Consider the following 72089-nt stretch of genomic DNA (forward strand, 5'->3'; position numbering starts at 1 on the left):
TAATCTTCCACCTCCTGTCACCACACCTAATGAACATGTGCATTCATCTCCTCTATTGCCTGATCAATTTGTAGATGCTGCACACTCGCCTCTTTTGTTGTCTAACCATGGTGCAGGAACTGGTAGAGGTGCTCGGCTTGTTCTCCTGGAGGATTCCTCCACTACTCCCACGGCCTCTCCGACGGATCGCGTCGATCATGCCGCTGCAGCCTCTTGCATGGGGCATGCAGGGTCTCCTGCACCTGCGCCCGCCATGCGCTTGGATCCGGCTCCGGTAGCAGCGGGTTCGCCCTCGACGGATCACGTCGCTCCCACGCCTTCTTCCCCCTGCATGGGCCATGCAGGGTCGGGTGCGCTCACGCCCGCTATGCGCTCGGCCCCGGCTCGGCTGGAGCTGGACCTCCCCGCGTCGCTTGTTTTCGCCTCGCCCGTGACCGGGCCGGTCTCGCCTGCATCGCCCGGTCCGGCTACGCCTGCGCCTACTGGCTCGCCTCCTGGCAGCCCGTCATCGTCACGGTCACCATCACCCGCCATGTCTTCTTCTCCGGAGATGCAGGCCTCTCCACCGACGGGTCCTGTGACTTCGATCGCGCCAACTGCTCCGGTTGCTCAGCGACCACACACTCGCAGCAAGAGTGGTATTTTTCGCCCGCTCCAACGCACCGATGGCACGGTTGCCTGGCTCGCGGCCTGTATGGCTCATTCTACAACTGATCCTTCTGCTGAACCCTATCACTATCAAGCAGCTCTGGGTATTCCTCACTGGCGATCTGCAATGGAACAAGAATATCAGGCATTGCTCAAAAATGGTACGTGGCGTCTTGTTCCTCCGCACAGTGGTGTCAATATTATTGATTCTAAGTGGGTATTCAAAGTTAAGCGACATGCGGATGGTTCTATTGAACGGTATAAGGCTCGGCTTGTTGCTCGTGGGTTCAAACAACGTCAAGGTCTTGATTATGATGATACCTTCAGTCCTGTGATCAAGCCTACGACTATTCGTCTGCTCTTGTCTCTTGCGGTTACTCGTGGGTGGTCTCTTCGATAGCTTGATGTTCAAAATGCTTTTCTGCATGGTGTTCTTGATGAAGAGGTCTATATGCGCCAGCCGCCTGGTTTTGTTGATCCTGCTCGTCCGCACCATTTGTGTCGCTTGGTGAAGGCTCTTTATGGTCTTAAACAGGCACCACGTGCTTGGCATGCGCGCCTAGCTTCTGCTCTCCGTGCACATGGATTTGTTCCGTCGACAGCTGATACGTCCTTGTTCATGCTACAGCGTCCTATGGTCACTATGTACCTGTTGGTGTGTGTTGATGACATCATATTGATCAGCTCGTCGGCTCTTGCTACGGATCGTCTTGTTTCTGCTTTGAGTGGTGATTTTGCCATCATAGATCTTGGTCGGCTTCATTACTTCCTCGGCTTGGAGGTCTCTCATTCTGATGCCGGTCTGACTCTACTCAGCAGAAGTACTCTCTGGATTTGCTTCGTCGTGCTGGTATGCTTCAGTGTAAGCCTGCTACCACTCCCATGTCAGCTTCTGATAGACTCTCTGCACTTGATGGTACCCTTCTTCCTTCGGATGAGGCTACAACGTATCGCAGTATTGTTGGCGGCTTACAGTACTTGACGATCACTCGTCCTGATATATCTTATGCGGTGAACAGCGTGTGCCAATTTCTTCATGCTCCTCGGGATACTCACTGGACTGCTGTGAAGCGCATTCTATGCTATGTTCGCTTGACTGCTGCTCTGGGCCTTCATCTTCAGTCTGCTCCTTCCGGGTGCCCTCTCTGCATTTTCTGATGCAGATTGGGCTGGTAGCCCCGATGACAGGCGATCCACGGGGGGATATGCAGTGTTCTATGGTCCTAATTTGATCGCCTGGAGTGCTTGTAAACAAGCTACAGTGTCTCGTAGTAGTACTGAAGCGGAATACAAAGCAGTTGCCAATGCCACCGCTGAACTTATCTGGGTTCAGTCCTTGCTTCGAGAGTTGAGAGTCTCTAAGCATCATTCACCTGTTCTTTGGTGTGACAACATCGGCTCTACGTACCTTTCTTCAAATCCGGTATTTCATACCCGAACGAAACACATCGAAGTTGACTATCACTTTGTCAGAGAACGAGTTTCACAGAAGTTGCTTCAGATCAAGTTCATCCCATCAAAGGATCAACTTGCTGACATATTCACGAAGCCGTTGCCACTACCTCAGTTTGAGGGATGTCGTCGCAATCTTAATCTTCTGAATTCTTCAGATCACGGTTAAGATTGAGGGAGGGTGTTAGACTTGTACTTATTGTAATCTCTGTACAATGTATTTGTATCCGATGAGGTACCCCTTGTTATATATATGTTATCGTGGCCGACCCTCTCAGGTGTCGAAGCCCATAACCCCAAAACCCTTTGTCTATCAAGGAGTATGTGTTATCGCGATGCCCAGATCAGGATCAGGATTTCACGAGAAGGCAGGCCAAATCAGGTCACTAGTGCGCCGGAGTATGGCAGAACCCGAACAATCTCGTGTGTGCTGGACAAGTCCAGATTCATGCGTCAGATTAGATGGATCACTTGAATGAGTTTAGCAATCCAATAACACTGACGAGGTGGCTACATCACCACTACGCGGCCTCTATCGTGTGTACGTCGAGTTCCGTCCGGACCACGCTCGGGTGCTACAAAGGGTTGAACGTTCTACACCCTCTGGGCCTCTACCAGTGGGTAAGGGACCTCAAGCTGAAGAAGAACTCGCTTGAAGGGCTGGCTGAGCGGAGTGGAGCAACCATGCAGATGCATCCCACAGGGATTTTCTTCCCAGCCCGAAAACATTTCCTCCATCATATTTACATATAGACATGTGCTGACGTGCTGGCTCCCATATTCAACGCGGCCATGTCCATCACAGCAAATAAGGTGGATCGGTATTGTATCAACCCCATCTTCTGTGTGAGCACCTCGAGCAGGATTTTGCGAAATGCCCAGATGCATGTGGTCAACATTGTAGTCAAGGAGGGATTCCAATGGGGTTGCCATCCAAGTGTGGCGTCTCACATTGTTTAGCACACATCCTCTCGTTCCCGACCCCTCTAATTCCGTAATGCTCATCACACTCTTATTTTGTTATCCTCTTGTGTCTTCACCATGCTTAGCTTTTTCCTATCTTTCCCATCCATGCCTATTCAAACGATAGCAGCGGGGATGGGTGTTTCATCGAGCACATATATGGAGAGAGTTTGATGCCAAACACAAGTCTACCTCAGTAGCGTATATGTATGCACAAACACGGCGGGTGGTTGTTGGGTGAGCAATGGCACTACAATTCTGCATCCGATTCATGCCCTGATGCATGTGCATCTGTGTCTGTGATCATTGCACGGAGCTAAAAGTTGGATCTCAAATTGATTGTATGCGATGATAGGTAGTACGCACATCGTGGACACGAAAGTCTGTCAAGAGCTAGCCAACGTGTGCACACAATCTTAATGAAGATTATACGAAGATTTAAACTTGGGCTACTACAATGAATATCGCAAGCCAAACCATTGTTTCCAACCAATGATACACATATATACGACGGTTGGTATATACGACGGATATACCTATATGACTCTTCGAAATGAGAAATCCGCAGATGTATCTAGATTATTTAATTTTTTCCAGGTTGCTTTATTCTACTCATATAAATACTAGTAGGTAAGCTATTCAAGGAAAAAAAGGTGTCTTGCTCATCCCGTACGACCGTACTTACATAATACAAGCTGACGGTAACAATATCTCCCCTACCCTCTTTTATCAAGTGGACAATCTCCCTGACTCAAGGGCGAACCATTGCACGATATTCAAATGCTCTAGTTAGTTGTCTATTCAAAATTTCAAATGCTCTGTTCAACTGATGAAATAACTAAATAATGTTTAGCTCTTGAGTTGGATTTCCGAATAATGTGTTCCTTCTTGCATTCAGCATTTCATATGCGAATGTGATCTGTATGTTGAACTCCTGGTAAATTTGATATTTCTACATTTCCATCTCGCTTGAGTAGGTAGTTTCGGAGGAAAAAACACATACACGGTAGCAATGTCCGCATAGATATGACTATCTAGCTTCCTATGATGTTGACAATTAAGGGCTCACTCGGTTTGGAGAAAATCAAAACGTAGGAATTAGGAGTAATATAGGAATTTGATAGGACGGCACTTGCCATTCTAATGAATTTACTTGCCTCATTCCTACGTGTAAAATGAGTTTTGAGTGGATGTGTAATTTCCTCCAAAAACACATGAAATGAGACATTACTTTTTTGAAAAGAAGGAATATACCTGGCCTTTGCATCAAGCGATGTACAAAACCATTTATTTAACCAAATGTTGTAGAAAAGTGCGAGTACCAACTCAAGTACTCGTAAACAAGGGCAATAAGGTATAAAAATAGTCACAACAGGGAAAAATAGGACACAAGAGCTACATGCCTATCCTATGATCGAACCGCCATCCAAATGGATTATATGTGGCCCATACTACCGTCACTCATCGGCTGCATCCAAAGGCCCTATGCTCCCTCTAGCAATGACCACATACGGATCCATCCAGATGCCTGACAGATAACCTGCAAAAAGTTTGTGATATTTGTCCTTTTAAATACAATAGCATTACTACAGTTCCAAATAGTTCAAAATAATGTACAAACCCCCCACACAAATTTGTGCCGCTATATTAGGCTCAACCTCGCCTAACCAATTGCTAAACAGATTGGAGATACTAGTAGGTGAAGAAACATTAAAGGATACATGTATTGTTCACAACAATAACTTGGCTAGTGGGAATTTGAGAAACAACTGTTGACCTCCTTATCACAAAAGCAACATCGTTTACTCCCCTTCCACCTATGTTTTGTCAAACTGTCCTTAGTCAGAATCATTTCCTTATGCATAAACCACATATTTTTTTATTTTAAAAGGCACCTCTATTTTTTATATATGAATTGATCTGAGGATTTGTACATTATTAATCTTGTCCACATACATAGATTGGACTGAGCATGCCTGAAACTGAGAGTTCCCATTGGAATACATCTAGCTTATTACACAGGTTGACCTCGATCAACTACGCACCAAATGCAGCCATCTATCCCATCGTTCCTCTCAGCTCATATATCAAGCATCAAAGGTTCTTACAACGACAGCCATACGGAAAAATAAAATTACATTCATATCCTTGGGGTGCGCAAGTCTTCTTGCTCCTGCATCCAATGGCGACACACCGTGAGCATAGCTCGATGGCACCTCTCGGCCTCCGCCATGGCAGAGAAAACATTTATTAACCTAGGAGCTTGTAGAAAGTCGTCGACGCAAGCTGGCGGCCGCCATTTGCGAAGCAAATCGCTGCCCGGAGAAGAAAACATTGATAAGTGCGTGTAGAAACCCCGAAAGCCACAAAAGCCGGTTGAATCCAAACGGATCCACCGATAACCTAAACTGCTTGGATCCTGCAAGACCCGTATGAGACATGACTCCACGCGCCCTCCACCGGTGATAAGAGCAAAGGAACGGGTAAAGAGCGAGGAGAACTGTATTCCTACATTTGAACTCCACCACCACCTCACCGCCCCAAACCAAACTCAAAGACTCCATACAGAAAACCTGGAAAGAAATCACCCATGCCGGGTCCGATGTCGAGCTTGCCGCCGTCCACGACCATGCAACGACTTCCTCTTGTCGGGTGACCTATCTAGGTCGGGCCGCCATTGAAGTTCGCCACACTAGATCACCAAAGCTGCCATTGAGCACCCCTTAACAAACACCATCAGTCAAGCACTCTTCTCCTTCTCCATCCCACAACAGGCCTCTAACTTCCTCACAAGATGGCAACCCCTATTAGGACCTCTCCGCTGCCGCCAGCGCCGCATGGGATTTTCCCAGGGACGTGCCTTGGCGGAAACGAGAAGGGGAATCGATGGGGCGACGACTAGGTTTTCGATCACCCCACTGTAGGGAACGTAGTAATTTCAAAATTTTCCTACGCACACGCAAGATCATGGTGATGCATAGCAACGAGAGGGGAGAGTGTTGTCCACGTACCCTCGTAGACCGAAAGCGGAAGCGTTATCACAACGCGGTTGATGTAGTCGTACGTCTTCACGATCCGACCGATCAAGCACCGAACGTACGGCACCTCCGAGTTCAGCACACGTTCAGCCCGATGACGTCCCCCGAACTCCGATCCAGCCGAGTGTTGAGGGAGAGTTTCGTCAGTACGACGGTGTGGTGACGATGTTGATGTTCTACCGACGCAGGGCTTCGCCTAAGCACTGCTACAGTATTATCGAGGTGGACTATGGTGGAGGGGGGCACCGCACACGGCTAAGAGATCAATGATCAATTGTTGTGTCTATGGGGTGCCCCCTGCCCCCGTATATAAAGGAGCAAGGGGGAGGCCGGCCGGCCCTCTATGGCGCGCCCCCCAAGAGGGGAATCCTACCAGGACTCCAAGTCCTAGTAGGTTTCCACCAAAAGGGGGAGAGGGGAAGGAAGGAGAGGGGGAGGGAGAAGGAAAGGGGCCCCCCTTCCTTGTCCAATTCGGACTCAAGGGGGAGGGGGCGCGCGGCCTGCCCTGGCCGCCCCTCTCTCTCTCCACTAAGGCCCATCGAGGCCCATTAGTTCCCCCGGGGGTTTCGATAACCCTTCGGCACTCCGGTTTTATCCGAAACTTCTCTGGAACACTTCCGGTGTCCGAATATAGTCGTCCAATATATCAATCTTTATGTCTCGACCATTTCGAGACTCCTCGTCATGTCCGTGATCACATCCGGGACTCTGAACAACCTTCGGTACATCAAAACACATAAACTCATAATAAAACTGTCATCGTAACGTTAAGCGTGCGGACCCTACGGGTTCGAGAACTATGTAGACATGACCGAGACATGTCTCCGGTCAATAACCAATAGCGGAACCTGGATGCTCATATTGGCTCCCACATATTCTACGAAGATCTTTATCGGTCAGACCGCATAACAACATACGTTGTTCCCTTTGTCATCGGTATGTTACTTGCCCGAGATTCGGTCGTCGGTATCTCAATACCTAGTTCAATCTCGTTACCGGCAAGTCTCTTTACTCGTTCCATAATACATCATCCCGCAACTAACTCATTAGTTGCAATGCTTGCAAGGCTTAAGTGATGTGCATTACTGAGAGGGCCCAGAGATACCTCTCCGACAATCGGAGTGACAAATCCTAATCTCGAAATATGCCAACCCAACAAGTACCTTCGGAGACACCTGTAAAGCACCTTTATAATCACCCAGTTACGTTGTGACGTTTGGTAGCACACAAAGTGTTCCTCCGGTAAACGGGAGTTGCATAATCTCATAGTCATAGGAACATGTATAAGTCATGAAGAAAGCAATAGCAACATACTAAACGATCGTGTGCTAAGCTAACGGAATGGGTCATGTCAATCACATCATTCTCCTAATAATGTGATTCCGTTAATCAAATGACAACTCATGTCTATGGCTAGGAAACTTAACCATCTTTGATCAACGAGCTAGTCTAGTAGAGGCATACCAGTGACGAATCTAGAAAATAATGGAGGGAGGGTTGGGCTACCTGGGTCATGCAAATATGTGTTGGATTGGGCCTACAAGTAGCTGGGCTGGGCCTTAAAACTAGTAGTAAATACAAATTTTACAGCACTGGAGGGGGGGCTTGAGCCTGTTAAAGCCCACCTAGTAGATTCGCCCCTGAGGCATACTAGTGACACTCTGTTTGTCTATGTATTCACACATGTATTATGTTTCCGGTTAATACAATTCTAGCATGAATAATAAACATTTATCATGATATAAGGAAATAAATAATAACTTTATTATTGCCTCTAGGGCATATTTCCTTCAGTCTCCCACTTGCACTAGAGTCAATAATCTAGATTACACAGTAATGATTCTAACACCCATGGAGCCTTGGTGCTGATCATGTTTTGCTCGTGGAAGAGGCTTAGTCAACGGGTCTGCAACATTCAGATCCGTATGTATCTTGCAAATTTCTATGTCTCCCACCTAGACTAGATCTCGGATGGAATTGAAGCGTCTCTTGATGTGCTTGGTTCCCTTGTGAAATCTGGATTCCTTCGCTAAGGCAATTGCTCCAGTATTGTCACAAAAGATTTTCATTGGACCCAATGCACTAGGTATGACACCTAGATCGGATATGAACTCCTTCATCCAGACTCTTTCATTTGCTGCTTCCGAAGCGGTTATGTACTCTGCTTCACATGTAGATCCCGCCACGACGCTTTGTTTAAAACTGCACCAACTGACAGCTCCGCCGTTCAATGTAAACACGTATCCGGTTTGCGATTTAGAATCGTCTGGATCAGTGTCAAAGCTTGCATCTACGTAACCATTTACGATGAGCTCTTTGTCACCTCCATAAACGAGAAACATATCCTTAGTCCTTTTCAGGTACTTCAGGATGTTCTTGACCGCTGTCCAGTGATCCACTCCTGGATTACTTTGGTACCTCCCTGCTAGACTTATAGCAAGGCACACATCTGGTCTGGTACACAGCATTGCATACATGATAGAGCCTATGGCTGAAGCATAGGGAACATCTTTCATTTTCTCTCTATCTTCTGCAGTGGTCGGGCATTGAGTCTTACTCAACTTCACACCTTGTAACACAAGCAAGAACCCTTTCTTTGCTTGATCCATTTTGAACTTCTTCAAAACTTTGTCAAGGTATGTGCTTTGTGAAAGTCCAATTAAGCGTCTTGATCTATCTCTATAGATCTTAATGCCCAATATGTAAGCAGCTTCACCGAGGTCTTTCATTGAAAAACTCTTATTCAAGTATCCCTTTATGCTATCCAGAAACTCTATATCATTTCCAATCAGTAATATGTCATCCACATATAATATCAGAAATGCTACAGAGCTCCCACTCACTTTCTTGTAAATACAGGCTTCTCCAAAAGTCTGTACAAAACCAAATGTTTTGATCACACTATCAAAGCGTTTATTCCAACTCCGAGAGGCTTGCACCAGTCCATAAATGGATAGCTGGAGCTTGCACACTTTGTCAGCTCCCTTTGGATCGACAAAACCTTCCGGTTGCATCATATACAACTCTTCTTCCAGAAATCCATTCAGGAATGCAGTTTTGACATCCATCTACCAAATTTCATAATCATAAAATGCGGCAATCGCTAACATGATTCGGACAAACTTAAGCATCGCTACGGGTGAGAAGGTCTCATCGTAGTCAATCCCTTGAACTTGTCGAAAACCTTTTGCAACAAGTCGAGCTTTGTAGACAGTAATATTACCGTCAGCGTCAGTCTTCTTCTTGAAAATCCATTTATTCTCAATTGCTTGCCGATCATCGGGCAAGTCAACCAAAGTCCACACACTGTTCTCATACATGGATCCCATCTCAGATTTCATGGCCTCAAGCTATTTTGCGGAATCTGGGCTCACCGTCGCTTCCTCATAGTTCGTAGGTTCATCATGATCTAGTAGCATGACTTCCAGAACAGGATTACCGTACCACTCTGATGCGGATCTTACTCTGGTTGATCTACGAGGTTCGGTAACAACTTGATCTGAAGTTCCATGATCATCATCATTAACTTCCTCACTAATTGGTGTAGGTGTCACAGAAACCGGTTTCTGTGATGAATTACTTTCCAATAAGGGAGCTGGTACAGTTACCTCATCAAGTTCTACTTTCCTCCCACTCACTTCTTTCGAGAGAAAATCCTCCTCTAGAAAGGATCCATTCTTAGTAACGAATGTCTTGCCTTCGGATCTGTGATAGAAGGTATACCCAACAGTCTCCTTTGGGTATCCTATGAAGACACATTTCTTCGATTTGGGTTCGAGCTTATCAGATTGAAACTTTTTCACATAAGCATTGCAGCCCCAAACTTTCATAAACGACAACTTTGGTTTCTTGCCAAACCAGAGTTCGTAAGGCGTCGTCTCAATGGATTTCGATGGTGCCCTATTTAACGTGAATGCAGCCGTCTCTAAAGCATAACCCCCAAAACGATAGCGGTAAATCTGTAAGAGACATCATAGATCGCACCATATCTAGTAAAGTACGATTACGATGTTCGGATACACCATTACGCTGTGGTGTTCCGGGTGGCGTGAGTTGTGAAACTATTCCGCATTGTTTCAAATGTAGACCAAACTCGTAACTCAAATATTCTCCTCCACGGTCAGATCGTAGAAACTTTATTTTCTTGTTACGATGATTTTCAACTTCACTCTGAAATTCTTTGAACTTTTCAAATGTTTCAGACTTATGCTTCATTAAGTAGATATACCCATATCTGCTTAAATCATCTGTGAAGGTGAGAAAATAACGATATCCGCCACGAGCCTCAACACTCATCGGACCGCATACATCTGTATGTATAATTTCCAACAAATCTGTTGCTCTCTCCATAGTACCGGAGAACGGCGTTTTAGTCATCTTGCCCATGAGGCACGGTTCACAAGTACCAAGTGATTCATAATCAAGTGGTTCCAAAAGTCCATCAGTATGGAGTTTCTTCATGCGCTTTATACCGATATGACCTAAACGACAGTGCCACAAATAAGTTGCACTATCATTATCAACTCTGCATCTTTTTGGCTTCAACATTATGAATATGTGTATCACTACTATCGAGATTCATCAAAAATAGACCACTCTTCAAGGGTGCATGACCATAAAAGATATTACTCATATAAATAGAACAACCATTATTCTCTGATTTAAATGAATAACCGTCTCGCATCAAACAATATCCAGATATAAAGTTCATGCTCAACGTTGGCACCAAATAATAATTATTTAGGTCTAATACTAATCCCGAAGGTAGATGTAGAGGTAGCGTGCCGACCGCGATCACATCGACTTTGGAACCATTTCCCACGCGCATCGTCACCTCGTCCTTGGCCAGTGTTCGCTTAATCAGTAGCCCCTGTTTCGAGTTGCAAATATTAGCAACAGAACCAGTATCAAATACCCAGGTGCTACTGCGAGCTCTAGTAAGGTATACATCAATAACATGTAATCACATATACCTTTGTTCACCTTGCCATCCTACTTATCCGCCAAATACTTGGGGCAGTTCCGCTTCCAGTGACTAGTCTGCTTGCAGTAGAAGCACTCAGTTTTAGGCTTAGGTCCAGACTTGGGTTTCTTCTCCTTAGCGGCAACTTGCTTGCGGTTCTTCTTGAAGTTCCCCTTCTTCTTCCCTTTGCCCTCTTTCTTGAAACTAGTGGTCTTGTTGACCATCAACACTTGATGCTCCTTCTTGATTTCTACCTCCGCAGCTTTTAGCATTGCGAAGAGCTCGGGAATCGTCTTAGCCATCCGTTGCATGTTATAGTTCATCACGAAGCTCTTGTAGCTTGGTGGAAGTGATTGGAGAATTCTGTCAATGACGCTATCATCCGGAAGATTAACTCCCAGTTGAATCAAGTGATTATTATACCCAGACATCTTGAGTATATGCTCACTGACAGAACTATTCTCCTCCATCTTGCAGTTATAGAACTTATTGGAGACTTCATATCTCTCAATCCGGGCATTCTTTTGAAATATTAACTTCAACTCCTGGAACATCTCATATGCTCCATGACGTTCAAAACGTCGTCGAAGTCTCGGTTCTAAGCCGTAAAGCATGGCACATTGAACTATCGAGTAGTCATCAGCTTTGCTCTGCCAGACGTTCTTAACATCGTCAGTTGCATCAGCAGCAGGCCTGGCACCCAGCGGTGCTTCCAGGACGTAATTCTTCTGTGCAGCAATGAGGATAATCCTCAAGTTACGGACCCAGTCCGTGTAATTGCTACCATCATCTTTCAACTTTGTTTTCTTAAGGAACACATTAAAATTCAACGGAACAACAGCACGGACCATCTATCTACGATCAAACATAGACAAGCAAGATACTATCAAGTACTAAGTTCATGATCAATTTAAGTTCAATTAATCATATTACTTAAGAACTCCCACTTAGATAGACATCTCTCTAATCCTCTAAGTGATCAGGTGATCCAAATCAACTAAACCATAACCGATCATCACATGAAATGGAGTAGCTTTCAATGGTGAACATCAATATGTTGATGATATCTACTATATGATTCACGCTCGACCTTTCAGTCTCAGTGTTCCAAGGCCATATCTGCATATGCTAGGCTCGTCAAGTTTAACTTGAGTATTCTACGTGTGCAAAACTGGCTTGCACCCGTTGTAGATGGACGTAGAGCTTATCACACCCGATCATCACGTGGTGTCTGGGCACGACGAACTTTGGCAACGGTGCATACTCAGGGAGAACACTTTTATCTTGAAATTTAGTGAGAAATCATCTTATAATGCTACTATCAATCAAAGCAAGATAAGATGCATAAAAGATAAACATCACATGCAATCAATATAAGTGATATGATATGGCCATCATCATCTTGTGCTTGTGATCTCCATCTCCGAAGCACCTCCATGATCACCATCGTCACCGGCACGACACCTAGATCTCCATCATAGCATCGTTGTCGTCTCGCCAATCTTATGCTTCTACGACTATCGCTACCGCTTAGTGATAAAGTAAAGCATTGCAGGGCGATTGCATTGCATACAATAAAGCGACAACCATATGGCTCCTGCCAGTTGCCGATAACTCGGTTACAAAACATGATCATCTCATACAATATAGCATCACGTCTTGACCATATCACATCACAACATGCCCTGCAAAAACAAGTTAGACGTCCTCTACTTTGTTGTTGCAAGTTTTACGTGGCTGCTACGGGCTTAGCAAGAACCGTTCTTACCTACGCATCAAAACCACAACGATAGTTTGTCAAGTTGGTGTTGTTTTAACCTTCGCAAGGACCGGGCGTAGCCACACTCGGTTCAACTAAAGTTGGAGAAACTGACACCCGCCAGCCACCTGTGTGCAAAGCACGTCAGTAGAACCAGTCTCGCGTAAGCGTACGCGTAATGTCGGTCCGGGCCGCTTCATCCAACAATAACGCCGAACCAAAGTATGACATGCTGGTAAGCAGTATTACTTATATCGCCCACAACTCACTTCTGTTCTACTCGTGCATATAACATCAACGCATAAAACCAGGCTCGGATGCCACTGTGGGGAACGTAGTAATTTCAAAATTTTCCTACGCACACACAAGATCATGGTGATGCATAGCAACGAGAGGGGGGAGTGTTGTCCACGTACCTCATAGACCGAAAGCGGAAGCGTTATCACAACGCGGTTGATGTAGTCGTACGTCTTCACGATCCGACTGATCAAGTACCGAATGTACGGCACCTCCGAGTTCAGCACACGTTCAGCCCGATGACGTCCCTCGAACTCCGATCCAGCCGAGTGTTGAGGGAGAGTTTCGTCAGTACGACGGCGTGGTGACGATGTTGATGTTCTACCGACGCAGGGCTTCGCCTAAGCACCGCTACAGTATTATCGAGGTGGACTATGGTGGAGGGGGGCACCGCACACGGCTAAGAGATCAATGATCAATTGTTGTGTCTATGGGGTGCCCCCTGCCCCCGTATATAAAGGAGCAAGGGGAGGCCGGCCGGCCCTCTATGGCGCCCCCCAAGAGGGGAATCCTACTATGATTCCAAGTCCTAGTAGGTTTCCACCAAAAGGGAGAGAGGAGGAAGGAAGGAGAGGGAGAGGGAGAAGGAAAGCCCCCCCCCCTTCCTTGTCCAATTTGGACTCAAGGGGAAGGGGGCGCGCGGCCTGCCCTGGCCGCCCCTCTCTCTCTCTCCACTAACGCCCATCGAGGCCCATTAGTTCCCCCGGGGGTTCCGATAACCCTCCGGCACTCCGGTTTTATCCGAAACTTCTCCGGAACACTTTCGGTGTCCGAATATAGTCGTCCAATATATCAATCTTTATGTCTCGACCATTTCGAGACTCCTCGTCATGTCCGTGATCACATCCGGGACTCCGAACAACCTTCGGTACATCAAAACACATAAACTCATAATAAAACTGTCATCGTAACGTTAAGCGTGCGGACCCTACGGGTTCGAGAACTATGTAGACATGACCGAGACATGTCTCAAGTCAATAACCAATAGCGGAACCTGGATGCTCATATTGGCTCCCACATATTCTACGAAGATCTTTATCGGTCAGACCGCATAACAACATACGTTGTTCCCTTTGTCATCGGTATGTTACTTGCCCGAGATTTGATCGTTGGTATCTCAATACCTAGTTCAATCTCGTTACCGGCAAGTATCTTTACTCGTTCCGTAATACATCATCCCGCAACTGACTCATTATTTTCAATGCTTGCAAGGCTTAAGTGATGTGCATTACTGAGAGGGCCCAGAGATACCTCTTCGACAATCGGAGTGACAAATCCTAATCTCGAAATACGCCAACCCAACAAGTACCTTCAGAGACACCTGTAGAGCACCTTTATAATCACCCAGTTACGTTGTGACGTTTGGTAGCACACAAAGTGTTCCTCCGGTAAACGGGAGTTGCATAATCTCATAGTCATTGGAACATGTATAAGTCATGAAGAAAGCAATAGCAACATACTAAACGATCGTGTGCTAAGCTAACGGAATGTGTCATGTCAATCACATCAGTCTCCTAATGATGTTATCCCGTTAATCAAATGACAACTTATGTCTATGGCTAGGAAACCTAACCATCTTTGATCAACTTGTTAGTCTAGTAGAGGCATACTAGTGACACTCTGTTTGTCTATGTATTCACACATGTATTATGTTTCCGGTTAATACAATTCTAGCATGAATAATAAACATTTATCATGATATAAGGAAATAAATAATAACTTTATTATTGCCTCTAGGACATATTTCCTTCACCCACTGCTACTCGCTCACGTAACAGTATGAGGCAGGACACTACTGTAAATGGATTTTCAGTCAGATTAGCACAAAAATCCTTTGGACCATATCAAAATATTTAGTCTTGTCAACAGTAGTACTATCTTAATAATTAGGGTTTTATTCATAGCATGACCATTCATAATGTTGTACAACATTTATATACATAAATAATAGTCAAAGGTAACTACACCCTCAAGACGGGTGTGTATGGTGTGCACGTGCTTCTACATCGGCAATTTGACTACTAAAATATATATTATATGTGACGAGAATTGGAAGTTTAGATGCTTCATCCATATACGAATCCAGTTATATGCCCTTGATGATATATCACATATTTGGTTGGTCAAATCGATGACCTAGAAACATGTGCATGCTCTATGCATCTATCATGAGGGAGTACCAAAGATCATGTAAAAATCTAAAACATTCGATGACAATGTGTAAGAACCTAGCCGCGTAGATGAGTGGGCCACTCGGCTTGTTATTTCTATTTTCTGAAGAGACAATCCGCTGTGAGAATCATGGCGCAATCATTCATGTTTACGTTTATTTTAAATAATGTTTACTTCCTTTTTAAGAGTAATATTTGTACCATTTTTGCTAACCAGCAGAAAGATACGGGCAACTAAAAAACCAACATTGGATGCAAGACTTTGCCCATACACGTGATTGGTCTATTAAACTCCAATGGCTAGCATGCCAACTTGGTCTAGCTTCTAATGCTACTACTTCTGGCGACGTAGCTAGTGTTGCTATTGATATGATAGTGGCGCTCTGGTACCCTTGCCGATGAAAGGCTCAAGGAGTCCATGTAGTCGATCGATACAAACAGTATAGTCGAGGATTACTTTGAGTAGGTCTGCCAGCCAAGTGTGGCGTTCCACAATATTTTTCTCAGGCCATCTCGTTCCCGATGCCTCTTGTTCCGTAATGCTCTTCACACACTCTTATTTTGTTCCACCTCTCTTGTCTCCGTCGTGCTAGCTTTTTTCACCATTTCCCATCTATAGCCTATTCAAATGATATCCACAAACATGGGTGTTTCACTGAATACATATATGGAGAGAGTTTCATGCGTAAGGCAAATCTGCTGAGTGAAGATAGTTGAGGAGTGTATATGTATGCAGAGACACGATGGAAGGTTGTTTTCGAGTAGTTGCACTATAATTCAGCATTTGATGCATGTGCTCGTGCATGTGCATGTTCGCGCGGTCATTGCACATAACTAAGGCAGATCATGAATTCGAGTGGGAGTTGCTACAGACCGCACATGCACGGGCGTATGGGATGTCACAGGTTTTGACCAAAAATTGATTGTTGGTGATGATCGGTAGCGCGTGGACACTGGAGTATATCAAGAGCTAGCCGGCGTCTGCACACAATGTTAATGAACAGCATACAAAGATTCAAACTTGGGACAACAAGCCAAAACGTTGTTTCCACACAATGATACCACATCGCATTTTGGACCATTCCGTCTACACTTGGAATGTAACTCTCCCTAACTCAAGCACGAACCACTCCACCACAACATATATCTTTCTCTCAAGAAAAAAGAAACAAGCATATTATTTTAGGATATTCGAACGTGCTATTCATATAATATCCGAATGCCCTATTTCATTAATGAATTAATTAACTATCTAACTTGTTCCTTCTTGTTTTCAATAGGTGTGTGCAGATAGCGATGAAAAATAAATAGGCGCGGTTGCACATAACTAAGGCAGATCATGAATTCGAGTGGGAGTTGCTACAGACCGCACATGCACGGGCGTATGGGATGTCACAGGTTTTGACCAAAAATTGATTGTTGGTGATGATCGGTAGCGCGTGGACACTGGAGTATATCAAGAGCTAGCCGGCGTCTGCACACAATGTTAATGAACAGCATACAAAGATTCAAACTTGGGACAACAAGCCAAAACGTTGTTTCCACACAATGATACCACATCGCATTTTGGACCATTCCGTCTACACTTGGAATGTAACTCTCCCTAACTCAAGCACGAACCACTCCACCACAACATATATCTTTCTCTCAAGAAAAAAGAAACAAGCATATTATTTTAGGATATTCGAACGTGCTATTCATATAATATCCGAATGCCCTATTTCATTAATGAATTAATTAACTATCTAACTTGTTCCTTCTTGTTTTCAATAGGTGTGTGCAGATAGCGATGAAAAATAAATAGGCGCGGTTGGGAGTTGAACCCCACACATGCACCATCTGGTCAGCTCGAGCGCACCACCATCTGGTCTCGGTTCAAGTGGACAATCTCCCTGACTCAAGGGTGAACCACTGAACGATATTCAAATGCTCTATTTAGATGTCTATTGGAATGCTCTATTCAATTTATGAAATAACTAAATAGTGTGCTCCTTCTTGGGTTCAACCTTTAATGTGCTCCTTCTTGTGTTCAACCTTTCATATGTGAATGCGATCCGTATGTTGGACTCCTAGTAAATTTGATATTTCCACATTTCCGTCTCGCTTGAGTAGGTAGTTTTGGAGGACAAAACACATGCACGGTAGCAATGTCTGCATAGATATGACTAGCTAGCTTTCTATGATATTGATCAGTACTGATACTTTCTGATTTGGCCGTACTCCCATATGTTGATTAACATCTGTTGCTCTCACTTGTTCCCCTCAAGATTTGCAAACATATACTAAAAGATCTCTTAGAATTGAAGTTCATAATATGTGATTTCTGGTGTCAGAGTAGAGCTCCTGTCATGCAAGCTATAGATTGTATAATCACTTTCAGACATGTTCACCTTCAGCAGGAACCTTATCTCATGCAGGAACCTTATCTGATTTTGGGGACACAGAAATGTTCGAGTCTTGTCTTCAAAATGAAGAGAAACCTTCAGCTCCGTCCACGAAGATATATCAGACAGATTAGAGGTTTGGGATAAGGGGATTTACATAATCGGTGATGGAGGATGCCCTATTCTTCCCTAGTTCCTCACACCTTACTAGGAAAACGTCCTCTCAGATTCCCCTTGGCACTTTTGCTAACCTTGGCTTCTTGCGCGTTCACCTTCATTAGCGACTTGAAGTTGTGCATCAGTAGCAGGTTTATTGTCATCAACCATCAACTGTATAACCATTCATGTTACAAGCTTAGTCAGAAGAACTAACTAAAACCATCAAGAAAATCAAATGCTATGTAATAAATTTTGCCAACACTAAATCTAAATACTGAACATCTGGAATTTAATAATACTTTAATTACTTTCAGTGTCTGCTCGTCTTCACCCACATCATCATCGTCAATTCCTCATGTTCACCGACCTCGCCATCACCCTTCTCTTCCTCGTCCTTAGCCTTGCCTTCCTTGGGGAATGCTCCAATGGCATGAGGCAACTTGAATCGTTCCAGATTCTGAATACATATTTCACCAACTAAAGGGAAACAAGGATTAAGGTAGGACCCTGCAGCAGTTCATATGAACACACCGAACCATCCCGCTCAGCCATCACCTCTCCTACGGCTACGGCTGTCGCATACACGCTGATGTTGCAACGACCACTGCCTCCATCTTCCCCGCCAGCCCTTTAAGACTAGAGTTCTGGTGAACACCGAATGGTAACCACTATCCTCGCCACTGATGCATCGACCGAAAGGATCAAATCAGATAAACCAAAGCTTGATATCCGAAAGAAACACAAGCCACACAAGTAAGAGAAGCAATTGGAAGCACCTTGCTAAAGACATCCATCTGTACCTCCAATAAGCAATGAGCAACTTTATCCACCACGGCCATGATGCCCTTGATGTCGTAGTCACTGACCAAGCTAATAGCGCGATCAGACAAGGGCTTGAACTTCCCAGCAACCATAAGGATGGAGCCCATGGCACCGATGTTGCTTTTATCGGGTTGGCTGCCTGCCATGCTTGCCTCAGATCCGCGATGAGCAGATGTGTGGGTGGCGATGAGGAGGGGATGGGGTTTCGTTACTATCTAGGGTTTGCTAGCGGAGAGGGTTGCACATTTGTTTTCATTTTTTTTTCAGGGTAGAGTTCCGCGTTTTTTAGCTGAGGGTTGCGCGTGAATGTGTACAATGCTGAAAGACACGTACTACTTTTCCTAAATGACCTTTCTTAGCGTGGAGCTAGTCTCCTGCCCCTCAAAATAAGAAAGAAGTCCACATTTCAACCTCGAACTAGCCATCCGGTTTAACTTACAATCCTGAAATACGAAACCAGTCGAAATACACCCCGAACTAATCACAAGGTCCGAAACACAACCCTGGTCTCGGTTTTGTGTCGGTCAAGTGGTTTTGACCGAAGTCAACGCTGTACTAGCCTGCTGATTAGGCACCCAGAAATAAAAAACAAAAAATAAACTCTATCCCTGCTCCTCCTCCTCCTCCTCTTCTCTCTCTCTCTCTCTGTGAGAAAAGCAATTCTCCCATGCACGGTGCATGAGAGAGCCCTTGATTTTGCTTAGAGATTAGATGCCAGGCGTATTGATTGAGCTTGTACTTTCTTAAATATTTTTCTGACCACATGCAAGCACATTGTTCCAGCTATGTTCCACCATCCCATACTTTTTCATTCTATTTCCAAGGTTAAAACTATTTCATTTATAAACCAAAAATATAACTTATGACCTGTTTGCATTTTTGTGTTTATGATGATGAGAACTTCAAAACAAGACCCCGTTTGAATGTACTTCAATAAGGTTTTAAATTGTGATTCCTACTGGAACAGAGTGAGCCATAATGAAACAATAAGATATTTTTGCGAAATAGAAAAAACATTATTGAATATTTTGCATGGAATTAATAATTTTGTATGAAACAAGTTTGACGCATGGTGATTTAGTTGTCTAAAAATTTAATTTCTAAAAATATATTCAATATTAGTCTTTTTTAAGATCTTGTCAGTACAAACACAATTGTGCTGACAGTACAAACAGAATGTAAATCAAACTTTTATTTCATTATATACATTAGAACAATTTATTTGAATGTAACTTAGTGAGTATAGAATATCATGTAGATGTATGTAGGTGGTCCCACACAACAAAGAAAAGATCCCGTGCATGCTAGAAAATCCACTCTCCTCTCTCTCTCTCTCTCGGGGAGTAAAACGGATGCAGCTCTCTCTCTCTCTCTCGGGGAGTAAAACGGATGCAGCAGCCGCCGCCCGTTCTTTGTTTCTCTATTCATCGCCCCACCCCGACCTCCTCCAGCGACTGCAGCCGCCGCCCGTTCTTTGTTTCTCTGTTCATCGCCCCACCCCGACCTCCTCCAGCGACTGCAGCCGCCGCCGCCTTGCCCACCGGCCCAGCCACCCCTGCCTCTGTCCGCCGAGGTGGCAGCCAACACCACCTGCAGCTTGCAACCAGAACAGCCGCTCTGTGCTGCTCGCCAACAACCAGTCTGTGGCGGCTTGGCAGCAGTACCTCCGTCCGTCGCCGACGCTAGCGAACACCACCTTCAGCCTCTAGCTGGAACAGCTTCTCCGGGGCGTCGTCGCCTGTATAGGAAGATATATGGGGACCGGGACAATAGTATGCTCTGTGTCGCCGCCTCGCTGCATCAACTCCGGCGAGAAATTGCCACCTGAGGAGATGGAAATCGGTGCCTAACACCACCATGTCACGGTTGCCTCGCCGTTGCTAACCTCGCCGGCCATCCCACGGAAGAAGACGTCCAAAGGAACGCCAATCCCGACGAGAACCGCACTGCCCTGTCATCTTCGTCAACTCCGGCGAGCCCTCATGGACGGGATCCCCTTGGGTGTACCTCGAAGAGCCGGACAAGCCGTCCGCTGCTGGATGAAGGGAGCCGACGCGCTCGTCCGGTGCTGGCTGAAGGGCGCCGACGCCGTTGACCTCGCCACCGAGCTACTTCGAATTGGCGGCGTTGCTACATGGCAGGGGAAGGGGCACTGGGTGGTGGGCGGCGGGGAGTGGTAGGGGGAGGCGTGCCAGGGGAGCTCCGGACGGCAGCGGCAGCAATAGTAAGGATCCAGTCCAGTAAGGTATGTGCATCGAGTACCCGGCGGTGGAGAAAGAGAAAGAGAAAGAGAAAGATAGAGAGGAGGAAGAGAGAGGTTTATTTTATTTTATTTTATTTTATTTACCGGGTGCCTGGTCAGCAGTCCAGTCAGTGCTGACTTTGGTCAAAACCACTTGACCCACGCAAAACCAAGACCAGGTTGAGTTTTGGACCTCGTGGTTAGTTCGGGGTGTATTTCGACCGGTTTTGTAGTTTAGGGTTGTAAACCAAACCGTGTGGTTAATTCGAGGTTGAAATGTGAACTTCTCTCTCAAAATAATGATCTGCTTTTGATGTACATACATGCCACCTACGTTTAGCGTTTCTGAGAGAATGTGGCACCCTATGTATTACCGTTTTTGAGTTGCGCCATCTTTGTTGGCGCTTCAAGTAATGAAGTAGATAAAAAGCACTATGTTTAATATATTAAAATATCTGTTCCAAATTTTGTAGAGGATCATAGGCTGGCTAAGATGGTAGAGCCATTTGCTTTGCAATTTATAGGTCGTGGGTTGACATCTCAGTCTCTCGTTTTTCTTCCCAAATCACGATCTTCAGCAAATTGGATTTGGTTCTCTTGGGAAAGTCGAGCAAGTTCTAAATTATGTCTCCATGGACATAATTTCTGAATAATTATGTTGTTGTGCGAACCAAAAGGAATGGTATTGATCATATTTCTTTTGAGTTATGTGACAAATAAATGTTGTTCATGTATTTGTTCGCACGTGCCTTGTAACGAGTACGTTTCAACTTTTTCTTGGAAACTGTCCATCGCACCCATTCACGAACGCTGAGGTATGTGATAAAATAAAAACTCCATAAAGAATATTCCAACTGTCCAAAAAAAAGAGTCCATGTTATTCACGAACCAAATCTACGTTCGATAAGCTTTTAATTGTAGCAAGGATAAAGTATGGGTTCCAATAACCATTTTCTCTTTTCTTTTTTGTTCCATCTGATATACTTTTATCAGACCATCTTTAAGAAAAAGACAAATAAAGAAGGTAAAGAAGAAATCAGAAAAGAAACAAGGCAAAACAATGATTTAAGAATAAAAGATATGAGTATCCAAAAAGTAAAGAAAAACACTAAAAGGAAAGTCGAACCAACTTCTTTGATACTCCTACCTCACACGAAGTGACTGGAATCTAAATAACAAACCCCAATGGTCTAGCATGCTAACTTGTTCTAGCCAGCACTGCTTCTGGCGTTGTAGGTGAAAATGTTGCTACTGAGATGGAAGTCTCGTGGGGAGGTAGCCGCCTATCTGGTACCAACATGCATTGTAGTCATGGAGCGATGTCTTGTTGGGCTGTCATCCAAATGAGGCACACATCCTCTCGTTCCCGACTCCTCTTATTCCCTATTGTTCATCACACACTCTTATTTTGTTCTGCTCTTGTGTCTCCAACGTCCTAGCTTTTACCTATCTTTCTCATATATGGCCTATTCATCAAACTATAGAAGCAGAGATGGGTGTTTCGTCAAGTACATATATGGAGAGACTTTAATGCCAAACGCAAGTTTGTCTGAGTGAAGATGGTGCAGTAGCGTATATGTATGGAGAGACTACAATTCTGCATTTGATTCATGTCCTGATGCATGTGCATGCGCGTGTGATCATTGCACGCAATTAAAAATTGGATCACAAATTGATTGCATGAGGTAGTACGTGGACACAGAAGTATAACGAGCTAGCCGGCCGTGTGCACGCAATTTTAATGAATATATCATACAAAGATTTAAACTTGCGATTCCAAGCTAAACCGTTGTTTCCACACAATGATATCACACCACATTTCCGACATTATATCCGCAGTTGGTTTATGCGGGAGATATACCTATACTACTTTTTTTACTATATATCACACCCTATATTAACTCTTTGAAATGAGGCTCCACCAGACGAAGTAGTCTGAGCTATATGATATATAATAATAATAATAATAATAATAATAATAATAATAATAATAATGATAATGATAATAATAATAATAATAATAATAATAATAATAGGCAAGTTATTCTCTTTTTTGTTTGAGAAAAATAGGTAAGTTTTCCAAAACCTAGGTTTAGGGTTTGTAAGCGAGTAGAGTTTGAGCGAGTTGGATTATGATCAACCCAACTTATACTAATATATCCAAGCGAGCCCAAACAGAGCGAAGCTCATGGTCGAGCTGTAAAAAGTGGCATGTGCTCAGCTTGCAATGTTCTTGAGTCGATCTTGAGCTAGTATTGAGCTAAATAAGATGATTTATTTTAATAATGTAAGGCAGTCTTGCAAACAAGATAGCCCACAACACAACATAAGAAACCACTATAAATATTATTCCAATCAAATCGAAATGATTATAATATAAATTATTTCAAGGTAATTTGACTTATTCTTTGTCAAGTGAAGACAATTGGGTACTTAATGGCAAGAAATCATGGATGAACTGGCAAGAGAAGAAACAAGATGCATCTGCTTTCAAACTTTGGCCTAAAACAACCTGATATTTGACACACAGCTTACCATGTAGCAGCCCTAAATGTTCTCCGAGAAAATAATAGACAACATAAATGATCATATTTCCTTTTAATATATATCAGGACTATATTTTATATAATTATATTATATCAAGCTATCAAGCGAGCCGATGTTGGCTCAAGATCAGCATGTTTCTTAATCGAGCTACATAAAGTGACTATACTCAACTTATTTTTGTCAAGTTGGTCCCGAGTCGAGCCAAAGACGAGTCGATCTCGAGCGGCTCACGAGGCTCGAGGCCTCGAGCTACATGGGTAAATCAGAAAGTACTTGCTTTGATCAATACCATAAAAAAGAAGATAGCTAGTCATGGCATTACTACCGTCCATTTTTGTCCTCGGAAACATACCTACTCAAGCGAGATGACAAGGTAGAAATATCAAAAACGACCTCTCAAAATTTCCCTTGCAGAAAAACGACCTCTCAAAATTTCCCACCTTAGCAGAAAAACGACCTCTCAAAATTTCCCACCTTAGCAGAAAAACGACCTCTCAAAATTTCCCTTGCCACCCAAAGCCTTCTTCTGCTAATCTTAGCTTCTTGCACTGTCGTTCACCTTCATTATGGACTTGAAGCTGTCCATCAGTAGCAGGTTTACTGCCATCAACCATCAGCTGAACAACCATTGATGTTATAAAGCTTAGTCAAAAGAGGCAACTAAACCAGCGAGCAAATCAAATAATGATCCAATAAATTCTGCAACCAATAAATCGTACTAGTATTTTTAACATAGGGAATGTAGTTAGACTTTTATTACCTCAGGTATCACCTCATCTTCATCCATACCGTCGCCCGAATCTTCATCCACCTCGTAATCCCCCTCCTCCTCGACGTCGCTCTCCTCGCCCACCTTGTCCATGGCATTGCCTTTGTTGGAGAATGTCCCAATGGCATTAGGCTTCCTGAATTGTTCCACATTCTGAATACATATTACAGGGGTGTATGTTAGTAAAAAAAATTATAGCGGATGTAGTTCGGGGAACAAATGAGTGCAGCCACAGGAATTAAAAGGTAGAACCGGACTGCTGTTCATATGATCCCACCGAACCATCCCAGCGCAGTCATCATCTCCCCCTCTTCTCCTGTGGCTACCGCTGCCTCATACACGCCGACGTTGCCACGGCCCCGCTGCCTCCGTCTTCCCCCACCACCCCTTTAAGATTAGGGAACCCCGAACACTAATCACTACCTTCGCCATGATGCGTCGACCGAAGGATCAAATCGGATAAACCAAAGCTCTAAATCCGAAAGAAACAGAAGCTAGATGGGTAAGAAAATCAATTGAACACACCTTTCTGAAGAGTTCGATCCATTCCTCCATGGAGCAAGGGGAAGCTTTAGCCAATATGGCCCCGATGCCCTTGATGTCGTAGTCGCGGACGAAGGTAACAGCGTACTCAGGCACCGGATTGAACTTTCCGGCAACAGTAAAGGCGCCCGTGGCACCGCCTCGTCGGCCGCCTGCCATGCTTGCCTCAGATGGGCGGATGAGGATGAGGATGCGGATGAGTCGGCGGCGGTGAGGAGGCGATGGGCGTATGGCTACTGGCTAGGGTTTACTAGCGCTTATTTGGAGGCACGTGAGTGAGTTCCGTGCTAAAAGCCACGTAGAGTACTTTTTTTTCTCTTTCTAAATATAAATGGCCCTTTTCTTCAGGGGAATAAATGACTTTTTTACTGACCTTTGTTAGCGCTTAATTACACCACATCCTGGCCAGCACTGGGCGCCGGTGCGCCGGCCGAAAGTTTCGGCCGGTTTGCCCCCAGCCGCCCGATCTGGCCGCCATCTCCTCTTCAACCTTTTTTTTACCTTATCCTTGCCTCCAATACATACAGAGAGGAGGGAGCCAGTCGGGGCCGCCATGGATGCGGGACCGCGAAGCACCGCTGGCTCGCACCGTCCACCATGCTGTCGCAACCGCACGCCTCGCCGTCGCCGCTCGCCGTCGTCGCGCGCGAGGTTGCTGGCGTCGTGCCCGAGGTGGTCGTCGTGCCCAAGGTCGCCATTGCAGCTCCCCTGACCGCCCCGTGGTTGCAGCACCGCGGCACATCCTCGCATCTGCGCCATCAGCCGCTGTTGCAGCTCCGCCATCACCGCCGTGCCCCCCGTCCCAGCAAATCGACTCCATGGAGACATGGCTTTCCATCTCGCCATCGCTGCTTGTAGCTCCCGCCATTGATGGTTGTAGCATCCACCGATGAAGGTTGTAGCATCGCCGGCGGCCGCTTCCAGCAAAAGAACGCTAGGGGTTATTGCTTCACGCCTAGACAGTTATAGCATCCCGGTTGCTGCTCGCAGCTTCTCGCACCGTCGGTTCCAGCATCTCCGGCGACCGGTTGTAGCATCCCCATCTACCGCTCGTAGCTCCTCGCACTGCCAGTTCCGCATCGCCGACGGATGGTTGTAGCAAAGAGCGACTCCGGTTGTAGCAAAAGGCGACTTGGTTGTAGCAAAAAATGCGACGCTGGTGGTCATGGTTGCATCTTTTCAATCATGGTTGTAGCCGCCGCCAGCCACAAAACGCCGATTGTAACAAAATTCCTCGCCGGTCGAAGCAAAATCCGGCGATGGATGCAGCAAAACTTTGTTAGCAACGTCGCGGTTGTAGCTTCACCATGAAATCATTGTAGCAAAAAATCTTGCCGGTCGTAGCAAAATACGGCAAAGGATGTAGCAAAACTTCATCACCGCCGTCGCAGTTGCAGCTTCGCCATGAAAAATCCTTGTAGCAAATTTTGAGTCGATAGTAGCAAAACTGGATGACGGTTGTAGCAAAAAAATCATCACGATACACCCACTCTCGGCCGCCCCGTCGGTTGCGCCGCCCTCGCCGTTTGAAACATCCCCGGCCAGCGTCATGGCCACCATCTAGCACAAAGGGGGCAACTGTGTCGACGTCGATGTTGCGTCACGACGCAGCAATGTACAGAAGTCAGAAAAAGTGGGGAGGGGGTGCAGCACCGCAACGGCAGGAGGGGGAAGGTGGGCACCGTCCATGGCCACCACATGGCGGAAAGGGGAGGAGATGGGCGTTGTCGGTGTCAAAACCGGCGGATCTCGGGTAGAGGGTCCCGAACTGTGCGTCTAGGCCGGATTGTAACGGGAGGCAAGGAACACGATGTTTTACCCAGGTTCAGGCCCTCACGATGGAGGTAAAACCCTATGTCCTGCTTGATTAATATTGATGATATGGGTAGTACAAGAGTAGATCTACCACGAGATCAAGGAGGCTAAACCCTAGAAGCTAGCCTACGGTATGATTGTTGTATGATGAAGTTGTCCTACGGACTAAAACCCTCTGGTTTATATAGACACCGGAGAGGGTTAGGGTTACACAAAGTCGGTTACAATGGTAGGAGATCTTGAATATCCGCATCGCTAAGCTTGCCTTCCACGCCAAGGAAAGTCCCATCCGGACACGGGACGAAATCTTCAATCTTGTATCTTCATAGTCCTGGAGTCCGGCTGAAGGTATAGTCCGGCTACCCGGACACCCCCTAATCCAGGACTCCCTCAGTAGCCCCCGAACCAGGCTTCAATGACGACGAGTCCAGCGCGCAGATTATCTTCGGCATTGCAAGGCGGGTTCTTCTCCAAATTCCGTATACCTGCTGAATAATGTCCGATTTTCGTAATGTAGCGCACCTTGGCTTCCACGCCCAATAATGGCCGTCTTCCACGTGTCAAACAAATGCGAAAAGTCGGGGTGTTTTTACATTCACACCCCTATCCGCATAAACGAGCCGCCTATTTAATGGGATGGGGATTCAGATCCAAACCGCACCTTCTTCTCCCCGCGAGTAATCATCAGAGCGCCTCCAGCAAAGATCCATTCCAACATGGCCAGCCGTCGCAGCTCCTCCCCTCGCCCTTCCAGTTCTAAACCTGGAGACTGGGAGAGGTGCTCCATCCCGCACAACGAGCTAGTGTCGCTTCAGGTCAAGGGATTCCTCCCTCAGGCCTATATGGTCCCGGTCCGAGCCGGACTCGCCACCTATAATGGTGGAGAGCAAGCGGAGAGCACCCCCAATCCCTCCAAAGGAGAGCGAGTGTGCCTCGTCCCTTATCTAATAAGAGGACTTGGATTTCTAATTCATCCATTTCTCCGTGGGCTTTTGGAGTTCTACGGCCTCCAGTTGCACGATCTCACGCCCGCCTCTATATTGCATATCGCAGGCTTCGTCGCCCTTTGCGAGCTATTCTTGGGTGTTGAGGCTCATTTCGCGCTGTGGAAAAGGTTATTCTGCTTGGTGCCCCGCTCTCAAGAGGGGTCTATATATCAAGTGGGCGGAGCCGAAGTGTGGCGTATCGCCGGGACCGGATATCTATCCAGAACCCCAAAGAAGGCGTCCGAGGACTGGCCTTCGGAATGGTTTTATACAGATGATGTCCCGCTGCCGGATCCTATCCGGGTCGGTCTCCCTGAATTCAATAGTGCTCCCTTAAGGAAACGCCTAAGCTGGCGTCCGCGGAGTTCTCAGAGAGAAGGCGACAGGGACGTCCTTCACCTGATGGGTCGGATAAGACTATTGGCTCATTCCGGACTAACCATGATCGGAGTCATGGCCGCATGCATTATGCGGGGGTGCAGCCGCTTCAATATAGAGGCCACCCCATGTGGGATTTTAACGGGGAGGATGACGCCACCCATTACGGTCGTAAGGGGCCAGCCTCAGCTGCCGCTCTAGTAAAGATCTTATCCTTTTTGTACAAGGGAGAAGAGGAGGAATTCCTCCGCGTCAACCCGCAGGGCGGATTTACTATGTACAACCCTCCGAGTTGGGTAAGTGGACAATTGTGCTTACCCATCCGTTTTATATTCCCATGATTAAATATGTAGTCTAACGACTTCAACGCAGGAACTGCGTCAGGAAGTAAAGGATATAAACAGCCGTCCCTCACAGCCCGAGGATCCAGAACGGTCCCTCGATCTGGACTCCGAAGAGGATCCGGACATATCGGTGGAGCTGATTGACGGGGTGTTTCATCAGCTAAGCAAGGACAATACCTTGGTGGCCATTACGGCTGATTACCCAGGGTTAATCCCGGCCTCCCAGATAACAGAGAGCGGAGTCTCATCCCCTTGAGAAGGAATCCATTCTCACGCATTTCAGTTTTTCTGACAACGACCATGTTTTGCAGGGGAGGTTTCCGAGGTGGGAGGCCGAACCTGCGGCGGCTAGCCAACAAGGGGCCGCAGGGCCCCATGGGGTAAAAAGGAATGTAGTCCGGACTGAGACGCCGGCGCAAAGGTATAGCACACCCTCTTTTTCCCTGGTGTTATTCCTTCAGGGCGTATTTAACGTTCACGCTATCTTCAGGACGAAGAGACCTTCCCGGACTATATCCGGAGAGGTTGCCAATCGTGCCTCCACCAGCCAGGCTCCAACGCCTGGCCCGAAAGCGGAAGCGAACACAAGGCGCGCACCGGACGCCCCTCCGACAGAGGATGCGGACAAGCTGTCTGCCACCAATTCCGAGGTGGAGAGTGCTATGAACCACAGGCGTCGCCGGACAGTTCCTCGCGACGCTTGTTTCTCCCAAGAGGCATTAAATGCTTTCAATTCGGGAGATGCGTACCTCCGTGCCGCTCAAAATGGTTTAGCCAGAGCCACGGAGCAATATGTAAAAGACATACGGGTAAGAAATTTTTGGTAAATATATATATACCAGTAGCCCCCGAGACTTGAAACAGTTAGAGTAACTGATTTAAGGATCATTTGTTATGCAGGTTCTTACAGAGAAGAATACCGTACTGTCCCAGGAGCTGGAAGAGTGCAAAGCCCAACTGGAGGCCGTACTAGCCGCGGCAGGGGAGCCCAAAGGGACCCCATCTGGTAAAATATACTTTGAAAGATTAGTATTTTGCGAAGTGCGGCGTGGGTGTAAATCTGACAAATCATATTGCAGATGGCGCCGGACTGGATCCGGAGAGACAACAACTCATACGCCAGCTAAAGGCCGGTGAGAGTATGCTTACAAGGGTGAGGCGGGAGAAGAATGATCTTCAGGATGCCAACACCAAGCTGGTCGTTGAGCTGAAAGATGTTCGTGGCCAGCTGTCGGACTCTACTAAGGAGAATCAGCGACTTCGACGCGGCATATTTAGTAAGTGCTTAAGCGAATCTTTGAAAGAAAAGAGTTCGGCGAGGAAGTTGACTAACAGAGTAATGTCTGTAGGTATGCTAACGGGTCGTCCTGCAGAGGAGATGCCCGGTTCTACGAGTGACCTTCTTCCTGAGCTCTCGCAACTGTACGAACGAGTTCGGCAGGCGATGCGGGGCGTTGCCCAAGCATTATGGCCTTCCCACTCCATGCCCGAGGGCCTTGGAGAGCTTTCGGAGAAGCTTAGGGGAGCTCGGCGGCGCTTCCGGGTATGGAAGATATCGGCCTGCCGACAAGGTGCTAGGGAGGCCTGGGCCATGGTGAAGACGCGGTACACGAAGTCTGACCCGAACCACATGGCCGAGGTCGGACCTGTGGGGCCTGACGGGAAGGAGATCCCTGTAAGCTTAGTGTACGGCCAAGTAGCATTGGCCGCAAAGTATTCCCAACAGGACTGTAAGTTAGACAGCCTGTTAGATGGTATCGAAGAGGAATACAATCAGTCATAGTGACTATGTAATTTTTAATTGACATGTGTAATGCCTTCTAGCCGGATTGTAGATCGTTTGTCGTTGCCGACCTTTTCGCTTCGACCTCAGGACCTGACGGTCCGGAGTGTGTCCGAATACCCGACCGGTTATGTAAGAACCGGGGTATGCATGGAGACCAGGCGTAGGGGTCATTAGTGCTTTATCAGACAAGTGCCCAACTAGTTATGTTATATTACATGGTTAGTAAGAAACATCTTCCAGAGAGAATAGTTCCGTTAGGGGTTCCTTTCTCTGGGAGGCATGCCCTAAAGTGCATGTCCGGACTGCAAAAGCAGGAAAATCATCTGGGGGCATATATATAAATAAGTAAAAAAGGTCATCTTTTGGTTCACCGACCGAATATTCCCTTAAGAACGCTAGCTTTCGGCTTCACCCAGTCTGAGGTACACATCCAGCTGATCCAGCAGTAACAATCACAGAAGTGCTCCCTTTACCACCTAGCCGAACAATCGGGAACGTAGGGGTAAGCACAGGAGCCAGGCAACCCAGCTTGGCCAAAACTTAAGTCATATCGATGCATATAATGGTGAAGAAAAGGTACATGCGGAAGTTTGACACATGTGGTGGGCGTGAAGCCCGTATAAATAAGCTTCTGTTAAAGAAGCCCCCAGGTTTAATGAGCGCGAGTAGCACGTCACTTGAGAAGCCTTTAAGGGCTATAAAAGAAAAGAGGGGAAGGAGAGAAATGTAAGACAGAAAATGTAAAAAATGGGCAGAGGAAGGAGACAAACACAGAGTCCGGCGCTAGGCATAGAATCTTCGGAGACGGGCTGCGTTCCATGGGTTCGGCTCGAGTCGATTATCCGACGCATCTCGCAGGCGGTATGCTCCACCAGTCAGGACTTGATCGATTATGAAGGGACCTTCCCACTTGGGCTTCAGCTTGTCCTTTTTCTTGTCCGGCAGGCGTAGAACTAATTCACCAATGTTGTAGTTTTTGGCCCGCACTTCTCTGCTTTGATATCTTCGAGCCTGCTATTGATAGAATGCGGAACGGGCTTTTGCCACGTCGCGCTCCTCCTCTAAGGCGTCCAAACTGTCCTGCCGATCGAGATCGGCTTCCCTTTCTTCGTACATGCGCACTCGAGGTGAGTCATGAATTATGTCGCAGGCCAAGACTGCCTCTGCGCCGTACACCATAAAAAATAGTGTGTATCCGGTGGTGCGATTTGGCGTGGTCCGCAGCCCCCAGAGTACGGAGTCTAACTCCTCTACCCAGTGCGTGTTAGATTCCTTGAGGGACCGCACTAATCTGGTTTTGATGCCGCTCATAATGAGACCATTTGCACGTTCGACCTGACCGTTAGTTTGTGGGTGATAGACGGAAGCATAATCGAGCTCGATGCCCATGTTTTTGCACTAGAGTTTTACCTCATCGGCCGTAAAGCTCGTGCCGTTATCGGTGATGATGTTGTGGGGGATGCCATAACGGTGTACGACCCCGGATATAAAGTCTATCACAGGTCTGGATTCGGCCGTCTTAACAGGCTTGGCTTCTATCCATTTGGTGAACTTATCCACCATGACTAGTAAGTATTTTTTTTCTTGTGGATTCCGTCTTTAAGGGGTCCCACCATGTCAAGTCCCCAAACCGAGAAAGGCCAAGTGATGGGGATAGTTTGGAGGGCGGTGGGTGGCATATGGCTTTGGTTTGCGAAAAGCTGGCAACCGACGCATCGTTGGACCAAGTCCTGAGCGTCCACCCGGGCCGTCGGCCAATAAAAGCATGTATGGAAAGCCTTGCTTACAAGGGACCGGGCTGCGGCGTGATGGCCACCGAGTCCGGCATGAATTTCAGCCAGCAGGTTCCGCCCTTCCTCTTCGGAGATGCACCTTTGAAGGACTCCCGTAGTGCTTTTCTTATAAAGTTCTCCCTCATGGACTTTATAGGCTTTAAACCGCCGCACTATGCAGCGTGCCTCGTTTTGGTCCTCTGGGAGTTCCTGCCTAGTAAGGTAGGCTAGGAATGGTTCTGTTCACGGGGCGATAACGGTCATTAGTACGTGGGCTGAGGTTGTGTTTTCATTGGCAAAGCCTCCGGTTATGTCAGATTGTTCAGCGTCGGACAGTGTGGTTGGGTCCGGGCTAATATTGCCATGTTCCCCTTCCCATACTACGGATGGCTTGAACAGCCTTTCCAGGAAGATGTTGGGGGGACCGCATCGCGTTTTGCGCTGATGCGTGCTAGGACGTCTGCCGCCTGATTGTTTTCTCGGGCTATATGATGAAATTCGAGCCCTCAAACCGAGCTAACATTTTGAGGACGGCGTTGCGGTAAGCTGCCATTTTTGGATCATTGGCATCGAAGTCTCCATTTATTTGGGATATGCGAGGTTCGAATCCCCGCGCACCTCTAGTCGTTGAATGCCCATGGATACTGCTATCCGGAGACCATGTAAAGGGGCCTCATATTCGGCTGCATTGTTGGAGTCCGTGTACATAATCTGGAGTACATATTGAACTGTGTCTCCTGTGGGGGACGTCAAAACGACGCCGGCCCCTAGTCCGGCCAACATTTTGGAACCGTCGAAGTGCATGATCCAGTTTGAATATGTGCCGTACTCTTTAGGGAGTTCGGCCTCCGTCCATTCTGCGACGAAGTCAGCCAAAACTTGCGACTTGATAGCTCGCCGTGGCCTATAGGTTATGTCAAACGGGAGGAGCTCGATGGCCCATTTTGCAATCCGGCCCGTTGCGTCACGGTTGTTTATAATATCGTTGAGTGGTACTTCCGATGCTACTGTGATCGAACACTCTTGGAAGTAGTGTCATAGCTTCCGGGATGCCATGAATACCGCATATGCAATCTTTTGATAATGTGGGTACCGTGATTTGCATGGGGTGAGGACAGTGGACACATAGTAAACTGGCTTTTGAAGGGGGAATTTGTGTCCGTCCGTTTCCCGCTCGACGACGAGTACCGCGCTAACAACTTGATGGGTTGCTGCAATGTACAATAGCATTGGTTCGCCGATGTTTGGCGCGGCCAGGACAGGGTTTGTTGCCAATATGGCTTTTATTTCGTCGAGTCCGGCCGTGGCGGCATCCGTCCACTCGAAGTGTTTGGTGCGCCGAAGGAGGCGGTAGAGGGGTAGCGCCTTTTCTCCCAAACGGGAGATAAAGCGGCTTAGAGCCGCCACGCATCCAGTTAATTTTTGTATTTGTTTGAGGTCCTTTGGGATATCCAATTGTGACAAAGCTCGGATCTTGGCTGGATTTGCTTCGATTCCTCTACCGGATACGATGAAGCCCAAGAGCTTTCCGGCTGGAACGCCGAAAACGCATTTTCCGAATTTAGCTTGATGTCGTATGCTCGGAGGTTGTCAAATGTAAGCCTCAAGTCGTCTACTAGAGATTCGACATGTCTTGTTTTTACGACCACACCATCCACGTATGCCTCTACTGTTTTGCCGATCTGGGTTGCCAGACATGTCTGAATCATGCGCTGATATGTTGCGCCGGTGTTTTTGAACCCGAAAGGCATTGTGTTGAAGCAGAATGGGCCGTATGAGGTGATGAATGCCGTTGCGGCTTGGTCTGACTCGGCCATCTTGATTTGATGGTAACCGGAGTATGCGTCGAGGAAGCACAACGAATCATGTCCTGCAGTGGCGTCGATAATTTGATCGATGCGGGGGAGGGGGAAGGGATCCTTTGGGCAAGCCTTTTTAAGGTCTTTGAAGTCGACGCACAGGCGCCAGGATTTGTCCTTCTTTGGTACCATCACCAAGTTTGCTAGCCAGTCCGGATGTTTTATATCTCTGATGAATCCGGCCTCCAATAGTTTGGCTAGCTCCTCTCCCATTGCCTGTCTCTTGGGCTCAGAGAAATGCCGAAGGGCTTGTTTGACAGGTTTGAATCCTTTTAGGATATTTAAGCTATGTTCGGCCAGCCTGCGTGGGATTCCTGGCATGTCTGAAGGGTGCCAGGCAAAAATGTCTCAGTTCTCCCGTAGGAATTCTCGCAATGCGGCGTCTACATCGGGGTTTAACTGTGCCCCGATGGAAGCTGTTTTATTGGGGTCCGTTGGATGGACTTGGAATTTGACTATTTCATCTGCTGGTTTAAAGGAGGTGGACTTGGATCTTTTGTCGAGTATCACATCGTCCCTGTTTACCGTGGAGCGCAGCGTAGTCAGTTCCTCAGCCACTAGGGCTTCGGACAGTGCCTCAAGGGCCAATGCGGCTGTCTTGTTTTCGGCGCGGAGTGCTATGTCCGGATCACTAGTGAGAGTGATGATTCCGTTCGGCCCGGGCATCTTGAGCTTCATGTACCCGTAATGGGGTATTGCTTGGAAGATTGTAAATGCTTCCCGCCCCAGCAGAGCGTGGTATCCGCTACTGAAACGGGCCACTTGGAATGTGACCTCTTCGGACCTATAATTATCCGCCGTGCCGAACACCATATCTAGTGTGATTTTTCCTGTACAGCGCGCTTCCTGACTGGGAATTATTCCTCTAAAGGTTGTGCTACTTCGCTCAATGCGGTTCCAGTCTATTTCCATTTTTTGAAGGGTTTCCTCATAAATGAGGTTCAATCCGCTGCCTCCGTCCATGAGTACCTTGGTGAGGCGAAAGCCGTCCACTATAGTACTGAGTACCAATGCGGCTGGTGCTCGAGTTGTTCAGAATTTAGGTTCATCACTGGCATTAAAAGTAATAGCCGTGTCACTCCATGGGTTTATTGTTACTACTTGATAGACTTCGGCGAGGCTGCGGAGTGTTTTTTTTCGCATATTATTTGATGCGAAAGTCTCAAAGACTGTTAAGACTGTACTGGAGTCCCTGAGGTGGCTTTCTACGGCCTCCGGAGTCAGGAGATCTTCGCCCCTTTTGGCCACCTGCCGGAGTATCCAACATGCTCTAAGGCTATGAGTTGGTGTGGCGTCCTCTGTACTATGAATTTTACAAGGTCCATTAAGCCATCCCTCCAGTACGATTCCATGCCCTGTAAAGGGTTTTGGTTTTTTGGTTTTTAACCCGGGTGTCTGATGATGATGCACCCTTTTATTTCGGATGGGGTTTCTATTCAGGGCCGGATTGTCCCAAAATTTAGTTTCGGTTTTCCGGGCGCTTTCCATCGCACAGTACTTTTGTACTATGGACGTCAAGTCAGCGAAGCGTGTAAGATCACGACGACCTGTGGCGTTGAGGATTCCTTTGTCCGTGCAATTATTGCAGAAGATTGAGATTGCGTCTTCCTCGCGGCAGTCCTTTATCATGTTCATAACCAGGAGGAACCTCGCCCAGTAATGATGTACTGTTTCTTCGGCCTTTTGCCTGATTTGGGATAGATCGCTTATGTTCGGGTGGGTGGGTGGAATTAAATCCGGAACTTCACCCACTCTAAGACTCAGAGGCCAAGGAGTTTCCGAACTCTGAAGTTTGGATTCTTGGATGTTGTCCAGTGAATCTAGCATGTTGCCTGATTCTAAGTTCAGGTCTTGAGTTACATCCTCCCCTCCACGGGTGTCCGGCTTGGAGGGATCAGGAATCCGGACGTAGCTAGTCCTTAAGATAGATGAAGAGTCGCCGCACTGTGCCTCTACCACGGCAACGTGATGGGTGACTTGGGGAGAATTAATTTCTCTTAGATCGGGTTTAAGCCCAACCTGGTCATAATCCGTAGTGACCCCCAAGGCGGCGATGCGATCCAAGAGCTCATTTATGGAAGAGAGCTCCATTGGATCTAACTGCTCGGCAAGTTCCGAGCTGATGTGAAGATTGCTTTTGATGACCCGAGAGGTCACCGTCGGCGCAACGGCCGAACTGGCGGTCATGAGAAAACCGCCTAGCCGGAGAGTTTGGCCGACAGCCAAGGCTTCCTTAGTAACGGCGTCGTCTTTAAAGACGGGAAGAGGCATCCTTCCTGATTGCGACGGCACAGAGGAACTCTCAATGAAAGCATCAATGTCGGTGTCAAAACCGGCGGATCTTGGGTAGGGGGTCCCGAACTGTGCGTCTAGGCCGGATTGTAACGGGAGGCAAGGAACACGATGTTTTACCCAGGTTCGGGCCCTCTCGATGGAGGTAAAACCCTATGTCTTGCTTGATTAATATTGATGATATGGGTAGTACAAGAGTAGATCTACCACGAGATCAAGGAGGCTAAACCCTAGAAGCTAGCCTACGGTATGATTGTTGTATGATGAAGTTGTCCTACGGACTAAAACCCTCCGGTTTATATAGACACCGGAGAGGGTTAGGGTTACACAAAGTCGGTTACAATGGTAGGAGATCTTGAATATCCGCATCGCTAAGCTTGCCTTCCACGCCAAGGAAAGTCCCATCCGGACACGGGACGAAGTCTTCAATCTTGTATCTTCATAGTCCTGGAGTCCGGCTGAAGGTATAGTCCGGCTACCCGGACAGCCCCTAATCCAGGACTCCCTCAGGCGTCATCGGTGGTGCAGCCATAGCGGAGAAGTAGATGATGGGGAAAAACAGAGAAAGGAGAGAGGGGATCTGTGTGTGGATGGATAAGGGAAAAGGGGTGGGTAGGATAAGCTGTGTGCGGCCCCGTGAGCGTCGCTCGGAAAGCGACCGGCCGAGTGTTCGACCGGTGCGCCGAAGCGAAACGTTTTCCTAATTTTAATGCTTCGGAGAGAATATGGTGTCCCCTTAAATAAAAGGAGAGAATATGGCGCCAGTAGTCCCCTCGAATAAAAGGAGAGAATATGGCGCCATACTTACTGGCGTTTTCTAGTCGCGTCATCTTCGTTTGCGGCTCAAGCAAGCAGAGTAAATATATATCAAGCGAGCAAAGTTCTTGTCTTGAACGTCAAAGCTTTCAGAGTCTTCATGTATCTCGTCATTGCCGCCCAACGTGGCTCAGGGTGAAACCGATTAAGGAGTCCTCATCCCAGGCCACCAGGCTTGGAACTGTCATGGTGAGGGGTCCGTAAACCGGGACACCAACAACGGCGTTAGCTGTTTATCCCACAAATACTTGTCTGGGCAGGGATATGGTCGCCATTTGCTTTCGTTTAAGCTTTCTTAAGCCTTAAGGCATTTGTTAAACTTACCAGTCTAAGGTATAATTCTCTTGTGTTGTATGCTTTGTATTTTGGTCAAAAGATCCTTCTATTGTATTTCTTCGTCAAACTTGACTCTTCGAAGGAGTTATGGAAGAACTGCCAGCGAATGAAAGCTTGTGTAGGGAAGAACTGCTAGCGAACACAATGTTTTTATAATGCCATATGTTTGATTCCACACACTCGGTTGTGCAGGCGTTTGCTGGGACCTCCCCTAGTGAACATTCGTCAGTTGACATTTCTTTCAAAGAGCATATTGCTATGATCTTGGTAGGGGGGAAAAGATCAGTAGGCCTCCTTTGATTCCAAAGGATTCTTATAGAAATTTTAAAGAAATTTTGGAGGATTAGAACCCTTACTAATTTTTTCTGTTATTTTTGTGGGGGGTTAATTTTTTCTATGTTAATTGTTTTGCTTCATAGGATTGAATTATATAGAAATTTTCCTAACGATTCCTTTATACTATATTTCAAAAAATTGCATCTTTTTAAACCTCTTTGAAATAATTCTCTGTTTTATGATGCAACCAGAAGAGTAAAAATCTTATAGTATTGAGCTAAGGAGGATATTTTAATTCTAGGTTTTTCCAATTTCCATATTTTTAGAGTTCTATGAATCAAAGACGCTCTTAATGTCAGATAGACTTTCTGTCATTTTTCTCCCCTAATCCTAGGCTGCTAGGGTAAACTCTCCCATCCAGATTTTATCAGTGGGACTATGGATTCATCTCCCCTCTAAATGTCGCTCCGGCAGCCCGTTGCAGGGAAGGGGAATCCCGATGCCTTCGCTCTGGTAAATAGTTTAGATTAGGTCTTTCTAGTCATCACAGGTGCTTCGTTGGGGCGGATGGCGGCGCTTCAATTTTTCTTCAGGGCCCCAATCCTTCTTAAGTTCATCCGTCTGGACATAGTCGATGGAGGTCCGGCGCAGATTTCTGTCGTCTCCTTGAAGCGGGTTTCTCGTCATGTGGCGAGATTTGGTGTCATGTATTTCAGATCTATGTAGGGGTTCAAGAACGACGACTGCGGCTACAAGACGTTGGTTAGGACACGTGCACCAAGACTTTATAGTTGGCATTAACAAAGGTCAAGCCAGCTCCGGTAGAGAAGCGGCGATAGGTAGCGCGTCGGCGGCTCGTTCTGAGTGCAGTAGTGTTCGTTCCGTGGTCTCGGAATTTCAATGTAATTTTATTATGCTCGATATGTTTTTCTAGTGAATTTTAATAGGTCTGATCCTTCAAAAGAAAAGCTCTTAATGTGAGAGGGAAGATGGGACAGGGATAGCGATTTGAGCGATCGTTTTTTATGTGGCACGCGACACACGCGATAGCGACCAAACTGCATGGAACTTAAAAAAAAGGTCAAATTTCTGCATGCAATGCGCGGGGCCAGAGATTCGTCGTCGTTGTCGAGACAGCGAGACGTGAGACGTGGCCACACGCACGTGACGAGAGTACGCGGCCGCTTGAAGAAACTACTACTCCTACTAGTAGGGATGGGGCTCGGCTCGGCTGCCACTCCAGTTCCCGGTGCATCAAGCTCCAGTTCCAGCGGCTTCCACACCGACGCCACCGCCCACCGGAGCCCCAATGGCCGCCGCCGGAGACCTCAGGTCGGAGTACCTCCAGGTCCTGCTCAGCCGCCGCCGCGAACCCCAAGGTCAGCCAGCCCCCCCCCGTACGTGTCTCCTTCTGTCTCCCGCGCGCGGAGCTTGAGTCGATCAGTGGCTTGTTCTGAATCTGCTCCATCGTCGCGCCAGTGCCTCTGTCCGTGGAGCAAGGGACTCCGGTGACGAAGCCGCTGTTCCAGGGCGACTGGCCTCTGGGGCCCAGAGAGGTCAGGATCCGTTCCGATTTGAAGAGCGATGCGCTTGCTGTGTGTGTGTCAATGTCAGCTCAACCGTGTCTCTCGTGAACTTTTCCCAGGCCATGGAGTCGTGCCCGAGGAAGGAGGTGGAGGACTTCCACGAGAAGCTGGTCGAGGAGAATTTCTTCCTGATTACGGAGGTATACTTACCAACAGATTGATGCTATTACATACATGTGCTTCACTTGGCTCTTCAACGAACAGTCAGGTGAGCAGGGGCGTGTACCTGTACTTCTGCTGAAACTCAACGACAGTACTGCTCCCGAAAGGAAGCCGGTTGTTGTGATACTGCACAGCTCTTACAAATGCAAGGAATGGGTGCGTCCACTGCTAGAGGTAGAATTGCTTCTCATTTCAACCATACGTACATTACATCAGCTTTTAACACTGCTAGTTATTGGCTCCTAAACTTGTTGACATTTGCAGGCATATGCCTCCAGGGGTTATATTGCTGTTTCCATCGATTCTCGCTATCATGGTGAAAGGGCCAGCCACAAGAATACTTACACCGATGTAATCTACTTATTACTTCCTTTCTTCTCCTACCAATTCCATGAAATGTTCGACAATTAATTATGGTATCCATAGATTTCAACTGACCCAACCATCCCTACTGGCTACTTTCATGGTTTGAACACAGGCACTGAAAGCAGCTTGGAGGAATGGGGACACGATGCCTTTTATTTTTGACACGGTACCATATGTTATTTCAACTTGTTACTGTTAATCTTTTGCTCCTTCTTAACAAGTCGATGGTTATTTGTACGAAAAAATGTCAAGCCGAATATATACAGGATGTGGTTCTACTCTTAAACTAATCTGATTGGTAAGCCACTGGTGTTGGTGTTAGACCGGCTGGATTAGCGCCTCAGCTGGATTTTGGGTTTCTGTGTGATTGTCTTCTACCATATGACCTGATTTATAGTACTTCAAAATATGATTGGCCTTTCGATTTTTACCATACTCAGCAAGTAATATGTGCAGGCATGGGACTTGATAAAGCTTGCAGATCATCTTAGTGCAAGGAAGGATGTCGATCCCTCAAGGATTGGGATTACTGGTGAATCACTCGGAGGTATTATTATCATGGTTGCATCATGATACTAGAATTAATGCATAGGTTTCACTTTTAGAAATTTTACATTTTTTATTTGGAGCTGAATACAGGAATGCATTCATGGTTTGGTGCTTTCGTGGATACACGGTACAGTGTTGTTGTTCCGATAGTTGGTTTTCAGGTACACACAGCAGCATGTTATTTATGTTTTGTCGATGATTTTGTGATTTGTTCCATGTAAAGCTAATCTCTTTGTGGTGACTACAGGGATTTCGGTGGGCAATAGACAATAACATGTGGGAAGCCAGAGTTAACAGCATCAGGCCTGTATTTGAAGGTGAGATACCATGCATGATGCATCCTCTTTTAAGTTTATGCTCACACCATTGAAAAAATATATATCACAACTGAAATATAGCATATCAGTTCAGAACATTTACATGTAAATATCCATGTCGTTTTATTCTTTTTTCTTTCCTGTAGAGGCAGCAACTGATTTAGGGAAGAGTGAAATAGATTCGGAGGTTGTGGAGAAGGTGACTATCTGATTTATCTGGCCTTTATTTCTGATTATTCATGTAGAAAAGTTTCATGATCATGTGTTGACATATTTTTACCAGGTTTGGGACAGGATAGCACCTGGGCTTGCTTCACGGTTTGATGCACCTTACTCGGTTCCCCTGATTGCACCACGTCCGCTCCTCCTCCTAAATGGTAAAACTGTGAAGCATATATTCCGTATTGAGTGCTTCTGTTTTGTCCAATACTTGTTCATAACCCCACATATAGAACTGTCTCTCACTCTTCAGTATATATTTTAGTTTTATTGTTGAGCCAGAACTGTTGTTGGCCCTTCGTTAATTTTTATTCATTTATTTTGCTAATTGAACATGTTTCCTGCTTCTGGTGCTTCATTTACCAATTATGATGCAGGCGCTGAAGACCCTTGTTGCCCTATCGCTGGTCTACAAGAGCCTGCTTCCAGAGTTGCTGAAGCTTATGAAAAAGCTGGTTCTGCGGAGAAGTTCAAGGTAACATGCAAACTACTACAACCTCCGTCCGGAATTACTTGTCACTCTGACAAGTAATTCCAGACGGAGGGAGTATTTTCTTATCGCGATGAAGATGAGACTTTCTTTCAAAATTGTACGGGCTTGGTTAGAGTGTTTTTCAGAGCTCGAGCTCCATGGTACCCCTGTGAACAGTAAAATCGAAAATAATTAGTAAAAAAAATCTGAAACTTCGTGTGATTTATTATGACCAAATGTTGCAGCTGCTTGCAAAGTTTTGTGTCCAAATAACATTCTAGGAGCTCATACAGAAAACAACAATTTGTGCTCAAACTTGTGTGCACTGTTGAGCAGAACTTTTTTTGTTAGCCCGTCGGATGTCATATGGACCCCAAATTTTGCAAGCATCTAAGACATTTGGACATAAATAATGTCACAAAATTTCAGATTTTTTTATTTTTATTTTACTATTCACCGGGTGCCATGGAACCCGTTTATACTTTATACTTGTATTAATCTTTTCGGGTTAAATGGCTAATCCTGCTGATAGTAATAATTATTATTAGTACTATGAACCCCTTTGTTCTAGAATTCTTGTCGAGGTTTTAGTTCAAATTTGAAATAAAACCACGACAAGAATTCGTTCCATAATTCTTGTCCTGGTTTAGCTCAAATTATGGAATTATGGAACGGTGGGAGTATAAATTTGTAAAGTTTTTGTTTAAGGTATTCTCTCCTGTAGAGTTAAAGCTATAGATCAATATGGGCAGTGCTAAGATGGAGTAATCATAGTACAAGCACAGAAAAAATGAGACTCTGTTCCTACAATGTAAAAGAGCCAGATATTTTAGAATACAAACTTTGTCCAGGAAATTTAGATCTTATACTGGGTCAAAGGCTTTTTCCTTTGTGCTTTTTTTCACTTCATTCCATTGATGATTTGTGTCCTCTTCCGTGGCAAATACGTGATTGTGTTGACTGTTGACTATTGACCTAGGATGACAGGGAGCTGTGATCCTGGTAAAACACAGGGTGCCTCTTGGATTGCTAACGCCATTTTTTGATCTGCTGTATGCTGTTCAGTTCATCGTGGAGCCGGGAGTTGAACATATGTTAACGGCGAACATGGTGAAGGAAGCGAGCGAATGGTTCGACCGATTCCTGCAGTAGCTCGGGGTTCGGGATGCTTCATGGAGTGCACGGCCTCAATAAATTGTCCTCACTTTCGGATCACTGTCGTTGTTGAATAAATCCCTTCGCCGTGATGGTGCGTGCGCGGCGAGTTCGCCTAGACCACGGTGACCGCGCTCGGCACTCGTTGGATCGTGGGATGGCGCGGTCCGCAAGGAGGCCGGGTACTGCGCGATCTCGTGGCCATTTTTCTGTCGTTGCTACTAATAACAAGAGGAGTGCAGTGAAAAGCCGTGAGGTTTTACGCAGCACAAATTCTGTGTGCTCCACAGACTTGATTTGTTCCATCATTATCTAGCTAATCGCTACGCTATATTTCTCCATTTGAAACGACACAGCATATGTGAGCAGTTTTTTTATCATGCACCATCATGTTTCCTGGGGAGCTCTGCATATACTGAACTGTATTTACCATTGTTCAAGAAAATCGTTGACTCGTAACTGCCCAGTTAGTGGCGACACTCCAACCTGACAGTGCCCCCCCCCCCTCCCCCCCGTGATGAGGACATCTCTGCCACAATTGCACCCACCGCGACATCAGTTATTCCATCTGGACCTATGACTAGAGCACGAGCGAGACAGATAAATGACCAGGTACTATCGCTCCTTTGTACATATGATTTAACTAATGAGAATATTATATTACACTCATGTTTGGATTTACTTGTACTCAGGAACGAAGGTGTTGGAGAGATAAGGAGGAAAAGCCGCATGCAGATGGAAGATGAAAAATGTTGCACGTTGATTCCACAAGCAGCAACACTATTGACATGCAAGAAGGTACCTAGCCACGTACGTGCTGAAGTGCAAAAGGAGGAGAAGGAGTATTAGGCTTCCTGGACCGGAGAAGGCCACGTCCGCGTGCAGCCCACACCGTCAACAGCTAAACAAGGAAATAAACTACATGTGGGCCGGCTCATGATTCTGATTTCTTTCAAGTCGTAGCCGACCAGGATTCGTCTACGCGCAGGCGGCCGTACTCTAATAAATAGTTAGCTACTGTTAGGTTTAGATCTCGGGTTTTATTGTATTGTCTAGCCATCGCTACAATTCGCATCTACGAGACGTGTAGGACTACCGCCTTGTCAGATCCACAGTGGAACCCCAACTTTTCATCTAGTTCGTGTGCTCAGTTTATTATCCGCAATTTCAGTTGCAATTCACCTTTGTTCTTGCCGGTTCTTCGGTTGCTTGCAGGAACTTGAACCTCGTTGTTCAGGTTGATCGTGCCTACGGCAAGGTCAATAACCATCGGAGATTGGTTTAGCGATTGTCGAGGCATATCGTCGGGTACGGTATAGCCGGATCGTCAAGGTCAAAATCCACCAAATCGATAATTATCCCCACTCTCATCGAAAGATCGGGCCGCCGTCACATCAAGTGGTATCAGTTTTCAGGTTCATCGGTGAGAGATTTACAGTTTTATTAGATTAGTTATTTTCTGTCCCATAGACCCACAAAAAGAAGCAAAAAAAATTAGATTAGTTCATCCATCACACCTACCTTTTTTAGCCTTTAGCAGTTTTTGCATCTAGTATTTGCATCGTTGAATTTTTGGTTACATTCATCCTAGAATTAGTGCTGGTTTAGATTGGTTAGGATGTAAAATTATCTACTAGATCAATCTGTTTTTGTCCACCCACATAATCCCTTCCGCTCGTTCACGATCAAAAATAAATAAATATTGCGATCGATTGTTTCCGATTCTTATTACCTCCGGACGCCTGTGTTTTTCTTTGCTATATTTTTATCAGTCGATGATTTGATCACACAAAATCACCGTCGCACAGCAGCAGCTTACGGCCAGACAGACAATCATCCGTGTCTGACACCATACATCCGCCCATCCATCCACGCGCTTGCTTTGCTAGAGCCCGCCAGCGCCGCTTCACCACACGCACCACGCCAGACATTCAAATCTCTTTGTCTGCCTCCACACGCGCCACAACCAACACTCTCCACCAGCAGCCTACTGTTTCTGTGCATTAGTACTACTAGTTTTAGGTAATCTCAACACCAGTGCACGTATAGCTAGCTCTCGTAGCACCTTTGTCCAGTAGCCTTGCTTTGTGTCCCTGACGTCTGCTAGCAACCGGCCTCAAAAAAAAGGGAAAAAAAAGAAAAAAATCAAAAAAAGAGTGAAAAAAATCAAAAGAAAAGTTAAAAGAAAAAGTTGCAAAAAAATCAGGCCGGCTAGCATCTGTTTTGGGCTGATATTTTCTTTTCTGGACATTATTTTACTGCTACAGTGTTCATCGCCGCGTCATTTATCATCTGCTTTCGAGCTTTATTATACACGGCATTTATACCTCACTTATATCTAGCTACTTAGAGCTATCATATTTTTCATCGGTTTCCACTCACTTGTTTCAGTATCTAGGCTTAGATTGTTTTATCTCTTACTAGTCGACTGCCAGCACTAGTTAAGAGTTTGAGCAATTATTCAGCTTGCATTACTTTTTGCTTAATTGTGCCACATATTGTGAGTTGAGGAAACCTTCACCAAGCTCCACTTCCTATATCGTATCTTGTTCGGTCCCTTGGTAATCGCTATATCAATCTTTTGATCACTTTTGACATCGCCAACGGCCGACAACCACTGCAGCACGGTAAGAACTGGTAAAGAGCTTGGTAATTGCTCGAGAGTTGCGAGACATTTTCCACCGCCTCACTATAGTTACTGTAGGAGCAATATACTTGTGATTTTGTTCTTGTTCCGTCCTAACCATGGCAGGTGACGAAGACAACATGAAAGCCACGGTGGCACGCCTTGAGGAGGATGTGCATGCATACACCGAGCGGTTCACATCGTTCGAGGGCGCACTTGATAAGCGTCTCAAGTCGATCGAGGATAGCAATGAGACGTTCACCCAAACACTTGCATCTATTATGAAACGTCTTGATGCCCAGGATGCCCGTCTAGGTGCCGCCTCCACTTCCGCTCCGCATCTTCCAGCCACCAACACAGGTCTGCAACGAGCTCGTCGGGTACTCCCAGGAGACCCGGGGCACCCTCTTTCATACACCGATGCCGTCGACCAGCCCCGTCCTCGCAATGCCAACTCGATAGCCGACGACATCCAAGATGACAACTATGATGGTGATTCTGAGGATCCTGATGCAGTTAATGATAACAATGATCGTGATCATCGTCGACTACGCAATAATCAACAAGGTATGGGACGACACCAGCGTCCTCAGGTACGTGGCCATGACGATTCTTTGGGTAGAATTAAATTTGTCATGCCTCCTTTTGATGGGAAATATGATCCAGATGTTTATCTTGACTGGGAATTACTAGTTGATCAAAAATTTGCTTGCCATGATTTTCCTGATGATAAAAGAGTTAGGGCTGCAACTAGTGAGTTTAGTGCTTTTGCTTCTGTTTGGTGGAGAGCACATTGTCGTAAACATCCTAATAATATTCCTGCCACTTGGGAAGCTTTGAAATTAGTAATGCGTCACCGTTTTGTTCCTGGATATTATGAACGTGACTTGCTAAATAAACTACAACGCTTGAACCAAGGATCTAAATATGTGGAAGACTATTATCAAGAATTGCAAATGGGCATGTTACGTTGTGGTTTAGTTGAGACTGAGGAAGCCTCTATGGCTAGGTTCTTGGGTGGATTGAATAGAGAAATTTATGACATACTTGCTTATAAAGATTATCATTCAATGACCCGTTTATTCCATCTTGCTATACATGCTGAACATGAAGTGCAGGGTCGTTCCAGACTGCGTCCTAATTTTTCTGCAGGTCGTACTTCCACATGGGCGTCGCGCACTCCTGCTGCCCCGTCCACTCGCACCTCTACAACAGCACCTGCAACCTCTCGACTGGGGCCTTCTTCATCAACTTCAGCATCACACACTTCGGCACCACTGAAGAGTAATACACAAATTCCAACAAAAAGTTCATCGTCATCGTCCGCTTCCTTCAAAAGAACAAAGGATATCCAATGCCACACTTGCAAGGGATTTGGCCATGTCATGAAGGAGTGTCCTAATAAGCGTGTATTGATCATTCGTGAAGACGGCGAGTACGACTCTGCTAGTGATTTTGATGAAGACACATATGCCTTGCTTGCTACACATGAAGACGATGACACAAGACCGGAGCAAGAGGAAGAACATGTGACCGCTGACGACGCCGATAAGTACATGAGTCTTATATCACATCGTGTACTTAGTGCTCAGATTGTCAAAGCAAAGAAGGATCAACGTCACAACCTCTTCCACATCAAAGGAGTCGTCAAGGAGCGTTCCGTTCGCATAATCATTGATGGAGGGAGTTGTAACAATTTTAGCAAGCATTGACATGGTGGAGAAGCTCTCCCTACCTTCGCGACAACATCCACAACATACTACATTCAATGGTTTAATGATGGTGGAAAGGTAAAGGTAACACGCATGGTGAGAGTTCCTTTTTCTTTAGGTTCATACCATGACACTATTGATTGCGATATTGTGCCTATGCAAGCTTGTTCTATGTTACTAGGAAGGCCATGGCAATATGATAAACAATGTTTACATGATGGTAGAACTAATCAGTACACTCTCACACATAAAGGAAAGAAAATCATTCTACACCCTATGTCTCCTGAGCAAATTTTAAAAGATGATCTTGCTAGGGCTAGTAGAAACACAAATATTGAGCGTACTCAATCTGAAAATCAGAAAGTTGTTGATGAGTTAGAACAATTTAATAAGCTGCACAAATCTGATCCTAGCACATCTAAAGAAATTAAATTGAAAGGTGTATCTTTCTTAGCTACACGTGCTGAAATTTTTGAGTTAGATGCTCATACTGATGAATGTTATGCTCTTATTTGCAAAGAAGTTTTGTTTTCATTTGAGGATATGCCTTCTTCTTTGCCTCCTGTTGTCGCTAACCTTTTGCAGGAGTATCATGATGTTTTTCCAAAGGAAGTACCACCGGGGCTGCCACCTATGAGAGGAATTGAACATCAAATTGACTTGATCCCTGGCGCCTCATTACCCAACCGTGCGCCGTACCGGACTAATCCAGAGGAGACTAAGGAGATTCAGCGACAAGTTCAAGAACTACTTGAAAAAGGTTACATTCATGAATCCCTTAGTCCATGTGCTGTACCAATTTTACTTGTTCCTAAAAAAGACGGTACTTCGCGTATGTGTGTTGATTGTAGAGCCATCAATAATATTACAATTCGATATCGTCATCCTATTCCTAGATTAGATGACATGCTTGATGAACTCAGTGGCTCAGTTGTGTTTTCTAAAGTGGACTTGCGTAGTGGCTACCATCAAATTCGTATGAAACTAGGTGATGAATGGAAAACTGCTTTCAAAACTAAATTTGGTTTATATGAGTGGTTAGTTATGCCTTTTGGATTGACTAATGCACCTAGTACTTTCATGAGACTAATGAATGAAGTTTTGCGAGCTTTTATTGGACGATTTGTGGTAGTATATTTCGATGATATTTTGATTTATAGCAAGAAGTGCACTTTTTGCATGGATCGAGTGCGTGCTGTTTTTTCTGCTCTGCGTGCTGCACGTTTATTTGGTAATATCGAGAAGTGCACTTTTTGCACGGATCGAGTCGCTTTTCTTGGTTATGTTGTGACAGCGCAGGGAATTGAAGTTGATAAAGCCAAGGTTGAAGCAATCCAGAGTTGGCCGACCCCTAACTCGGTCACACAGGTACGAAGTTTTCTCGGACTTGCTGGGTTCTACCGGCGGTTCGTGAAAGATTTTAGTACCATCGCAGCGCCGCTCAACGAGCTCACAAAGAAATGTGCCATTTGTTTGGAGCGACGCACAGAGGAAGCCTTCACTATTCTTAAAGATAAGCTTACACACCCCTTTGCTGAATTACCTGATTTCAATAAGATGTTTGAATTAGATGTGATGCTAGCGGCATTGGTTTAGGTGGTGTTTTATTGCAGAAGGAAAACCAGTAGCATACTTTAGTGAAAACTCAGTGGGCCTAGTCTGAATTAATTCAACATATGATAAAGAACTTTATGCACTAGTTCGGACTTTTGGAGACATGCACATTATTTATGGCCTAAGGAGTTTGTTATACATTCTGATCATGAACTCAAGCATATTAGAAGTCAAAGCAAACTGACCGTAGACATGCATGGGTTGAATTTATTGAATCCTTTCTTATGTTATTAAGCAGAAAGGGAAGGAGAATGTTATTGCCGATGCTTGTCTAGACGCTATACCCTATGTTATCACAACTTGACTTCAAAATTTTTTGACTTGAAACTATAAAAGAGCAATACGCTAATGATGTCGATTTTAAAGATATATTGCTCAATTGCAGGGAGGGTAGAACTTGGAACAAGTTCGTCATTAATGACGGATTTGTTTTTCGCGCTAACAAGCTATGCATCCCAGATAGCTCTATTCATCTTTTGTTGTTATAGGAGGCGCATGGAGGAGGACTTATGGGACATTTTGGCGTCAAGAAGACAGAAGCCATCCTTGCTAGTCATTTCTTTTGGCTAAAAATGAGAAGGGATGTGGAGAGATATGTTGCACGCTGCACGACATGCCAAAAAGCTAAGTCACGCTTGAACCCACATGGTTTATATATGCCTCTTCCTGTTCCTAGCACTCCTTGGGAAGATATATCTATGGACTTTGTATTAGGACTGCCTAGAACACGACGGGGGAGGGATAGTATATTTGTTGTTGTCGATAGATTCTCTAAGATGGCACATTTTATACCTTGTCATAAAAGTGACGATGCTACTTACATTGCTGATTTGTTCTTCAGAGAAGTAGTTCGTTTACATGGTGTGCCAAATACAATTGTTTCTGATCGTGACACAAAATTTCTTAGCCACTTTTGGAGGGTGTTGTGGACAAAATTGGGGACTAAGCTTTTATTTAGTACTACATGTCATCCTCAAACAGATGGTCAAACTGAAGTGGTTAATCGAACATTGTCTACTATGCTTAGGGCTGTTTTGAAAAAGAACTTAAAAATGTGGGAAGATTGCCTGCCTATGTAGAGTTTGCTTATAATCGTTCAGTTCATTCTACCACAAAGTTATGCCCTTTTGAGATTGTTTATGGATTTATACCTCGTGCGCCTATTGATTTATTACCCATTCCATCTTCGGAGAAGGTAAACCTTGATGCTAAAGAACGTGCTGAGCTCGTATTGAAAATGCATGAGATGACTAAGAAAAATATTGAACGCATGAATGCCAAGTATAAACTTGTTGGTAGTCAGGGTAGGAAAAGTCTTGTGTTTGAACTAGGTGATTTAGTATGGTTACATTTGTGAAAAGACCGTTTCCTTGATTTACGAAAGTCAAAATTAATGCCTCGTGCAGATGGACCTTTTAAGGTGATAGAAAAAATTAATGAGAATGCGTATAAGCTTGATCTGCCTGCAGAATTTCGGGTTAGTCCCACATTTAATGTTGCAGACTTAAAACCTTATTTGGGAGAGCATTAAGAGGTACCGTCGAGGGCGACTTCAATTCAAGAAGGGGGGGATGATGAGGACATCTCTGCCACAGTTGCACCCACCGCGACATCAGTTATTCCATCTGGACCTATGACTAGAGCACGAGCGAGACAGATAAATGACCAGGTACTATCGCTCCTTTGTACATATGATTTAACTAATGAGAATATTATATTACACTCATGTTTGGATTTACTTGTACTCAGGAATGAAGGTGTTGGAGAGATAAGGAGGAAAAGCCGCATACAGATGGAAGATGAAAAATGTTGCACGTTGATTCCACAAGCAGCAACACTATTGACATGCAAGAAGGTACCTAGCCACGTACGTGCTGAAGTGCAAAAGGAGGAGAAGGAGTATTAGGCTTCCTGGACCGGAGAAGGCCACGTCCGCGTGCAGCCCACACCGTCAACAGCTAAACAAGGAAATAAACTACATGTGGGCCGGCTCATGATTCTGATTTCTTTCAAGTCGTAGCCGACCAGGATTCGTCTACGCGCAGGCGGCCGTACTCTAATAAATAGTTAGCTACTGTTAGGTTTAGATCTCGGGTTTTATTGTATTGTCTAGTCATCGCTACAATTCGCATCTACGAGACGTGTAGGACTACCGCCTTGTCAGATCCACAGTGGAACCCCAACTTTTCATCTAGTTCGTGTGCTCAGTTTATTATCCGCAATTTCAGTTGCAATTCACCTTTGTTCTTTCCGGTTCTTCGGTTGCTTGCAGGAACTTGAACCTCGTTGTTCAGGTTGATCGTGCCTACGGCAAGGTCAATAACCATCGGAGATTGGTTTAGCGATTGTCGAGGCGTATCGTCGGGTACGGTATAGCCGCATCGTCAAGGTCAAAATCCACCAAATCGATAATTATCCCCACTCTCATCGAAAGATCGGGCCGCCGTCACATCACCCCCCCCCCCACCTGCCCCCGCGTCGTCCTCCTGGGCGACTCGGGTGGCGACTAGGGTTCCCCCTGCGCCGCCACCCCCTTTTCCCCGTTCTCCCTCGCCGCCACCTGAGGGTCTCGCCCGGATATTGCCCGCGGACGCCGGGGAAGGTGGCGGTGAGGCCTCTGACGCTTCGTCCATGGCGGAGGTCTTCGGATCTGGGGCGGCGGCCCTGTTTGGCGAGGCAGCGGCGTCCTCTCGGCTGGCGCCGGCTGCGGGTGATTCTGGCCGGATTGCTCGACCACGCGGGTGGTGAGCCGCCGGCGGGGGCTGGCTGCGGCGCGGAGTTTTCCCCTCCTTGCCGGATCTGAGGTTTGGCTCCCTCCTCCTTGACTCCTTCTGGCCGTCCCCTGCTGCTTGCGTCTCGTGCGCTGGATCTGGAGATGATGTGTGCTCGGTGGTGAGGCTTGGGACTACGGGAAACCGTTTGGTTGGCTTGTCCGGCCCGGCGGCAGCGACGCCTTGGCGCCGTTCTTCCTCCCTGGAGGTGCCGCCGAGGTCCTCCCCTCTCCACCCTCGTTCCCCTCCCGGGTGAAAGCCCAAAATCCGGCTAGGATTGGGCGGCAACGGCGCGTTTCGTGTCGTGCTCCTCCTTGGAGGTGCCGCCTGGGGAGGGCTCGTGTTCGGGTGAGGTGTGTCAAAGGTCCGAGCTTTGGGCGGCTCTGGTTGTCTGGCGGCGGCGGTTTCGTCGGGATTTGCTTGGCCGACATTGTCCCCGTTCCCCTCAAGGGTGGTGCCCACTGGGTGTGGCGTGTTTGGCTCAAGGCTAGCGGTACGGCGCCTTCGATCCGGCGGTAGGGGATAGGGTTCCCCTTCCCAGCATTAGCAACACGGCCCCGGCGGTGGGCTCCCGGTGCTCTTCTTCAACGGCCGACGGGTCTTGCTCCTCGACGTTCTGCGGTCTTCCTTGATGTCCTTGCCGCCCTTCTTCAGCAGCTGCTCCCGGTGGCTTTCCGGCAGTCTACTGGTGTCCTTGGTTGCGGTGGTATAGTGGATGTTGTGTGCTCATTGTCCATGGTGGTGTGCTCTGCGGTTGCTCCTGGCTCCGAGGTTGCCATCGCTTCTGCTCTAGGGTGAGCGCTTCTCAGGTCCGCTGTTTCGATGCCTTTCGATCTAAGGCGAGAGGGAAGGGTCCCTCTGCGGCGCGAGAGGAGGAAGACGCCTGGTTTTCTTCATCCTGCGAGTCAGCCTAGTTCATGCCCACACTCTGTTCTAGCAGGTCTTCATCCTGCTCTGCCAGTCGCTACCTTTGTTATCAGTTTTGCTGCTGTCTTCGGCTAGTACATGCTATGGGCTCGGTTGTATTCCTTTCGTGCTTGTGCGCTGCGTTGAGTTGTAAGCTTCCTAGAGTGCTCCCTTGTATCGTTGGGCCGATGTGGTTTGGTGTATGTTTGTAATTCCTGACCGGTTGATGGCTTTGTTAATTTAAAGCCGGGCTCTTCGCGAGCCTTCGTTCTAAAAAAAACTGCCCAGTTAGCTGATAAATAGGGGGTTAATTTAGTTATTCCACCGATAAATCGGTTAGGAGGCTACTCACGACTCCCTACTCATCTCGGTCTGCCCCGCACACTGTCAGTGAGAACCGATAGTTTAAAACGAGGGATGTCGTTGGAGGGCCTCCACCTGGTTGGCTGTCCATCCGCGGACATTTGAGGACGCTCGTTTAAGGGATGGTGTTGGAGATGCCTTAAGCAATACCAAACCAATCAGAGATAAAACAAAAGATAGGAGATATACTTCATTCATTTGAATCATCACTTATGTGAATGTTAGTAACCCAAAAGTATCTTTTGAAGCAAATTATAAATATAGTCGTTTTCCTTGTGATAACGGTCTTGCTGACGCCGATAACAATGGCGTATGTGGACGTCGTTTTCCTCATGGAGGTGCCATCATGGATCTCGTTTCAACTCCACCATCTTGTTTCATGGTTACCCGGTGGGAACCTATGATCGGCCTTGCCCGGTCAGATGACAGGGCGTGTCCTCACATCACTTCCTTCTTGAAGGTGTCATCTTGGAGACCCATACGATGGCTACCGTTGCTGCATGTGGTTGGACTGGGTGTGCTTGGTGGTGGTGGTGCGACCAGATGGGGGTCGACGGTGGTGTCGTCTTCTCAGGACCTGGCAAAGACACTATTTGGTGTTGTCGAGCGGCCAAATGCTTCTTCGTGTCTCTTCTGCAGTGGTGTTCCTTTGGGGTTTGCCGGCAGTGCCTTTGGTGCCGCAGTGCTGCCATTTGTTCCCCCTCGTGATGTTCCTCGTGATGTTCTTCTACACGGTAACCCAGCGATTCCTCTTCTCACCAAATGAGCTACCAAGAATTATTTGTCTGCCATCTACTTGGGTCCTTTGTTTTTGTCTGTTTGAAGTTGGATGTGACCTCCATTTGCACTCCGCCATGGTCTATGACCGGCCTTGGTAGAGATATGTTCTTCTAAGGCAGTCTTTGTGAGCATGTTACTTTGCTACTTCCCACCAATTGACCCCCCCCCCCCCCCACCCCCCGACATGGTGAATTGACATTCTCTCTATGCAGTTGAGCCAGAGTTTTCCGCTTGGTCATTCTCACCTCGCCAGAGAAAGACCACCCTAATGTTTGGTGTTGGATGGCTCGGAGTTGGTTTTGGTGTAGCTCCCGATGATGAACCTGTGTTATCCAATATTTGTGGTTTCGGTGTTGCTGTTGTTGGTGTGCTCACTGGGTGACCGGTGAATTTGCCTCCATTTTTTCCTCTGGCGCATTGTCCTGCCTTCTAGTCTCTCTTCTGCTTGTGTTGGCATGTATATGCTCATGACATAACCATGTGTTATGTTGTAACTTTGTACTTGGTTTTACGATCCTAAATATATGTCTCAGGACAATTCTGAATTCACACACCAAGGCGAGTCCGATCTACAGAAATCAGTCACTCAGATCTGGATTACAACTTAGAAAAGAAGTAAAGTAGTTCGCCCTCCTCATGTTCAACTTTTCAAATAATCCATTTGTGATGCCCTCTGCAACCTAGCACCATCATATTTAACAACACATCCAAGCCTCTCACTTACAGGTAGGCCTAACTTTGGAACTTAACCCATTCGGGTCCCGCATGCTTCTTTGATGGTATGAAGGTTCTCTGTGACCTACAGGGCCCAACTCATGGCTCTTTATCCATAGTAAGCTATTGCTCATGGAATTACAACTTCCTCCGGCTTCAATTTCGCCAGGCTCGACAATGGCTTCAACGCCTTTGGTTGCAGTTCCTTCAAGCTCCCCTTTTTTAGCTTCAGACTGTTCGACCTCTTCAGTTGCTGCACATTTGGCAAGGGCTTTTTTACGGTACCCTATACTGCTGAAGCAGGATAGACCAGTATAACTAAATCTGACCATTGAATTCTTGAGGGTAGGATAGGCATCAAAATTAAGGGCGACATGTTTTATTTTTGCCACGGGCCTAGGTTTCAGCCCATTTTGTACGCACACGGCACACCCAGTCATTCGCCTCCTTCTCCTTGCCGCCGCCGCCAGTCGCCGCCGCCGCCAGTCGCCGCCGCTCGCCTCCTTCTCCCTGCCGTGGGCGCCGCCGGCAGTCGCTGCCACTCTCCCACGCACAGCCCTGCTCGCGCGGCCGCCGCCACCCCGCCAGTCGCCGCCGCTCGCCTCCTTCTCCCTGCCGTGGGCGCCGCCGGCAGTTGCTGCCACTCTCCCACGCACAGCCCTGCTCCTGCGGCCGCGCCACCCTAGTCGACAAAGCTGCTTCCGCCCTTGTATATCCACGCTCGCCGTCGTGGACCTCTGCGGCGCGTCCCTGTATCTGGACGTGGTAAGGATTACTCTTGTGAACACTAAAGTAGAATTGGCATGTCTTCAGTTCATGGACAAATCATGTTGAGTAGTGCTGCAGGATGGAAAAAATCACAGTTAATTAGATCTTGCATGATGGGGAAAATCAGAGTTAATTAGATCCTGCAGTGCATGCTCGTCAAAAGAAATGTTCTTACGGAATGCATTGTCATCTGGTACATGGTGTTTACCAGTGGGTCATTTGTGCTGGATAGTGGGGGGAGGGGGGGGGGGGTAGCCACGGTTTATTAAGTGTAATGTTGTTTTGTGCTAGAATTCATATGCCTGTGTACTGCTGTCTATGAACGACAAAACATCATGGCTCAGTTTCGGACAATAACAAAAATAGTACCAAATGTTGTTCAATGACATACTGGAGTATATGTAATGTTCTGTTTGATTATATACGCAAGCATTGTTACTGATGCATTTTGATCTTATTGTTCATACTTTTAGCACGACATACTAAGGCTATCTTATTCTTCATACTGAAACGAGTTTCAGTTTCACAAGTGGAATTCAAATAAGTGAGATTTGATTCTTTATTAATTGCAGTGTTTGACATGGAATATGGGAGTGCCACCCTGGAGGACATTGCAGAATATGACACGGTAGTCAGTCAAATTTTTGGCAGCGAGGAAGAAGGTTACAATTACTATAATGCATATGCTCGGTCAAAGGGTTTTGGTGTTAGAAAGGAAGAACTGACTAGGAAGTCGGACACGAACATAGCTTTTCGGCGCCTCTATGTCTGCTCTAAAGAAGGATATCGGGCGAGGAAGCACTTTGAGAAGACTAAACGGGTGCGAACTCCTAGGCCGCTGTCACGTTGTGGATGTGGCGCTCGGATGGAGATCGAGCTTCGTATGGATAATGGTGAATGGTTTGTAAAAGATTTTGTGGACGAACATAACCATCCACTCGCTAAGCCTGAGCAGACAACTTACATAAGGTCACATCGTGGGCTGAGTGACGTGCAAAAGGCTGATGTCATTGAGTATGGAATTGGTGGCCTTCGAACACATCAAATAATGGAAGTAATGGAGAAGGATAGTGGTGGTTTCAGCAAGGTAGGCTTTATACCTCGGGACCTGTATAATTTTGTTGCCAAGTACAAGAAGGAAAGGATAGAAGGCCGTGATGCCAAATTTGTGCTCCGTTATATGGCAGCCCGAAAGGACATGGATGGCGAATTTTTTTACAAGTACACAACTGATAGTGAAGGGCATCTGCTGAACATCTTTTGGGCAGACGCACAGTCTCGGATTGACTACGATGCCTTTGGTGGCGTCGTGATCTTTGATAGCACTTACCGTGTGAACAAATACAACCTGCCGTTTGTCCCCTTCATAGGAGTGAATCACCATCGCAGCACGACCGTGTTTGGCTTCGGTATTGTCTCAGCTGAGACCGAGGCATCTTTTGTGTGGTTGCTTGAAGCATTTTTGGAGTCAACGCAGCAGAAACATCCTAGATCAGTTATCACAGATGGTGACCATGCAATGGCGAAGGCAATAGCGGCGGTTTTTCCCAATACAGATCACCGGTTGTGCAGCTGGCACATTGAGCAAAACATGATACGACACCTACATAAGCAAAAGCTCAAGGATTTTAGGAAATTTGTTTATCACATCTGGGATGTCAATGAGTTTGAGAGACGTTGGGTTGAGTTTATGGTGGATTATGATATCTCTGAAAAAGATGCTTGGATTATGACGATGTACGAGCTGAGGAAGAAGTGGTCTAGGGCCTATACGAAAGGTAGATATTTCCTTGGCATGCAGAGCAATCAGCGTAGCGAAAGCCTAAACTCTAGGCTTCATAAGAATCTGGATAGGAGAATGTCACTTGTTGATTTGCTAGAGCACTCAGATCACTGTTTATCGCGTATCCGCAAGAATGAGGCCGAGTTGGATGCTACAGCTTCACTGACAGTGCCTTTTACTGAATTAACAGCTGATCCACTTGAGAGAAGTGCTGCTCTCATTTATACTCCAGTGATGTTCAAGAAGGTAAAACATCAAATCATGCAGTTGTCAAAATGGGAAGTAGCAGAAGTGACCAAGAATGATGCCTTTGTTCTGTATACAGTAGGTCGCAAAGAGAGTAGGCATGTGATGTATGATGTGAGGTTTGTCATGGCAGGCCCGTTGCTTTAGAGCTTGAATTGCCGTTGTCTGAAGATGGAATCGGAGGAGATCCCGTGCGCTCACATTTTTTCTGTTCTAAAATACCTTGGCTTAGTCAGCATTCCTAGGTGTTGTGTCTCAACAAGATGGACGATGGTAGGCAAGTCCGCATTTGACTCAGAGAGGAATGGTAATATGCATGAATGGTCTGAGCGGATGGATCGTTACCATGAACTCCGGAACATTTGTAGTTTGTATTTATTCAAAACTTCAAACAGCCAGGAGACGTCACAGAAGGTGGTGGATTTTCTCAAGGGTATTATAGCTGAAGGGGGCGAAGATGGTGGGGAAAATGAGGCGGCATCACTGGGCCCTCTTCCAGCATATTTTTCAGGGTCAAGCCAAGCATGTCCAGGAAATGTCCGGAATCCAAAAATAATTAAACCGAAAGGTGCTCCATCCAAGACATCCAACAAGAGGTGGAAGCCGTTTAACGAGATTTGGAATGAAAACAATGTTCCGAAGAAGTGAATTTTATTTTTATAATGCCTGACTTTTATAATGCCAGACTTATATGAATTGATTTTTTTAGTGGTGGTGCCGCTCATGTACTCGTCTACTCATGCTATTGATGCATCTCCTGAAACCATTATTTTGTTGCGTTGTGTGGCAGAAGATTTATTGTGTTGGTGTTTCCTGAATGATTTATCTTATCGCATGAAGGTCATTTTATTGGGATTAGGAAGTGCATAGTAAGCGTGTTCATATGATCTCGCGAGTCAATTTCTAATTTCTTGGGTGAGTTATATATTTTGTTCTTGAGCTGAAAAGTTGGCTATGGCGGTATCTGGACGGATGGTTGCACATATATGCAAAGTATACACTGAAAAGGAGGTAATAGGTGAAAATCATAAAATGAATTACCGTTTTGGGCTACAGATAGTAAAAAATAATTACAAGCAAAATATAAATAATGTCCATAATGGGATTCGAACCCGTGACCTTGAGGACATTACTAGACAACGTAACCAAATGAACAAATATTTTTTATGTAACTTTTCAGATATATAGTTATTTATGTCACTTCAGATAGCTCGCAATAAAAAAAATACTCCCTCCGTTCCTTGATATAAGGTGTATAGATCTTTTAGAAAAAGTTCGAAATATAAGGTGTCTTGCGTTGCCCCATTCGTTTGAATATTTTTTTAGGGATTTGATTACATTTACTTATATTAGGCAAACTCCTCTATTTTCTCATGTCAATTAGTCAGGTGTAATCTCGCCCAAAACTTGTGAAATTTTCACTCCAGTGCGTTCTTTAATTTTTGTGCCAAAAACTATACACCCTATATTTGGAAAATATTATAACTAGGGTCGGAAATTATTTTCTACAGATAATTGGAGTCACCTAATATCCTTCTGTACATCCTAAAAATTGGAAAAAGTTTGAGCTCATTTGGTTGAGTTGGAAAAGAAAATGCCTTTGAGACTTGGCCTCCGGCAGACCCGAACGGTCCTGATTGCACATGATGTACGTGATGATATGGATGAAATGACACCAAATTTTGTCAGCATGTGTGCATGCCCAATGTATTCCCCCATGCATGATTTGAACGAAAACAGACAGTGAACGCACGTTGCGTCACGTCCGGGCGGTGTTTTAGGGTTTTTTCAGCGGGAAAATCCTAAAATATGCATCGAACGTCGGGAATCAACGAAAATTGGCATGCATTATTGCCATGGTGCTGTGAGGGTGTGTAAAAAGTTTGGGCTCATTTGGTTGAGTTGGAAAAGAAAATGCCTTTGAGACTTGGCCTCCGGCAGACCCGAACGGTCCTGATTGCACATGATGTACGTGATGATATGGATGAAATGACACCAAATTTTGCCAGCATGTGTGCATGCCCAATGTATTCCCCCATGCATGATTTGGACGAAAACGGACAGTGAACGCACGTTGCGTCACGTCCGGGCGGTGTTTTAGGGTTTTTTCAGCGGGGAAATCCTAAAATATGCATCGAACGTCGGGAATCAACGAAAATTGGCATGCATTATTGCCATGGTGCTGTGAGGGTGTGTAAAAAGTTTGGGCTCATTTGGTTGAGTTGGAAAAGAAAATGCCTTTGAGACTTGGCCTCCGGCAGACCCGAACGGTCCTGATTGCACATGATGTACGTGATGATATGGATGAAATGACACCAAATTTTGCCAGCATGTGTGCATGCCCAATGTATTCCCCCATGCATGATTTGGACGAAAACGGACAGTGAACGCACGTTGCGTCACGTCCGGGCGGTGTTTTAGGGTTTTTTCAGTGGGGAAATCCTAAAATATGCATCGAACGTCGGGAATCAACGAAAATTGGCATGCATTATTGCCATGGTGCTGTGAGGGTGTGTAAAAAGTTTGGGCTCATTTGGTTGAGTTGGAAAAGAAAATGCCTTTGAGACTTGGCCTCCGCCAGACCCGAACGGTCCTAATTGCACATGATGTACGTGATGACATGGATGAAATGACACCAAATTTTGCCAGCATGTGTGCATGCCCAATCTATCCCTCCACGCATGATTTGGACGATAACGGACACTAAACGCACGTTGCGTCACGTCCGGGCGGTGTTTTAGGGTTTTTTCACCGGGAAAACCCTAAAATATGCATCGAACGTCGGGAATCAACAAAAATTGGCATGCATTATTGCCATGGTGCTGTGAGGGTGTGGAAAAAGTTTGGGCTCATTTTTGGTTGAGTTAGAAAAGAAAATGCCTTTGAGACTTGACTTCCGGCAGACCCGAACGGTCCTGATTGCACATGATGTACGTGATGGCATGAATGAAATGACATCAATTTTTTTCCAGCACGTGTGCATGCCCTATCTATACCCCCCACGTAAAATTTGGATGAAGCCGGACACCTAACGCATGTTGCGTCACATCTGAACAGTGTTTTAGGGTTTTTTCACCGGGAAAACCCTAGAAAATGCATCAAACGTCGGGAATCAACGAAAAATGGCATGCATTCTTGCCATGGTGTTGTGAGGGTGTGGAAAAAGTTCGGGCTCATTTCGTTGAGTTGAAAAAATACATGATGGCATGCATAAAATGACACCAACTTTTGCCAGCATGTGCGCATGCCCATTCTGTACCCCCACACAAGATTTGAACGAATTCGGACACCGATCGCACGTTGCGTCAGTCCAGACGGTGTTTATGGTTTTTCAGCCAAAAACCATTAAAAGAATACATCGAACATCGGAAATCAACAAAAATTGGCATGCATGCTTGGTGCTGTGAGGGCGTGGAAAAAGATTGAGCTCATTTGATTAAGTTGGAAAAGAAAACGCCTTTCAAACTTCATCTCCGGCAGACCCGAACGGTCTTAGTTGCACATGATGTACGTGATGGCGTTGCATGAAATGGCATCAAATTTTGCCCACCATGTGTGCATGCCCGATCAACCTGGACTTTTGAGCCTGATACAAGGGATCCGTCTCGGTCGAGAGTGCTGCTTCTTGGTGTTGGAATTGTTGAATGAAAATTTTGTAAGAAATAAAAAAATACTTGAGATATGAAAAAAATGAGGGATACTGGAGATATGAAATTGGTTAGTACCCGATTTGCTACCACAGTGAGGGGATATATATTGGAGTTTTTATTTAACTTTTTTGACACTTGAGATATGTATTGCAGACTGCCATGCACGGGAGTTAGGTATAGCTGTCCCGCAAATAAAGGGAGTTAAGCTGCCAATATCCAGAGAAAGAAATAACAGAAACCCATCGTACTACTAATACGCTCGATCTAATCTCCCTCCAGTTTCCGCCGCCGCCGTTTCCACGACGTCCTCCACAAAGTTGCCTGTGTGACACTGCATAGTTCGTTCATGGAGCATCTCTCTTATCATCCACCACCACGGAAGACACCACGAGGGAACCCGCCACCACCGCCATCAGTGAACCCGTCACCTGCGAACCAGCCATCAGCGAACCTGCCACCACCGTCATCAGCCAACCTGCCACCAGCGAACCAGCCATCAGCGAACCCGCCACCACCTCCATCAGTGATGCCGCCACCACCGCCAGCAGCCAACCCGCCACCTGCGAACCAGCCAGCACAGAACCTGCCACCAAGGTACCCGGCACCAAGGAATCCGCCACCTCGGAACACGAACGACAAGGCGAAGTCAACAACAGCACAAGGGAAATCACAAGCAAAAAGGAACACTGTAAGGAAATTCAGTACCTGATCAATATTACGGCAGAGTATTCTGTTACGTAGATGTGCGTATTATATCAGAGTATTTCGTTTCTTAGATTTGTATATTGGAGCAAAGTATTTTGTTTCGTAGGTTCTGACAGATTAATATCCAAGCCTATGTTTCCCAAAGTATTTTTGGACTATTTAGTCCTTATTTCATAGTTGTCAGATGTGCAATCAAACTTGGGTTGAAGGAATTGTACAGTAAAGATGCATGGTTAACTGCTACTATATTTATTATGTAATAATACTAATTGATATCCTTTTTGATCCAATGATCAGGAAACACAAGTCTGTTCCATTGTAGCATATCATCGAATTACTAAAGATTTCACTGCAGACCAGATAAAAGCCATAGAAGAGGTCGACCTAGATGGCCTACTGAGGATCCTTCCTATCAAAATTCATCGGAACATGTGCAGATCAATAGCGGAGCTATACGACCCCACCTGTGACGCCTTCATCATTGATGGGGAACCACTGTCGATAACCACATGGGATGTGGAGCACATATTTGGTATACCTACAAGGGAGATAGGGGTTGAACCCGAAGGAATAGAAGTGAACCGGGCATACAGTGTCTCCCGAGAATATGGAGAGCGGAGAATACAAATTGCAGAGCTGCAGAATATGTTAAAATCACATATAAAGACAAACACACATGGAATAGAGTTCCTCCAAACCTTTATTTTATATTCAATTGGGATCATACTGTGCCCAACAACTCAAAGATATGTTAGCTCAACTTATGTGCCGCTTGTGCAGACAAAGGAAAGTATCAAGGCCATAAACTTTGCGAAGCTCACACGTGATCATCTAATGAAGTGTATTATCAAGTATAATGAAGCGAGAAAAAATCCTGAAAGAACAGCACTCCAGGGTACAGTCAACCTTGAGGGGAACCTTCCCTTGCTGCAGGTTGACCCTCACACTAATCATATAGATGTATGATTGTAGCACAATATTGTACAATGACTAACGTCCACATTTTGCAGTTTTGGTTCTGGGAGAAGCGTCGTCTAGATAGATTAGACAGAACAATTGATTACAGCAAACGAGATAGACCACTCGTCCAATACTGGGACGAGCTGAAGGTGCGCAAAGTCTGTGCTATTTTTGATAAGCACGGCCTTGAGGCCGGAGAGGTACATAAATTACGTATTGTACAACATTTGTATTTATTCTTCCATATTTATTTTCATTAGAAAATAGGAACCAATTTCATCAATTTATTTCAGACCGTACATGACCTAAAGGAGCCATGGGAGGTACCAAGGTCGCCGACACCTGAGTTGTTTGATGAATTGCCACCGACAGATTCAAAGGTAATTTGTTATTCTTCAGTTTTGTACTTCTTCGTGCACCAAAGGGTTAATAATTTTCTCATTAATATGCCTATAGATGGTGATGATGCTTCATGATCTCGTTTGCCAAGTGAGAAGAGACTTGATGGAGCAGCACCTTCAGACCCGCGTACAAATATTGCGCAAATTCAGGCACCTAGAGCAGGAAAATGCAAATATGAGGAACTGGCTATACACAAACCTGAACGGCAATGTAAGTTCCCTACCATCCAAACACGCACTTAATCACTCTTTCCTTCCTATGTACAAAATAATGACAACTAGGTACCTATGCAGGACTATTGGAGCCGACCAGAATACGAGTACAATGACAGCGACAAATTTGTTGCGTCGCCCCTTCATGGCCGTGACTTGGCCTCAGACTTTGATGTAATTTAGTAACTATATTTATTATATGAGTTATTTTTCTCATTTTACAAGCTCCTCCCTACCACTTGCAGGGTGCTCAGGATGACATCACTAGTGAGCAAAACTTCCAGGGTGCTCAAGATGACATCACTAGTGACAAAAACTTGCAAGCTGCTCAGGATGACATCACTACTGTGCAAAAGGAGTTTGAGAGAGACGATGCATGAAAATCAGACGTAAGTAAGTATATTAATTGTGCGAGTCACTATTTTTTTATTAAATCTCCTACCTTGGACACGCAGGGAACAGGAGGGTCTACAATGAGAGGGCAGAAGAAGAGAGACAGGAAATCCGCATTTGCAAATAATGAGGATTTTATTTATTTTGATGAACCCAAAAAACCTAAAAGAGGCAAGAAAACTCCAAAAGACATGAGTACTCCCAGAACAGGAACGGAAGATGCTCCAGATGAGAAGATTGTTGAAGAGGTCATTGACTATGTCAATACGTCCTCCTCTTCGAAAGTGTTGGTACAAATTGATGAAATTCATCTATATCGTGCTGATTTTAGATGCTTGACAGCACCAACCTTTCCAAGTAGTACGGACGGATGGCTGCAATGCAAGGTATGTGCTAACATCTTAAATAGTTAACAAATTGTTATTTTCTATTTCGATTCCTTACTTCTTTGCGATTCAGATCTTGGATGCAGCCATAACATGGGTACGCCACATGCGCCCCAATCCAGATGTACGGGCCGACGGGAATATCTTCCTAGAGAGAGCATCAGTAAGCGGTGTGCTAGTCAGAGACGGAAGCGTTCCAAGTTATACCCATGCTTTACGGAACAAAACGTCTACTAGTACTTTAGGCAAAAAGTACCTTTCCCATGATATGGTAAGTCACAGTAGTCTAAGTCAATTACTAAATGGTACATAACTAATTATGTCTAAAATGCAGGTTTCTCTTCCTGTGAATATGATGAATAAGCATTGGTACGTGGCGGTTGTCAATGCCAAAAAAAGAGCGGTGCAAGTTCTGGATTCGATGTCATCACCAATAAAACAGTTTAAGAAAGGCCACCCGGAACTAGAAAACATGGTACATTTTTCAATGCTTAGTAACTACATACCGAGAGTTAATTCTCATATTATATGTCTTATGCTTCTTATTTTATTATAGCTCAAAGGCATGCAACTCCATATGGAAGCAGCATATCGGCATGGTGGCCGAAAAGTCGATACTTGGAAGGATTTCAACATCAGCACTTGGAAAGTTCAAGTTATCAAAAACATACCACAACAGAAAGACAGGTACTGTACACATCACTTAAAATCACACATTTAGTATTCATAGTAAAAAAATATTTATAAACAATCCATATGATTGCAGCATGTCATGTGGGCTTTTTGCGGTAAAGAATATGGAAAAGTTTACAGGCAACAATCTAGATGGAGCCTACACAGTGGTACGATGTCCACACTTAATTTAACCATACCATTCCCGTTGTTACAACTATAAGACTGACTCAACCTATTACGCAGGATGACATCCCCGGGTTCAGGAAACAACTCACTGCCCTCCTAGTGAAGTCTCCACTGAACATGAAAGGACGGCGAAATGGCGAGGACTAAGATAGTGAAAGTCGTGAAGGAAGGATGAAGAGAGCTGAATGCTGTTACAATTTGCTACTTTTTCTAGAATAAAATTTGGATTATGATTTGTTTAAACTTTACGCTTGTATTTTTGAAGTTCTGATTGAACTTTAGAAAGTTTTACAATTTAGAAATTGCCACTTTGAACCATCCACTTGTAGGATTGCAGCTTACTTTGGGAGATGAACTAAATTTGTCTATGAACTATTGCATTTCTAGGCTTTCTGTAATGCTCTATCATGTATTTTAAAACGCATGCCTTGGGCAAGCTTCCATATCACCACCCTTCTCCACACAAGGCATGTTCAAGTCATAACCTAGTGTTGGTGTTGCTGTAATTCGTATGGTCAATCAGGTAATCAGTGGGAACAGATACAAAGTGGGAACAGATGTTGTGAATAAAATGTTGTAGACATCATTACAAAGTGGGAACAGATACTGCAACGATGAATTTATGTTTACCTGCTAGTACAAACCAATCAGTACTTTCTGCATTTCACCATATCAGTGTTGCATTGCCTAGCCAAGCTCGTAGCTTTGTCGCATGACCAGTGTGTTACCGAGCCATGCTCGTAGCTGCGCCGCCTGGTCCAGCTCTGGAGCCGCCCCCTTCTCGTTGCTCACGCAAGTAACCTAGCAAGGTCTCAGCCTGCAAATCACACAACTGAAATATAAGTGGCTACGAAATTCAGGAACAAGTTTTAGCTTGATCTAAACTAAATAGAAGGCAGTCATGGGGTGCAATCCCTATTTTTGAATCATTTAGTCATGACAAAGTAGACAGACTCAACTGGAGAAACTTATAATTATAAAGCATGTACATGAGTATTTCAGTGGGAAATCTCAAGCACATGGTTTCGCACAGAATTTTAAGTTTGATCGGTTTCTAGTGACAGCAAGCATTGTTTGACCTGGAGGCCTCTTTGACTTGTAGGACAGAGAGCACTCATCCTCCTGTACTTGCAAGGTTTAGCAGATCCTGGACTGTAATTAATAAGTGTGAAGTTAAACAAGTGAATATCTCGGCCATGTGAACTGAATGTACAAGTCAACACCTTCTTGATAAGTACTAGCATGACAAAATACGCGTCGATTTGGGTATTTTTGAAGACCAGAGAGAAGAAATCTACCAAACACTCTAGTACATGCACGCTCTAACTGACGAATTCATTCGACACTGTTCAGTCACAGTTGCATCACAAGCTCAAACCTTAGACTGATATGTCAATAAGTACTCATACCAATCGCCAATTGTTGCAAATAGAATAAAACAAGAATTTTGGGACGAGGGAGTATATACTAACAGTCAGTATTTCTAATCAAGCAACCAATTTCAAAAAAATAGATGGCAGGAAAAATATGTTCAAAATACTTAGTAATTGTCTATGGAAAAAAAAATCTTAATGATTGGCTTTCCATCTCAGGTACTCAACCATGTGGTGTACTACCATGAGCCACAACTCAGGCTACATATTACACAGGTGTTGATCAATCCTAAAGTATTATTGTTGTTCAGATCAACGATAAAAATAATTACTTGAAAACCCTCTTCTCATAAAAAGCATTGAAAACCAGAGTATGCACGATATCCCTCCAACAGGATTTTCTTGGTATGAAGATCAATTAATGACAGGAAAAAATGACACGGTGCAAACCTATATATAGAGGTACCTCATTTAGTATCACAAACAGGGAAGGCCCTGCTAATTACAATGTACATACATGGCCCCAAATTTCAGATGTGACATGAAGAAACTGCACGCACCCAAGACTGAAAACTACAGAAAAAACTTCGAAGAAGTCATGAAGAGACATTTTCCAAGTATGGAGTTTTCTTAGAGCAGAAACAAATGGAAGAAACATAGCAAGAGAGAGGCTCCAATGAACATCATTCTGTTTTCTACAGAATGCATTATATAGTATATCACAGATTCAAGAAATAACTATAGAAGATGGAGCTGAGCTGCTTCGTGATGCTTTTCGTCCATTTGCTGCTGGAGCCCGAGAGTGAGAAGGGAGGATAGCACATCCAAGAGTTGGAGTACGAAAAACTGATCACCAACAGATAATAAAATTCAGACACTAAAAAAGGTGTATGTATTTTGTGAGGAATGGTATTAGAGGTAGGCAAATACTGAACGACAACTATTCAAATTGGAAGTATTTTGCAAGAAATGGTACTGCATAATGGAAGTCGAACAACACCACCTCTGTTCTATAACTTCAGCAATAAGGTTTTTCTTTATTCAGAGATGTACATGTGAACTTGTACAATCAACGGCAAAATACATGTCGTAGTAGGTACAACTACTGCTCTAATAATCTCTCATACTACGTGCTCGTGCTATGAAATATATATTTCTCAGAAACTACTACTGGAATTAAGCAAATCACATCCAATTTCAGCCTAAGATTTGCAAGGAGGATTAGAACGTATACCTAGAGCTTGGCACGAGCAGAGCCGGACTGTGAGAGCGCAATATTGAAATTGCCGACGCGGCCAACTGGGTTCGGGCGGCGCGTGCTGCCGGAGGGGAGGTCGGCCCAAAGCTCCGGCGTGGGCCGTCGGCAGGGGAGCTCCATGGAGAAGACGAGGCGAGAGAAGTCGGGGGTGAGCGCCGGCTTCTCCCGGAGCGCGACGGGGTCCAGGGGAGCAGCGGCGTCGGGGGACGGCGAGTCCTCCTCGAGCGCCTCAAATGGCAGGCCCTCGCCGGCGGCGGCCGGAAGGGGTGAGCGCAGGCCTGTCCCGGAGCGCGACGGGGTCCAGGGGAGCAGCGGCGTCGGGGGACGGGACGGCGAATCCTCTCGAGCGCCTCAAATGGCAGGCCCTCGCGGCGGGGGGTAGCCTATGGAGCGCGGTGGAGAACGAAGGACCGCCTCAAATGGCAGGCCCTCGCCGGCGGCGGCCGGAACCCTAGAGCGCGGTGGAGATCGGGGCCAAACGATGGGGACGAAATCGGATTTTTTTTTTGAGGGGAGGGAACAAAATTGGATGGGGAGAGCGGGGTGGGCTAGTTGGACACGAGGGACGGATGGGCCTGTTCGACACGCGGCCGGGCTGATTACCTCTGTCGATTTTTTTCTTCCCAAAATGCCCTCAGGATATCTATACTGGAGGACGGGAGCTCACCAGTGCATGGTCTACCGCTTGCGAGAACTGGAGCAGTATATGCCACCACACACCATACGATTTCATGATCTGACGGTCAGAATTTACCCCAGGGTATCATAAAAGAGCTCTTTGGCAAACACATGGATGCGTCTCTCTTTTCCCAGTAGCGTTTCATGTGGGATGCAACAGCTGGTTCTATGTATTTACCTTGTTATATATGGCTTTCGCCTAGGTTTCTCTTATACACCGAGTCAACTTGTTGACGTTTTTTTATGTTTCCCTTACAATTTGGATCAGTCTCTTCGCATATGGCCAACTCTGAGCAATATAGTCAGGTGGCGAAATCCACCCCTCCCACAGTTCCTAAAAAAGTCGCTTTCACATGATATGCCTATAAAATTCTTTTTTAAAATAATGCCCTGGCAAAATACCACAGAATAGCATATGCCATGGAGTAGTGACGCAAGATTCCATTCAAATTCATGCAGAGTGGGAGTATCCTCCCCCTAGAGATCACGATGGCGGGGGTTCTCTTGTCATTGTCTTTGGTTTTTCACCCAAATATGAAGGAAGTGGAGTTTCATGCATGCTTACCGGATCTTTATATTGCATCAGCCTATCATTTTAGAGACTCTCTTTGTGAAAACTTAATATCTGATGAGGTGCTATGACAGCCTTCGTGGATTTAAAGAGAGGCTTTTAGGGGCAATCGCAAAGTACTCCCTCTGTTTGTATTTACTCCGCGTATTAGCTTTGATCAAAGTCAAGCTTTATAAAGCTTAACAAAGTTAAGAGACAAAAAATATTAATATATATAATAACAAATTAATACCATTAGATTCATTATTGAATGTACTTTCACATCATATAGATTTGTTATGATAAATATTTATATTTTTTCTCTAAACTTGATCAAATTTTGCAAAGTTTGTTTTCAGTCAAATCTATATGCAGACTAAATAAAAATGAAGGAAGTAAATCAATTGTTGTGATGTTTATTTTTCTTTACCCTATAACTATTTCTTTTGTTGTATATATATACTCTGAAGATAAATGGATATCCCACAACCAAACTCTGAGACTTGAACGGTATTACCTCCGTCCTGGTTTATTAGTCTCCTATGTGATTTGTGTTAAATTTTGACCAAAGATTTAACTGACAAAATGTTAGTGCATGTCAACAAAAATTATATCATTGAATTTGTATTTGAGCTAGTTTTTGATGATATAATTTTTTATGACATGCATGAACATTTTGTTAGTTAAATTTATGATCAAAATTAAACACAGATTACAATGAGGACCAATAAACCAGAAAGAAATCTCTATTCCTAATAGACGACTTCGTGAATAGTCTGCGTGGTTTTTTTTCGCTGGTTTTTTTTCGTCATCCTCCCACCTCCGTTTTATTTTCGTCATCCTCCCACCATTTTCGTCTGGGTTTTTTCGTCCCCCTCCCCCACCCCATCGGTTTATTTTTTCACTATTTCCTTCTAAACAAACACTTTTCTACCGTACAAAAAGACATAGATCTAACTTTACTAAATTACCTAAATCAAACGATCCATCTCATCAATGCAATTTGCTTTAGGAAACATATAATGGATGTGAAGGAAACAAATAACAGACTACCCAAATCAACCGATCCATCCCATCAATGCAATTTGATTTAGGAAACATATAATAAATTTTAAGGAAACAAATAACAGACTTTAAAGAAAAATCCAATTAACTAATCTCTACTCTTAAAGGCCCCTCGATTGATTTTTGTCCCTCGCTTCCTTTCCCAGCACTGATACAATGGAAAGAATTATAATCCACCTATTTGTTCTCCTATATATCCGTGCAGGCAACACAACATAAACCGGTGAAAAAAAACACTCACCTCGCACGTCCCCCTGCCTGCAATCCCGAAACGCCGCCATCGCTCCAGGCTCCAGCCTCCGCCGTCCTACATCTTGCCCCTCTCCAACCTCAGAGACCTCCGCCACCGCCGCCATCTCGGAAGCCCAGTTCAGGGAAGGACTCAGGGAGGGTGTGGCTGTGGACGACGCTGCCGCCGTCGCGGAACCCTAGGGCAGGGCGTGGTCGCGTTGCGGGCAGCGCGAGTGGCCGTGCGTCTCCCCCGTCAGGCTGTCCTCGGCAGGAACTCGAGACCTCCTCCTGACAGAGCCAAGGCCCTCCAAGGTCCAAGTCACTGTGCGGCGTGCACCGTGAGCCCCGCGTGTGTGGCCACTGCATCAGGTAACAACCTCCACAACTCCACAAGCCCCATCGCAAGTTTGTTTTTTCGTCATGTGCTCACGACTGAAAGAATTCTGCTGTATTTAGGGCATGTACGGTTGTGCGTCCCTTGCTCCACGTCCCGGCTTGCACGTCCCCTGCTCCGGACGGACGCACCAAACTCCACAACTTCCCGGTAATCCGACCACGCCCTGCCGGATTGATATGTATGACAATATTAATATTGAACTCTTAAAATTAATGTGACTCCGTTGCAACGCACGGGCGTTCTTCTAGTCAACATTAATCTTCCAATCAATCAAAGCAACTTATGAATGTAAGTCGCTTTCACAATTTGTATGCCCGTCTATCTATCCTGGAAACTTTCAGTCCAATAGTGCCCTGGAATCTTCCCACCCGCGGGTTCGACGGCGACGGGGGGAGGGATTCCATTCCGGCGGAGCATCCTCCCCCCACGTCCCACGATGTGTGCCGCGTGCCGGCGAGCGGCCAGCTGGCGAGCCTTATCCGCCGCCTCTGCCTCGCGCGCCGATGCTGAGGCGGGCCATGGCGCTGGCGCTGACCCTCGCCGCGGCTGCCATGTGGGCCCCGCCGCGCACCGGCCACGCGTGCTCCTCCGCCGCCGGCCGCGTGCCGCACGTGACGAGCGCCCACTCGAAGGGACGCCTCGTGGGGGCGGTGGGGCCCGGCTGCCACTCCGCCAGTTCCACTTCCGCTTCCAAGTCCACCACGCGCAGTTCCAGGCGGGACCGCACCGACGCCACCGGAGCCCCAATGGCCGCCGCCGATGCCGCCGGAGACCTCAGGTCGGAGTTCCTCGAGGTGCTGCTCAGCCGCCGTCGCGACCGCCAAGGTCAGCCGGCCCCACCCCCACTCCCTTTCTCTCTCCCGCGCGCCGTGGGTTTGCAGCATATTCATCAATGGCTTTGCTCCGAATCTGCTCGTGGCAGTGCCTATGACCGTGGAGCAAGGGAGCCCGGTGAAGGAGCCGCTGTACCAAGGCAACGGGCCTCTGGGGCTCAGAGAGGTCAGGATCCTCCATCGATAATTTTTTGGTTTTTGCCGGGAGGATCCTCCATCGATCCGAGCAAACACAGTCCGCCTTCCAGATCGCGGCCACCGTGTTGACTCCACAGTGTCTGAATTTTTTTCCCCAGGCCATGGAGTCGTGCCCGAGGAAGGAGGTGGAGGACTTCCAGGAGAAGCTGATTGAAGAAAATTTCTACCTGATGACCGAGGTACTTTTTTGGCCATGTAGTCAGTTATATGATCAACAGATTGATTCGTCGTAGGTGTTAAGTGGATACATTGCACATTGTTTGTTTCTGAATATTACACTGCAGACTGCCTGCCTACATCTTTGCAGTTTAACTTGAGATCAGTGAAAACCAACTATACATTTGATCTGAGCAGCTCAAAAGGTAGTAGAGGAGCAACAGTAGTGTGCATTTTGTCTAGGCGTGTCCGTTGCATCTCAGTGCTCGCCATAGACAGATTGATATTGCATCTCAGTACAGTACATGTGCTTCACTTATTAGCACATTGCTGCCATGTTTCCACCCAGACCCTCTGTCTGAAGCACCCACTTGTGGAGGCCCTGATAGTTGGTGTATTAAATGTGGGTAAATGTGGTTCCGAGATCCAGCTCCAGTTGAGTCTACAGTTAACGCGCACTGGCTTGGCTTTATTGTGCCTCTTGTCCCCTGAACAGCAGAATTTGTTACACCTTTTTTCTCCCAACAGTCAGGTGAACAGGGACGCCTACCTGTGCTTCTACTGAAACTTAATGACACTGCTCCTGAAAGGAAGCCCGTTGTTGTAATACTGCACAGCTCTTACAAATGCAAGGAATGGTTGCGTCCACTGCTTGAGGTAAAATTACCTCTCATTTCAACCATACCAGCATGCCCATACGAAGTGCGCATCAATGTTTAACGCTGGTTATTGTTCTTAAAACTTGCTTGCACATTTGCAGGCATATGCCTCCAGGGGTTATATTGCTGTCGCCATCGATTCTCGTTATCACGGTGAAAGGGCCAGCAGCAAGACTACTTACATAGAGGTAATCTACTTACTTCCATTTATGTGCCACCGATTTCATGAAACGTTCGACAACTGTAGTATCCACAGTTGGTCTGATCATCCCTACTTTCATGGTTTAAACACAGGCACTGAATTCAGCTTGGAGGAATGGGGACACTATGCCTTTTATTTTTGACACGGTACCAAATGTTATTTCCACCTGTTACAATTGATGTTTTGATTGTTCTAAGTTCTGTCAACAGTGTTCTTCAATTTGCCCACCAAATACATTTTTTTTAATAAATGGATTGGTTCTGTACCAATAAATGTCAAACCGGACATGTATAGCACATGCCTTTAGTTGGGCTGGCCCAGTGCCATGCCTGGTGGCTGGTGGTCTACTCTTTAACTAACCTGATGGGTAAGCCACTGTTGTTGGTGTTAGTCC

At 45.8% G+C, this 72089-nt stretch overlaps 3 protein-coding genes across 3 annotated transcripts in view; 2 read left to right on the forward strand and 1 right to left on the reverse strand.

Annotated features, from left to right (window-relative positions):
* Positions 1-23601: 23601 nt before the first annotated feature.
* LOC125525845 lies at positions 23602-24974 on the reverse strand. The gene is made up of 3 exons (XM_048690850.1): positions 24740-24974; positions 24206-24367; positions 23602-24062 (listed from the first exon to the last, which is right to left on the reverse strand). The coding sequence occupies exons 1-3, from the start codon at positions 24914-24916 to the stop codon at positions 23940-23942; spliced, it is 462 nt and encodes a 153-aa protein (XP_048546807.1). The 5' UTR covers positions 24917-24974; the 3' UTR covers positions 23602-23939.
* Positions 24975-38635: 13661 nt separating this feature from the next.
* LOC125518418 (putative hydrolase YtaP) lies at positions 38636-42627 on the forward strand. The gene is made up of 13 exons (XM_048683267.1): positions 38636-38796; positions 38897-38973; positions 39063-39143; positions 39208-39339; positions 39430-39516; positions 39644-39697; positions 39988-40078; positions 40171-40241; positions 40328-40397; positions 40544-40596; positions 40681-40774; positions 40994-41091; positions 42154-42627. Exons 1-13 carry the CDS (start codon positions 38727-38729, stop codon positions 42238-42240), a joined length of 1065 nt encoding a protein of 354 aa, XP_048539224.1. The 5' UTR covers positions 38636-38726; the 3' UTR covers positions 42241-42627.
* Positions 42628-69996: 27369 nt separating this feature from the next.
* The window catches only part of LOC125518417, a 10807-nt gene continuing 8714 nt past the window's right edge, over positions 69997-72089 (forward strand). Inside the window, exons 1-6 of the mRNA XM_048683266.1 lie at positions 69997-70472; positions 70570-70646; positions 70777-70857; positions 71363-71491; positions 71595-71681; positions 71788-71841. Of these exons, the coding sequence (XP_048539223.1) occupies positions 70151-70472; positions 70570-70646; positions 70777-70857; positions 71363-71491; positions 71595-71681; positions 71788-71841 (750 nt within the window). The 5' untranslated portion in view covers positions 69997-70150. The remainder of the gene's footprint in view (positions 70473-70569; positions 70647-70776; positions 70858-71362; positions 71492-71594; positions 71682-71787; positions 71842-72089) is intronic.

The sequence above is a fragment of the Triticum urartu genome, chromosome 7, assembly GCF_003073215.2.
Source record: "Triticum urartu cultivar G1812 chromosome 7, Tu2.1, whole genome shotgun sequence".
NCBI lineage: Eukaryota > Viridiplantae > Streptophyta > Magnoliopsida > Poales > Poaceae > Triticum > Triticum urartu.

What these genes read in the sequence shown, in the direction of transcription:
- LOC125518418 (XM_048683267.1), top strand. Translation starts at nt 38,727, where the DNA reads ATGGCCGCCGCCGGAGACCTCAGGTCGGAGTACCTCCAGGTCCTGCTC. An exon ending in ATTCGGAGGTTGTGGAGAAG is followed by an intron (nt 40,597 to 40,680) that starts GTGACTATCTGA and finishes TATTTTTACCAG; the next exon opens with GTTTGGGACAGGATAGCACC. An exon ending in TCCGCTCCTCCTCCTAAATG is followed by an intron (nt 40,775 to 40,993) that starts GTAAAACTGTGA and finishes ATTATGATGCAG; the next exon opens with GCGCTGAAGACCCTTGTTGC.
- LOC125525845 (XM_048690850.1), bottom strand. Translation starts at nt 24,916, where the DNA reads ATGGCAGGCGGCCGACGAGGCGGTGCCACGGGCGCCTTTACTGTTGCC. An exon ending in GGATCGAACTCTTCAGAAAG is followed by an intron (nt 24,368 to 24,739) that starts GTGTGTTCAATT and finishes ATATGTATTCAG; the next exon opens with AATGTGGAACAATTCAGGAA. An exon ending in AAGATGAGGTGATACCTGAG is followed by an intron (nt 24,063 to 24,205) that starts GTAATAAAAGTC and finishes ATGGTTGTTCAG; the next exon opens with CTGATGGTTGATGGCAGTAA.